General features: G+C 43.9%; 3 protein-coding genes across 4 annotated transcripts; all 3 read left to right on the top strand.

Annotated features, from left to right (window-relative positions):
• The first annotated feature begins 38,112 nt into the window (after nt 1-38,112).
• LOC149378693 (uncharacterized) lies at nt 38,113-42,050 on the top strand. 2 transcript variants are annotated; one of them, XM_089603563.1, is made up of 8 exons: nt 38,113-38,634; nt 38,716-38,838; nt 38,905-39,414; nt 39,483-39,632; nt 39,730-39,860; nt 40,301-40,349; nt 40,446-40,873; nt 41,288-42,050. In XM_089603563.1, exons 1-8 carry the CDS (start codon nt 38,247-38,249, stop codon nt 41,924-41,926), a joined length of 2,418 nt encoding a protein of 805 aa, XP_089459689.1. In that variant the 5' UTR covers nt 38,113-38,246; the 3' UTR covers nt 41,927-42,050. The 2 variants fall into 2 exon arrangements, with proteins under 2 accessions (XP_089459689.1, XP_089459688.1); XM_089603562.1 differs by having other exon boundaries at nt 38,114-38,634; nt 38,713-38,838.
• Nucleotides 42,051-43,003: 953 nt separating this feature from the next.
• Nucleotides 43,004-69,413, top strand: LOC149378692 (uncharacterized). Its single transcript, XM_089602905.1, has 4 exons — nt 43,004-43,013; nt 43,206-43,634; nt 69,163-69,288; nt 69,358-69,413. The coding sequence occupies exons 1-4, from the start codon at nt 43,004-43,006 to the stop codon at nt 69,411-69,413; spliced, it is 621 nt and encodes a 206-aa protein (XP_089459031.1).
• Nucleotides 69,414-69,416: 3 nt separating this feature from the next.
• LOC149378691 (uncharacterized) lies at nt 69,417-69,890 on the top strand. Its single transcript, XM_089602904.1, has one exon. The coding sequence runs from the start codon at nt 69,417-69,419 to the stop codon at nt 69,888-69,890; it is 474 nt and encodes a 157-aa protein (XP_089459030.1).
• The last annotated feature ends 2,199 nt before the right edge of the window (nt 69,891-72,089 follow it).

Below are 72,089 nucleotides of genomic sequence, written 5' to 3'. Positions count from 1 at the left end.
CTTCAAGTGGAGTGATGAGAGCGTGGTGTCTGCGAAGGCTGTGGGATCCGTGACGCTATCTTTTGAAGATCGAACTTTAAATTTGAATAATGTTTATTATGTTCCTTCCTTTGGGAAAAACCTAGTATCTGTTGCTCAACTTTTCGAGCAAGATTATTATTTAAAGTTTATAAAGAATGGAATTCGTATTTCTTTTTCTAATTCTTTCGTCACTGATGCATGTATGAAGAATGGTCTTTTTTACATCTATCCCACTCAACTTTCTCTTTTAGACACCGAAATAGATAACGATCTAATTAGGGAGCCAAAGAGGATCAAACTTTCTGAATCCTCCGATCTAACAAAATCAACATACCTCTGGCACTTAAGACTTGGTCATATCACTCTAGATAGGATTAAGAGACTTGTGAGGGATGGTCCACTCCAAGCCTCTGCAATAGGCTCACTACCTACTTGTGAATCCTGCATAGAAGGAAAAATGACTAAGCGACCTTTCTCCGATAAGGGTCGAAGAGCCACTGAGTTGCTGGAACTAATACATTCTGATGTATGTGGTCCGCTCAACCAACAGGCACGTGGAGGATACGAATACTTCGTTACCTTCACTGATGATTACTCAAGATATGGGTTTGTCTATTTGCTTAAACACAAATCCGAGACCTTTAACGTATTTAAGGTCTTTAGGGCTTTAGTGGAAAAGCAAACTGGCAAAATGATCAAAACCCTTCGATCTGATCGAGGTGGTGAGTATATGTCTGGAGAGTTCGATGACTTTCTTAAAGAAGAAGGTATCGCTTCTCAGCTTACCGCACCTGGCACACCTCAACAAAACGGAGTGTCAGAGAGAAGAAACCGAACTCTTATGGAGATGGTTAGATCGATGATGAGTTACTCATCACTCCCGCTTTCCTTTTGGGGATATGCCCTCGAAACAGCCGCCTATATTCTGAACCAAGTTCCGTCTAAAACGGTTCCTGGTACTCCTTATGAACGATGGACTGGCCGTAAAGTGAATCTTGGCCGCATCCGAATTTGGGGTTGCCCTGCACACGTGCTGAGGCAAAAGCCTGTTTGTAGGATATCCGAAGGAAACCAAAGGTTTTACTTTCTATAGTCCCGAGGATGATAAGACTTTCGTTAGCACGAATGCTCGTTTCCTTGAGGAGGACTTTATGAAGGATGCGAAACCTAGAAGCAAAATTGTGCTTGAAGAAAAGTTGGGTGAGGAAGCTTCTACCTCATCTGTAAGAACTGTTCTTACCCCAACTGAAACACAACCTAACTCATCAGAATCTCGTCAAGTAGTACTTAGACGTAGTGGGAGGGCTACTCAAAAGCCTGACAGGTACATGTCTTATGGAGACTCTCTTGTAGCCGTCTCCGACATGGATGACCCTGTTTCCTATAGCCAAGCGATGGCTTGTTCTGAATCAAACCTTTGGCTTGACGCCATGAAAGTTGAAATGCACTCGATGTATGTCAACAAAGTCTGGAAACTTGTAGACCTTCCTGAAGGGATTAAACCCGTAGGGTGTAAGTGGATATACAAGAAGAAAAGGGGTCCTGATGGGAACGTCGAGACGTTCAAAGCACGACTTGTGGCAAAGGGTTATACCCAACAAAAAGGGATTGACTATGGAGAAACCTTCTCGCCAGTCGCGATGCTTAAATCCATCCGCATACTCCTATCCATAGCTGCAGCTCTCGACTATGAGATCTGGCAAATGGATGTCAAGACAGCCTTTCTGAATGGCAATCTTGACGAGCGCATTTACATGGCTCAACCAGACGGTTTCGTGGATAAAGGTCAAGAGACCAAGGTTTGTGAGTTGCTTAAATCCATTTATGGACTAAAGCAAGCATCTAGGTCATGGAATATTAGATTCGATGAAACTGTAAAGAGCTTCGGCTTTGAACAGTCAATAGATGAGCCTTGTGTTTACAAGTTAATACACGAAGGCAAAGTTGTGTTTCTGGTACTATATGTCGATGATATACTACTCATTGGTAATGACGTGGGTAAGTTATCTGAGGTTAAGGTCTGGCTAGCAAAGCAATTCGATATGAAGGATCTAGGAGAAGCCGCGTACATTCTGGGGATCCAAATCTTTCGAGATAGGAAAAACCGGACCCTGTCGCTCTCTCAAGCATCTTATATTGATAAGCTGATGGATCGCTTCTCGATGCAAGACTGCAAGAGGGGTCAAACACCCTTTAGGCATGGAGTTTCACTCTCTAAGGACCAGTCTCCCAAGACTGCACAAGAGATTGAAGACATGAGGAAAATTCCTTACGCCTCTGCCGTAGGAAGCCTTATGTATGCTATGCTTTGCACTAGACCTGACATCTGTTTCGCCGTTGGCGTAGTTAGCCGTTTCCAATCCAACCCTGGACCCGAGCACTGGATTGCTGTTAAGCATGTTCTTAAGTATCTTCGAAGAACTAGGAACTTGATGCTTACATACTCAGGTACTGACCTGACTATGACGGGATATACCGACTCCGATTTTCAAGCGGATAAGGATTCCAGGAAATCCACTTCGGGATCTGTGTTCATCCTTAATGGTGGAGCTGTTGTGTGGAGAAGTATTAAGCAATCTTGCATTGCTGACTCCACAATGGAAGCAGAATATGTGGCTGCTTGTGAAGCATCCAAAGAGGCTGTATGGCTTAGAAAGTTCCTTAAGTATTTGGAAATTGTTCCAAACGTCGACGAGCCCATGACCCTTTATTGTGATAATAGTGGGGCTGTCGCTAACTCAAATGAACCTAGAAGCCATAAGCGCTCTAAGCATATTGAGAGGAAATACCATTTGATTCGAGAGATCGTGCAGCGCGGAGACGTGGAAGTGAAGAAGATCTCAACGGTGGAAAACCTCGCAGATCCATTCACCAAGGCCCTAGCGAACAAGGTCTTCGACCAACATCGTGAGGGATTAGGCATGAAGGACTACACACACCTTCTTTGAGTCAAGTGGGAGTTTGTTGTCAATGGTGCCCACAAGAAGAGTTGTAGTCTTTATTTTGAACATTTGATGTAATAAAGTCTCATGAACACTCTTGCTTATAATTGCCTATTCATTCATTAATAAAGTTGAAACGTTCATTCAATCTTCCTTGTCTGAAGCTTAATGATAAAACCATAGTCTTTTAGTCCATAAACAAACTTAACAACTTACGAAGAGACAACTGTAGATTTGCATGAACAAACTCTTCGTAGTTTGATTAAAATGATATATTCGCAATCTTAGGGTCAAAGGACTATTGACCTCAGTATGATTGTTAGAAGAATCTATGATGTCTGGTTATGAGGCATTGAGAGTTTGGGACTCTATAGTTCTTCTAGGTATCTTCCGAAGATACTGAATTGACCAGTGCACTTCTAGAGACAATATAAGAACAAACCATTTAACCTCTTATGTCTCGAAGTCACTATGTATGAATTGCATCATGCTTACCTTAATCCTGAAATGAGACATGCCATTTCACACCTTAGTATTCTCATTTGAGAAAGTCAAAGTTCGGACTCACTATGTGATTCCGAACAAGGCCTATTGGTGAAGTACTAAGTTGTGAGTCTGTCATGAGTAACTTTGTGAAGTTCTCATAGATATGGAATTCATGTACAAGATTGCTGAAATGCAATGTATGTCACCTCATGCTTTGTTCCTTGGAGTGTGAATAAATGAACTGGCCAGTGTCCAAATTGAGTCCTGACTCCTTTTGGATGAAACAATGTGACTTGTTAGCTCCTCGTCAATACATTGTTTCTAACTTATTCACAAGCGACAAAGGAGTTGAGGAAATAACAGCTAGAAGGGTAAAATGGTAATTTAGTAAATCTCGACTAGCTGATGACATTCATGAAGGGTAAACATAGATAATATTCAGTGGATCCGCTCATCATAATTAGGTCGAATTCTTGAGTAGAAAATAAATTCATTTGAACCGAGAGATTTTCAGTGTCAGCTCTTTAGTGGAGTCAGTTGGCATTAAGCTAAACTTGGAAAAGGTTTGTGAACTTTTGAGTTCAAGTGTTTAGCTAAAGCTTTGTTCATTTGGGTCCATGAGGTCACTGTCACGAATCACATCGATAGGAATAGTTAAACTGGAAGCTAAGTCAAAACAAGAACGAAAATAGTGAAAAGGGTATTTTTGTCTTTTGAGACAAACGATGAAATGAATGTCAATAAATTTTTGACAAGGTCATTTTATGACATGTTTCACTCGGCCATGACTTGATCATTGGGCCTTGTGAATTAATTTCATTTCATAAGAATTTTATTGAAAATTCTTATTGGGCCTTTTTCATGTTGTCATGAACAAATGGAAAAGCTTCTAGAAGCCCATTCTAGAAGGACATAGGCGCCCAACATACCCAACCAAGAGAGAATATTTTGTGCATAAATGTATCAAGATACTTGCCAAAAGAAAAAGAGGAAACAAATTTGCATGAGGATGCTATATGGAATTCGGCCAAGAGAGAGACAAGGCAAGGCATGGAACAAAATAGGAAACTATTCCAAGACTTAATGAAGTCTATTTTGGCCGAGCTTCTCAAGGAAAAGAAAGAGAAAATTGGCTCATTTTATAGAAGAGGAAACTACCTTATTGAAGGTGAGACCTCTCCTATAAATAGGAGCCTCATTCTTCTCATTTTCATTCATCCAAGTTTAAGAGATTTGAGAGACTCTCTCTCTAGAACTTTGGCCGAAAATCCTCTCTCTCTCTCTCTAGTTTATTTTCGATTATTTCTTGTCTTGGCACCTAGGTCCTCACTCGACCTAGTGTTTAGCTCTGCGACTTCGAGACTCGTTCTCAAGTCGTAGTGTTTAAAAGTGCCCACTCACTGATTCCTTCTTTTCGAATGATTTAGTGATAGAAACTTTCGTGGTTGCTCGAGGTGCCGAGGAAAGAAAGAGAGACGTGCTGCGAGGGAGACGAGCGTTGCAACTTTCCAAAAGCTTCTACAAGGTTCAAGCTTCAAGAAAGGTTAGTAACTTTAATAGCTCATATTAGTTTTTATTTACATGTACATGCTCTTGTCTAGGTTAGTAAAAACTAGTTTTACTTAAAAAGAAAATTTTTAAAATTCCGCCGCTTAACGAAGCGTTAAACTTTTTCTTAAACCCTAGATCGATTCCAACAGTTTTGTGGATAAAGGTCAAGAGACCAAGGTTTGTGAGTTGCTTAAGTCCATTTATGGATTAAAGCAAGCATCTAGGTCATGGAATATTAGATTCGATGAGACTGTAAAGAGCTTTGGCTTCGAACAGTCAATAGATGAGCCTTGTGTTTACAAGTTAATACACGAAGGCAAAGTTGTGTTTCTGGTACTATATGTCGATGATATACTACTCATTGGTAATGACGTGGGTAAGTTATCTGAGGTTAAGGTCTGGCTGGCAAAGCAATTCGATATGAAGGATCTAGGAGAAGCCGCGTACATTCTGGGGATCCAAATCTTTCGAGATAGGAAAAACCGGACCCTGCCGATCTCTCAAGCATCTTATATTGATAAGGTAATGGATCGCTTCTCGATGCAAGACTCCAAGAAGGGCCAAACACCCTTTAGGCATGGAGTTTCACTCTCCAAGGACCAGTCTCCCAAGACTGCACAAGAGATTGAAGACATGAGGAAAATTTCTTACGCCTCTGCCGTAGGAAGCCTCATGTATGCCATGCTTTGCACTAGACCTGATATATGTTTCGCCGTTGGCGTAGTTAGCCGTTTCCAATCCAACCCTGGACCCGAGCACTGGATTGCTGTTAAGCATGTTCTTAAGTATCTTCGAAGAACTAGGAACTTGATGCTTACATACTCATGTACTGACCTGACTATGACGGGATATACCGACTCCGATTTTCAAGCGGATAAGGATTCCAGGAAATCCACTTCGGGATCTGTGTTCATCCTTAATGGCGGAGCTGTTGTGTGGAGAAGTATTAAGCAATCTTGCATTGCTGACTCCACAATGGAAGCAGAATATGTGGCTGCTTGTGAAGCATCCAAAGAGGCTGTATGGCTTAGAAAATTCCTTAAGTATTTGGAATTTGTTCCAAATGTCGACGAGCCCATGACCCTTTATTGTGATAATAGTGGGGCTGTCGCTAACTCAAAGGAACCTAGAAGCCATAAGCGCTCTAAGCATATTGAGAGGAAATACCATTTGATTCGAGAGATCGTGCAGCGCGGAGACGTGGAAGTGAAGAAGATCTCAACGGTGGAAAACCTCGCAGATCCATTCACCAAGGCCCTAGCGAACAAGGTCTTCGACCAACATCGTGAGGGATTAGGCATGAAGGACTACACACACCTTCTTTGAGTCAAGTGGGAGTTTGTTGTCAATGGTGCCCACAAGAAGAGTTGTAGTCTTTATTTTGAACATTTGATGTAATAAAGTCTCATGAAGACTCTTGCTTGTAATTGCCTATCTATTCATTAATAAAGTTGAAACGTTCATTCATTCTTTCTTTGTTTGAAGCTTTATGATAAAACCTTAGTCTTTTAGTCCATAAACAAACTTAACAACTTACGAAGAGACAAATGTAGATTTGCATGAACAAACTCTTCGTAGTTTGATTAAAACGATATATTCGCAATCTTAGGGTCAAAGGACTATTGACCTTAGTATGATTGTTAGAAGAATCTATGAAGTCTGGTTATGAGGCATTGAGAGTTGGGGACTCTATAGTTCTTCTAGGTATCTTCCGAAGGTACTGAATTGACCAGTGCACTTCTAGAGACAATATAAGAACAAACCATTTAACCTCTTATGTCTCGAAGTCACTATGTATGAATTGCATCATGCTTACCTTAATCCTGAAATGAGACATGCCATTTCACACCTTAGTATTCTCATTTGAGAAAGTCAAAGTTCGGACTCACTATGTGATTCCGAACAAGGCCTATTGGTGAAGTACTAAGTTGTGAGTCTGTCATGAGTAACTTTGTGAAGTTCTCATAGATATGGAATTCATGTACAAGATTGCTGAAATGCAATGTATGTCACCTCATGCTTTGTTCCTTGGAGTGTGAATAAATGAAGTGGCCAGTGTCCAAATTGATTCCTGACTCTTTTGGATGAAACAATGTGACTTGTTAGCTCCTCGTCAATACATTGTTTCTAACTTATTCACAAGCGAAAAAGGAGTTGAGGAAATAACAGCTAGAAGGGTAAAATGGTAATTTAGTAAATCCCGACTAGCTGATGACATTCATGAAGGGTAAACATAGATAATATTCAGTGGATCTGCTCATCATAATTAGGTCGAATTCTTGAGTAGAAAACAAATTCATTTGAACCGAGAGATTTTCTGTGTCAGCTCTTTAGTGGAGTCAGTTGGCATTAAGCTAAACTTGGAAAAGGTTTGTGAACTTTTGAGTCCAAGTGTTTAGCACAAGCTTTGTTCATTTGGGTCCATGAGGTCACTGTCACGAATCACATCGATAGGAATAGTTAAACTGGAAGCTAATTCAAAACAAGAACGAAAATAGTTAAAAGGGTATTTTTGTCTTTTGAGACAAAGGATGAAATGAATGTCAATAAATTTTTTTTGACAAGGTCATTTTATGACATGTTTCACTTGGCCATGACTTGATCATTGGGCCTTGTGAATTAATTTCATTTCATAAGAATTTTATTGAAAATTCTAAATGGGCCATTTCTTATGTTGTCTTGAATAAAGTGAAGAACATTCTAGAAGCTTTTTTCTAGACATAATGGGCGCCCAAATACCTAAGAGAAAGAGAGTTTATTTTGTGCATAAATGTATTTAGATACTTGCCAAAAGAAAAAGAGGAAACAAATTTCCTCCAAGAGGAAAGTGGGAATCGGCCAAGTGAGAGACAAGGCAAGGCCTTGAACAAAATAGGAAACAAATCAAGGCTTATAGAAGCCTTGTGTTGGCCGAGTGTCTCAAAGGGAAAAAGTGGAAATTGCTCATGAATATGTGATATTCTATAGAAGAGGAAACTACCTTATTGAAGGTGAGACCTCTCCTATAAATAGGAGCCTCATTTCCTCACATTTCATTCAATCCAAGTTTAAGAGATGTGAGAGACTCTCTCTCTAGAACTTGGCCGAAAATCCTCTCTCTCTCTCTCTCTCTAGTTTATTTTCGATTTTTTCTTGTCATGGCACCTAGGTCCTCACTCGACCTAGTGTTTAGCTCTACGACTTCGAGACTCATTCTTAAGTCGTAGCGTTTAAAAGTGCTCACTCACTGATTCCTTCTTTTCGAGTGATTTAGTGATAGAAACTTTCGTGGTTGCTCGAGGTGCCGAGGAAAGAAAGAGAGACGTGCTGCGAGGGGAGACGAGCGTTGCGAACTTTCCAAAAGCTTCTTCAAAGTTCAAGCTTCAAGAAAGGTTAGTAAACTCTTAGCTCATATTGATTTTTAATTACATGTACTTGCTTCTTTGTCTAGGTTAGTAAAAACTGTTTTTACTTGAAAAGAAATTTTTTAAAATTCCGCCGCTTCGCGAAGCGTTTAATCTTTTTCTTAAACCCTAGATCAATTCCAACAACCAGCATGATGGTTACCCCCCACATGTCTTATATGGTAATTTAAACAACACCGCATTCACCAAATAAAGTGTGATTAAATTGTTTGGCAAATTCATACAATATAGGATAATATGATGGATTGACGTTGTGAATAAATTCATGTTGTGCATAAAAGCATCAAATAACTCAATTTCCACAAAATTGCTTATAAGAACATAAATTATTTTGTAATTTCGTCAATGAAAATCACAAAATAATTATTTTCTCCTTTCGTTGATCCATAAACCATTATTGAAAAAATTCCAAACTTTCAATATTACGAAAGGATTTTCTCAATTATTGATTCAACACAAATCTCATTAATGTGTTCGAAATTAATATTTGGTATCCAAATAAATTATTTTTCGCATTGTGTCAAGACCCACATGACATAGTCATTCCATACACAAGAAGACATGCAAAAATAATAATTTTTAGATGTGATGACATAGTCATCTTTCACATAACGCATGTCCATATTCAAATCACTCATGGTAAGAATTAAAATATAGGTCTCATAAACCAATTCAAACAAATGGTTAAACAATTTCCCATAAATAAGATTCTCTCTTATTTCAGACATATAAGGAAAATTAAACTCATCACATCTCGGGATAGCGGAGCTCATCCCATGACAATTCAAGTACATTTCACCATGACTTATTCAAGTTCATGTCATAAAGATATTCATGTACAAAAAAATGTGGTAGAAAGCCACAAACATTAGGAGTTTAAGACTCCAAGTTTACATAGGAGACCACGGCAACAACAATGTCCGCGTATTGGTTTCCCAATTCATCCATATTACGTTTAACAACAAACCATAAATCAGCGACCGTCAATGTCCCTAATAAAAAAATTACCAAGGAACTTTGGATAATACTTAATCTAGAATGTCACTCCATTCACCTCAAGTACGGTTGAGGATTTACTTACTTTCGGCAAGTAGCCATATTATATGCTCTCCTAAGTGGTCGTGAACCTCTTTTCGAAGTCATAGTTGATCTCTTCGAATCAAAGAGGAACACCCTCATTATCAAAACATAACACCTCTCATAAATGCTAAAAATGTTTTGATTACCTTCAAAAACCGAAGGCATATTCTCGAAGACCGAGACCACATAAAAAGATTAACAAAGTTAAATCCCTCGGTGTGAGTTTTGTGTAAGATTAAAAATCTAGTACTTGATTCACCACCATCTTTGAACACAAAGACAACATTAGGAAGTGGCTTAAAATAAAAAATTTAGAGCCCACGTCCATGGTTATGGATTTCTCATCCAATTAAATCCAACATTCCATAAAAACATGTCATTAAAGACTTGTAAAAAAAAAATTCCTACACAAGAAGTCGGAATATCAATTCATATCCTTAAGGCCATTAGCACCTTTTAGATAAATTCTAACCCCCCGGGGTTCGGATCCACGGCCAAAAACCTTATTAGACCGTCATTGGTTATAAAACAAAAATTAAAATTTTTCATTTTTCAATTTAATGGGATTTCAGCCCATATCGGCCCACACGGCCAACAACTTCATGTTGGGCACTCGTGCCATGAACCACATGGAATAAGACGCTCGGGTCTATTTTCGGCCCTAGCCAACAACACATTTTTAACCCAAAAAATATGGGATTAAATAACCCAGCGGTTATATCACGTGGAGGTCGCAATTCAGAGGCGCCATCAGACCAACTACATTAATTGTAGCCTTCCATGTCTACAAATAAAATTCATAATATTAGTTTCGTGAATTTATAAACCGACTCCAACACGAGGATGCAAACTGTCTAGAACAAAAATAACGCTTTAAGATTGTAAGTCATGTTGCTAATAATAGGCAGAAAAATAATAGACAAATTGCAAAATGATTAAATTAAATAAATATACAACGAAACTAATATATAAACATGTAGACAAGAGAACAAAAATAAATAAATTAAAATAACTAAACCGGATATCACCAAGAAACCATTAAAGAAGGGAAATGGAGAACACGTCGAGGCTTGTTTGACAATTTCCTTAAAGCATTATTGGTCTCCCACTAGGTGCTGGAATAACGTGAGCAACCGCCTCACAAGATAAAACGACGTACGAGAAGAACAAAACACCAACTTGTTCAGCTCCGAAGAACTTGAACGCAAGCCAGAAAACTGCCACATACACCTAAAGAATTGAGGGGAAAGAACGAAATATTTTTGTGTGTGTAAAACTCTAGTTTCCGCCCTTGGCTTGGCTCATTTCTGTCTTTCTTCAATGAGAACAAACATAGCCTTTTAAAGGCTTAGAAGAATGTATAAAACGTTCATGACTTAATGTCATTCGAACTCATTACAAAGTGTTAATGGGGTAAGTTACAAACAAAAAACCATTGCACAATGATGGCATTTCAATGCCCATCAAAGCCATAAAATGGCTGTTGAAAAATATTCAGCCTTAATGTGTATTGAAATAGGAGTTACAATCATTTATAACCAGCTCATTACAACACAAATTGCTCCATAAAACGTCCAAATAAAATTGTTTTTCAATGCATTTTGAGCATCAATTTCTCATCCATCTTGCTCCGATTTTGGAAAATAAATAACCGATCTTATACCTCTCGCAACGAGGAATAAGAATTAGTCAAAGCATTTCAGTTTTGATGAGTGGACCCTACTCGAATATTTTCCACATATTAGCCAATAACTTGATATTAAATTCTCTTCAATATCAATAAACACACAATTTTCCAACAAGTTTTTCCATGGGTAAAACAATTTCTGTCCCACCATAACGTTGAGCAGATTGCAGCAAATAGAACACACTCCTTTCTCGTAAATTGAGCCCACTTTTACAGAACCAACTCGTTCAACCGAGTAGCTCTTATGCCTCTCAATATGGTATGGAAAATAGTATTTTTTTTCACACTTTCCGCGTGCATCTACACTCAACAAACGTGTGATATGAAGTCTCAAAGAAATCACAGAATGGACATTTTGTAGACCAGTTAATACCTCGGTTCACCACAGCAGAATTGGTCGGGAGCCATGTTAGGAATTCTTGCCCACGAGAAGATACTTATGTAAATTCTCGTTGAAATTATTAATAAAATAAAGTTTGACATTTATTATCTATTTGAATTGAAAGCGTTATTTCTTATTTAATGAGATTGATTAAACATTCATTATTCCATAGCCTCCGTATCTAACTGAGTCACGTGCTGGGCACCTGAGTTCGGGCGGTGTGCTAAAACATGGTTGATGACTGATATACGCCTGGAAAACTATATCTAAAGTCATATATGTGGAACACATGGGTGAAGGCTGATCACTATGTGGGAGCATTCTACATTTGTGGTAAGTGTACGACCCGGACAGGTCTTGGTGTAGATGTGTCGTTTAAGGACCGTTACGACACACTAACTGAGGCCACTATGATGGTCACAGTGAGACTTGATCTAAATCCTGAAGTGATCATGGAAACTGGGTTATGTTACTAAGCTCTTTGACTCATTCGCTAAAAGGCTATTCATGCTAATCACAGCTTATGTCTTGGGAGTTTTCTCAGAGCATAATTCGAGTGGAAAATGATTTACAGATACGGAATCCAGCCTTCCTGAAAGAAGGTTAATGTTCTCTCACCTAAGGGTTGATTCCAGAACCGATAGATTGCGCGCACTTTCGAAGTAAGTAACGTTCGAAAGAATCTTTCGCTAGGGAAGCAACAATGCTTAGGGCTGATATGAATCAAGAGAAGTATAACGGAAAAATTGACTTCTCTTGACACGGGCTGAACCTGGAGGATCTTGATCACGAACTGACTATATCAGTGGACACTCGTCACGATGAGTAAATATAATTCTAGTATAAAGGAGAGTTCAGTCTTGGCTTACAAGGTGGAGTATTTGACCAAGATTAAACGAATCGATGGAAAAAGAGAAAGGACTATTTCGTTTTTTTTCATCGGATTTGTTAAGCTTCTATTACTAGGTCCATAGTCTCCGGTTCGGCTCTGATAAAGGCGGATAAGAACTTTCGTATAATAATGTTTATCATTATTAATCTCACTTGCTGTAATTGTGATTGACAGCATTAATTCTGGAAAACGGGTATTCGCATAATTAAATAAATATTTATGGTAGAATTGTTTATTTATTGTTTGATCAAGTAAATAAACAATTATTAATTATTTGTTTATTGTTGGACCAAGTAAATAAATGATTAATTGAGTTTTAAGCAATTGGGCCTTCCACACATGGAAAAATCGAATTGAGAATTTTGGCATAGGATTTGCGCAAATCCCCTTGGCCGTGTGCCATCAAATCCGATTTTTTCAATATTGGTATTTACCAATATTTTCTCTTTAGTTGTTTAAATAAAGGGGAGAGAGAATAATATAAGATATTGTCCTATATTTTCTCCTTATTTAAAGGAAAGTATTTAGGAGAATATATTTAAAGGGAAATAATATATTCTCCTTTATTCTCTCACTAAATAAAATATCCTCTATTTAAATAGAGAATAATATCCCATAGATATTGATCTGATGGATGAGAGAAAAAGTAGGATTCACTTGTTGAGATCCAATGGCCTAGATTTAATCCACTAGTGTGAACACAATAAAAGGAAATAAAATATTCTGGAAGATTCCATGAATATCTCCTTTTACTACTATAAGTAGGGGTTCATGAGAAGACAAAAATAAGCAATTATTTGGTGAAAATTTCGTGCATCCTAGCCTCTCTTTGGCCGTGCATCTGCCTCTCCCTACCCTCGGAAATTCGTTTCCATTCTTAGTAAAATAAGAGAGAGATCTCGAAACACCTAGTTTCGTGATCTAGTGAGATAAAGACTATGCCCACTCATCTTTCTTATTCGTCTCGGAGATTACGTTTCGGAAGACTAATGTGTCATCACATCGAGTCCTTGAAGGAGAGTTCCTTATTTGATCGTGTGAAGGCTTGTACGTTCAAGACGAAGACGGATTGTGAAAGCTTTCAGTTTGTGAACCGAAAATCAATGTAAGTACTCGTTTACTCTTATTTCGGTTGCTTGACTTATATGCTCTCGTATAATTTTAATTAACGTAAATCTAGATCTTGTCATATAATCATTGAATTAGTTAGCTCATGATTCGCGTAATTAATTAATTTTCCGCATTTATATGGTTATATGGGGGAATCATCCCCGACAAGGCAGCCATTCATAAGTCTCAACATGAAGACTTTTACCTTAGGCGGCGCGGCGATAGCCCATATTGACTTCCAAAATGTGCTCCCATCAGAAGATGTAGACCACCTCTGATCCTAAGGTGAAGCTCAAAATGGATGAGAGGATGGATGAGAAATTGCTCCCATCAATTTCTCATCCATCCATCTTCCAAATTGCTCCATACTGTCCCGGATTCTCGTAATGTCACCCAATCGAGTCAGCTCTTGCATTAGTACTCAGTGGAATACTCAAAACAGTGGAGATATCCACGGGCCAAAAACGTATGTTCGAGTTTTTTCGACATCCCACCTGCTTGTCTCTGCGTTGATGAGGGAGTCAACTGTGACATCCAATTTCTCCTCTCTCGAAATGGTGATTGGCTTAAGTGATGACGGAGTGGGCCGCCACCTATCTTTAAACACTCGGATCGACCTTCCATTTATAGCCCTTTCCACAATCTTTCGACCCTGTTATGTTTTCTTTCTCTCAAACGAAGTTCTCAGACGCACAAACACAGAAGAACATAGAAGATTGTTTACGAGGTTCAGTCAATATGACCTACTCCCCGGAATTCCCCTCTCGGAATTCAGTGCACTATGATCAAACACTTTACACGCTCTCCTTGGTGATCTCACAAACCGAGACCTCCCAACCTAAAGAAATGAGATGGAGAAGAAGATGAACTACCCAAGAATTGTATCCCCAAATCTCTCGCTCAAACTCTCAATCAAATTCTCACTCTCTCTTTCTTTTTTCTTTTTTTTGTGTTTGTGTGTCTATAAACCGTTAGCACAGTACATATACCAACTCAGCCTAACTAACTTAGCCTAATACTAACTCAACCATTTATAAACCATGGTCAAGCTAGCTTACATATAAAACTAACTAACATCAACCCGTGGTTAAGGCACAACTAATATCAACAACCCCCATAGAAAGGATCTCCATAGAAATGACACTGATGACTTAAGTTTGGCTGAGAGGAAAAATCAGGTTAATTTAGCTCTACATATGTCACTAATTTTTTATACTACAAATATTAAAAGTTTTATGTTCCATATTCGGATATTTCTACCCCCACTTTCCAAACATCGTTAGTAGAAAACTGGAAAAAGAAGACGGGTTTATGTTGTTGTCCATAAATGGCATTATCTACAGAAATTGGTTTCATGTTTTTGTTTTTGTTGTTGGAAAAATATGATGCATATATAAGTTCAATCGCCATGTTAAAACATCAATTTTTGGTTGACCTGAATATGGCTGCAAGTAAGTCATTTAGTAAATCATATTGTTAGAACTTAGAAGTAAGGCCGTTGATCTAATATTTTCCAAGTGAATTGTTTTTATTTATTATTATTCGCTTTTCATTTGCTTAATTGAGTGCGATCTTCTTCCATAGTTGTTCACGTTAAACCGAACAAGTCGTGGAAGTTTTCTATATCGAACTATATTTTGTATAATGAAAAATAGCTACCATGCACATTATTTTTTTTTAGAACGAAATCTGAATTATTGATGATTTTAATAAGAACGAATGCAAAATTCAAAGTGGAGTTGTGCCCCAACATTACAATGTTGATACTATTTTAGGAAAGAGCACTAACTAATCTAATAGACAATTTAAACTCCTGAAAAGAAAAAAAAACATTAACAAAGATGCGTAGATGCATCTCACGAGATTGCTCCCTCGCCCTCCAAAGATGAGAACTGTTTATATTGGCGGAGGATTTCTCCATTGATTTTCACGTTTCTTTGTGGATTTGTCAACCAGTAGTGGCACTACCCAAAAACCATGGGGGTGATTGGGAGAGGACGCGGCTGCCTTTTTCCTAGCCTGTCAACTTTTTCTTCAGTATAAAGGGTAGAGATGTTTTTATGACCAGGCCAGTGTCTTTGAAGATATTGGCCCAGCTGAAATGGAAGCCTATAATGTTTTGAGAGATGGGCTTTTTAGAAAGAGGCCCAACAAAAGGAGACAACTCCCCCAAAGTCTTGAACGCGAGAATATCCTCTTCACTAAGACCAACTTCAACTCACACCAAATTTGGTATGAAAAGTGACATATTTAGTATGGCTTTGCTCCAACCCACACCAACTTTAGTGTAGATAAATAGTTCCACACCAAATTTGTTGTGTGATTATTCATCTACACAAAATTTGGTGTAACACAATTTTTAATTGCAAATTCATCCCCCAAAAAATTTAGTTTATTATTTTGACACTAATCTAAATAATTTATACAAAAAAAAACACATATCATCAATTAAAAAAGAGAGTAAATAAGATAACATTAATAAAATACATAACATTAATTAAGCACAATACATACCAAATAATATACACACCACTTATACTAACAATAGTACATAAACAATCTCAATAAAAATTAAACTTACGACACACGCCATAATAGTATTTAATTTTACCTATGACATACAAGGTTTATGTAATCTTTATTCTATGAATTTTATCTCAAAAAAAGTTTTTAGGGTGATTTTTTTAATATTAATATAATATTTTATATTAATATAAACTAATTTGATATTGTTGATATAGAAAATAATATAATATTTAATAAGATTATTATTGACATAACAAATTAATAGAGGGGTTAATATATAATTGAAATGAAGTAATACTGAAAAGTATAAAAAAAAAAGATAATATTATTTTTTATGTGGGATTTGGTGTTGTGGATTGGTGTAAAAGGCCTGAGCCAAGTCTAGGTCTTGCAGATTTTGGAAGGTGGTGGGCGGGCCGTGTGGTCAGAACCAAGGCTGGGTCGCGGAGATGCTGAAGAGTGCTGTTCGTGGTGGGTAGAGCCGGAGGGGTTAGGACCAAAGCTGGGTTGCGGGGTTGCCAGAGACCGCTCGTGTAGCGACTCGAAATTTTAAGATTAATGTTGTAAATTAATTTTCTCAAAAGAACGAGAAAAGAAAATGGAAATATATTTTGCTCTGAGTTTAATGGACGAGAAAATTATGTGATTAATTTTCGAAGAATTATTTCCATCATTTTAGGTTGGAATAATAAGTTTATCGAATTAATTTAAGATATATTAAGGTAAGGTGAAATCTCGGAATTAAACAAAGGATTTATCGAGTTCGTCTCGAATAATGAATAAATTAATTCCGATGAAATTTTCCGGAAATTAATTTAATAAATAAATTCTCAAGGACGAGAATTATTTCCGAGAAACCTTAAATATATTTGAATTAATAGAGAATAAATGAGAAAATTCTCTGTTCGAATCATATATTTATAGTATGTTCGGTTATGGATTTAACTAAGTATTATATGAAAAGGACTTAGTTGTAATGATTTTTCTGGACCTATTTGAAATAAAATATTGAACTCGGGGTCAGTTTGAGTCGGTGAGGAAATAGGAGAATTTAGTGAGCAAATATGAAGTTTTGCTTCATATAAAAGGAAATTTCGTTTCTCTCTCCTCATCACCCATATTCTTCGATTCTTCCTCTTATTCCTTCCTTCTCCACGCGCGTTTCCTGCAACCAAGAGAAAAAAAAAATTCTAACAATAGCATCAAGGACATCATCGTCACCGGCCCGACCACCATCACCTCTTCACTTCCTTCATCTTCTTCCCATCTCTTCTTCTTTTCCTCACGCGCCATCAAGCTCTGAGACCGAGCCATCGCTGCGCGCCTCGGCCGAGAAGAATGACCGCCGTGAGCTGGACAAGGACGCCGGACTGAGGAAATCACCGAAGAAACAAGAATGGACACCGGTGAAACTATTAGAGGTAAGGATTAAGTTCGATTCCTTCAAATTCTCTCCAGATTTCTTCAAGGGTTTAAAACCCATTTCTTTGTCTCTCTTCTTGGCCGCGTGTCCCAGGGGCTCCGGCGAGTATCTCAGATGACGAATATAGGAAGTAAACAGTCTGTGTAAAGGATAAACTTTTGAATATCTCGACTTGTAAATTCACGTTTAATAAACGAGCTTCCGTGTGTATTAAATTCTTGAGTGAATTGTGGTCATATAAGTTTATCGAGTTAATTTAAAATATTTAAAGGTAATGGAAAATCTCGGGATAAATAAAGGATTATCGAGTTCGTCTCGAATAATAAATTATTTTCCGAACAAATATTCCGGAATTTAATTTAATATATAAATTCTCAAGAATGAGAATTATTTCTGAGAAACCTTAAATATATTTGAATTAATCGAGAACGAACGAGAAATTTTTTGATTTAATCATATAATTAAAATCCATTCGGTTACGGATTTAATTTAATAATTATGTGATGAAGGATATAATTGTAACAATATTCAGGACCTTTTTGGAGGAAATTTTAAAAGTGGGGTCCGTTCGGAGTTATGAGAGAAGAGAATGATTTAAATTAGCAATTATTGAAAACTAATTCATATAAATAGATTTCTTTTTTCTCTCTCTTCTCCTCACTTCCTCCATCTTCCTCGAATTTCCTCTTCTTCCCTTCTCCTCCCCCGCGCGATTTCCTGCAAAACAAAGAAAGAACAGAAAAAAAATATATAACAATAACAAACAACCACAAGAACACTCTCCGGCCGCCCAACACATCACCACCATCCTCATCTTCTCCATCTTCTTCTTCTTATTTCTTCTTCTTCCTCGCTCCTCGTCCTCGCGCACCATCAAATGAAATTATGTCTATGTTGTATGGGTTTATGTCCGAATCTGGAAACTAAATAAAAGCTAAGGGTTTGATGTTGGTCTTGATTTTTGAGACGTGGAACCCATTTGTTAGCTGATTTCCGATTCGAGATTGCAACGAGTTCTGTCTGAGAAGTGAGTTGGAAATGTTTTATTGAGGATTGATTTGAGTTGCTAAATATGTGTTTGAGGAATCAATGTTTGTTTTGGTTATGTGATTTGAGATTTGATGTTTCGCTTCCGAGTTTGGTTTGGAATTGCTTGATTTGTGTAAGTAACGTTGCTTGTTCGATTTCGGTCTTGGATTTGAAATTGTTGCATTGTTTGAGAGTCGATTTGAAATTGGTTTGAATTAGTTATCGAGGTTTAAAATTGATGATTTGAGTTATGGTTCGTTATTGTCGGATTCTCGAAATTTCTCAGGTCTCAAGGTGAGACCGAGAGATTGAATGTTAAGGCTTGAGTCTGAATTTGGATTTTAGGATTCGAGTTTGAATATGGGATTATAAATTTACTCGATGCTTGTTTTCTGAATTTCACAACTCATTCACAGATCAAGTCAAGACGAGCGAGGGCTAGCGGAGCCGAACGCATCGAAGCCGGAGAAATAAAGAATTCAAGAAAAGAATGGATCTCAATCTCACTCGTGAGTCGTGTATCGCTTTATAGCGTTAGAATTTGAGTTACACTTGAATGATTTCAGTGTATTATTTGGAAATTCTCAGTTGTATGATTCGGATTATTTATTTATTTAAGACTCGTTTAAAATAACTCGTTGAACTTTTATTTCGTACGATTTCTTGGGTATGAACACGTACGGGTCTTAAATAAGTTTAATTTCCGAAAAGCCGGGAAATAAGTAAATTAAATTCTCGAACCCCCGAACCGACTCACAACGAATCGCGACACTGAACCTTAAACTCTTCAACATCTTCGGAGTCGAATAACTAATGAAGTTTCAACTTTAGATTCTAGTTCTCTCGACGCTTCAGGACGTGCCAAGAGTCTCGAGAAGCGTGCAAAGCGGAGAAACTCCTCAAGTCAACAAATTTTTCGACGAACTATTCTAGGTAAGTGTGGAAATTTAAGTCAACTACATACAAAGGAATAACTCTGTTTACGTGGATTGTTACGTGTTAGTAAACAAGAGTAGGAAAAGCCATAAAAACAAATAATCTCAGAGATTAAGGCTTCTGTCGCTTTTCTTGAAAACTTAGCTCGGGTTCGCCCAATAAGTTTAAACATAGACTTATGAAACACAACCTCTGCTACGTGATATAATCATCCCTTAAGTTCTGCGCTTGACCCGTTAGAACGAGGGAGACAAGAGAGCCGTGTTTAACTCTCGAATTCGAATCGAGGGTAGAAGTACCGGGAGTAACGTCCTGAGTCTTCAACTTAAAACACTAATGAGCATAAAAGGGGAATAAAATATCTTTCAGGGTTTATCCTGAGTCGCTCTCCTGTAACTAGCATAGGTGTGTACTCTGAATACTGCAGAGTACCCAAACCATAATGAACTGATGTCGATGGTACCAAAATCAAGAGAACCCTAACGGGCTATGTGGGCCTGGGGGATGGCACTGAGTACTCATATATTGGGGAGTCGACAGAGAATCGTACCGGAATTTGTTGACAGGCTATGAGGGCTTGAGGAATCTACCTTGATGGGCTATATGGGCCTAGGGGTTGCGCCGATGTCAACGAAGTTGGTACTATTAGTGGATCCCAGACAAACGATAAAACTCTTAGGCCGCCGGACGACTGCTGCTTGAAGTCTAAGGCTGGTCTCTTGTCGTTATGAAGGTTATATCGGGGGATGTGTGTAACCTTAAGGATGACAAGTACTAGTTAGAGTGTGCACACATCAGTCATGCTCTAGAACTAGTTAGATTTGCAGCACGCATTCTTATGTGCTTGTTTGCACGTCACATGTTATCATATGGCATTAGTCGCTTTACTTTCTAAGTTAGACTCCGACTTATTGAGACAATCGACTCATAATTTTATGACCCTTGGTAATGTAAAGAAGGGCAAGGTGGCGATGTAAATAAAGGAACAGAAGACGAAGATCAGACATGTATCTCTTGACTTATGGGCTAGTGGGAACTCACCCGGGATCAACCTCTTCTATAATAGTATAATCTTTTGTTGAACCCCTTACGTAATCTACGCTCCTAAAACTATCTCCTGTAATTATACGCAAATTCAGGAACTGATATATATATAAGGAGTCGTTGTGAGACTCAAAATTCGAATTGAGAAAAACGAAAAATTTCCCCGGGTTTTTCATATAACCACTTTTAATACTTGTGTATTATTGTATTATGTTTAATATAAGTGTTATGGTTATTATGTTTATTTATTTATGTATCTGTTTGATTTAATATATTGATATGTTGATTATATAATCTGTGATGTCATCCACCATCGCGGGTCATGACAGTCTGGGTAGCTCGATTTCACAAGTGAGGTAAGAGAATTTCGTTTTCAGTTTAGGAATTAAAGAGTTAGGGTTTTTGGATTCTTGATTTGAGGTTTTTCGCGTTTTGAAGTTTGAATCACTCAATAGATGACTGGGTATCGTTTTATTGAATATTGAATTGAAAATTTGAATCTGCAAGTTTAGTTTTTTTGCTTGATTTGATTTTTGGACGAATTTGAAATTCCTTGCTTGATTCGGGCCGTGTGTGTTAAGTCTGAGAATTTGGGGTTTGATGTTGTTCGTTGATTTCTGAGTTGGTGTTTATATTTCTGTGGTTTTTCTTGCTGAGTTAAGTTGGATGTTGAATTCGGTGATGATTCGATATTGGCAAGTTTGTCTGTGTGAGTCTGTTTTGGCCGAGTGGGCGCTCGTTTGTGTCGGCCTCGTTGATTCTGATTTATTGACTGGTGATTTTCGTTTGTTTGAAGTAGATTAATGTTATCTCTCTCGTCTCGTTTGATCAGTTTAGCTATGCGATGACGTGTTTGACGAGCTTAAGTGATATTGACTTGGATTTTGGGAGTTGATTGATTGAATTGAGAATTTGATGACAATTTTCGTTGGATTTGGAATTGGTCATTGAATTGATATTTGTTTCGTTTATCTTGTGTCACAGGGCTCGGAGTTGATGCTTCTTCTACATGGAAGCATTGGAACTCTGAGATACGAAGATTTAAAATTAATGGCTAATCTATGTGTTTTGAATCGAGTTTAGTATCAAAGAAGTTGGAAATATGTTTTGGATTTCTTGTTGGATTTACTTGTAACATTTATTGACAAGTTGAGAATTTGTTGATTTGTTGAGTGAGTTTCTGAGGATTTCACAAGTGTAAATGGAAATATGAATTTGAAACTCGTGTTTGAATTAATTATAGAAATCCAAACTCGAATTAATTTGATACTTGATTCTCGATCTTGATCCGAGCTAAGTGATAGGAAGTCGGAAATTTCCTTGGATTGTTATTTTCGTGCTTTATTTCCGCTTGATCGAAGGTTGTGGATTCCGTTGGGAATTTAATTTGATTTTGATTTTGATTTATCGGAATAGGATACGAGGCTAGAAGCCATTTAAAGGGTTCACTGTGTGAGTGAACGTATGGATTCTCGGTGTTAGTGAACGTTCGGGTTCACGGAGCGAGTGAACATCTCGTGGACGAGGGATATAGACGCTAAATCTCGAGGTAGGTTAATATAACCCTTCTCTTCTGATTTTATGGTTTGGCCTCAAGTATATATTATTTTCGAAATGAAAATGGTTGCGAAGTGCCACAAAACCCAAAATCGTTTTAAAATGTGGCGGAATTTCTAATCGGGAGATCCGATTGTGAAATTGAGAAATTATTTTTGATATTATACATATATCCCATATTTGCAAAATAAAATGTTTTGTATATCCTGTATAAGTCAGATTCACACAAACACACATACGGTGCGGAGAGTGCACCTTGCTCTGATCAGAGGTCTGCCACGGGTTAAATTGGCATGACGGCTCAGTAAATAGTAAACGTTTTGTCACGACCCGCGAGCCTTAGCTCGCCCGCGAGCCGCGGCAGATTTCTCCGTATCTTACTTGACATAAATAAAATTCATAAAAACTTTGGTGGAAGCGCTTCCAGAAAACATTTTCTAGAAAAACTTTTAAAATATTTACATAAACGTCTCAAAAATATGGGCGAATTTTTCGTTTTTCTTAAAACATACTATTTAAAACTTTACAAACAAAAGACTCGTCTTTTAAAAACAAAACAAACTCATTCGCCCTTGACTTAGCCACAGGTCGGCAGCCGTACATACACACGCCTACTTACTTACCGGTTTCGCTGATGCTCTGCTCAGTCTTCTTTAGCCTTTCCTTTATCTACAATATCAAGATAATAACTGTGAGTCGAAAGACTCAGTAAGCGGATATCTACATATCTAATGCACAATGCACATAACACATAAACAATACATAACATGAGTTCATATCTTTTCATAACTTGCGGAAGTATCGGCTTAGGTCCCGATAAATCCACCTTACTTGAGAATCAATCGGCTTAGGTCCCGATAGATTCATCCTGCTTAGGAATCACTCAGCTTAGGTCCCGAGAGATTCCTCTTACTTAAGAATTCACCAGCTTAGGTCCCGGTGATTCACATCTTAAACATACTTGCTTTAATCATAACTATGGAATTACCAGCTTAGGTCCCGGTAACTCCTCTTACTTGAGAATATGCCAGCTTAGGTCCCGGCAACTCCCATCATACAATACATTTCCTGCTCGGGATCCCTTAATGATATCCGCACGACACATGTCTTATTGGCGCCAGACAGGAGGGTGCACAGTCTCCTGCCTAATCCCCATGTGGTACCAGCACGAAGCATAATAGGTACCTGCTAACAAGGGGTATATGTCGGAGGCGGTATCATTCTGTGTTTTCTCTTTAATTAACTTAACATGAGAGACTGCTTAATTCGGGTTTAATCCCGATCTTAACATATATTCTTTTCGCTTATTAACTCGTGAATTATAAGATCTTGAGATGCGACTCCCAAAGATCCTATCATAATATTCTCGCTTTTGAATACGAGTCTTAGCTTCAGTCTCTCATAATCCAGTTCACTAGGACTGGATCTCTGGAAGGTGGCTAACTAAACACATAGCAAAGGCTCGGGTTCCTAGTTACCTCTAGCCATTTTTGTTAGCCGGAATAATTCCGTTTCTCAATTCGTTAGTGGCTTAAAGCCATTAATCTTGATAGTGAATTGTCTTTTGGTTTATCTTACTCTTGCTTACTAGAAAGCATATAGAAAATGCACGTACAATATATGTATATATATAAAGATATATATAATATTTCTTGATATTGTAGGTGCCTATAATCCACTTACCTGGTTAACGATTCTTTCGAATCCTGAGATCTTCTCTTCCAGATAAAAGGGTTCTTCTTAACTTCACGTACAACCCAGTCCTCGTAAGCTTCTCCTGCTAATCCTTATAGCAATCTGGACTTATCTATGGAAGAGAAAGATCGAACATCGAACATACTCAGTATCTCGTCCATTGATCTACTAACGTACACACTTCTACTAAAAGAAAGCTCATAAGGAACGTATTCAAAACGTCCTCCTAGTCACGCTACTCAGAGCGTCTTAAAAAACAAACATCAGGGAATACATGACAGAACAGAGACGGGAAAGAATCGACGCCTAAGAACAAGGCCTTAACAACTTCCCTGATCTAGGCTAAGAAACGCCCCGCTATTCGACCACCTATTCTTTTGACGGGACAAAGCCCATTGCTTAGGATAGGTTCCCGAAGGTCGAAACTAAAAGAAAAGAACGTATAAAGAAACTCTTACTAACAATCTATAGAATACGTAAGTTATATGAAAATAACTCAAACCGACACTTCTCAAATGTGGTTTAGAAAATCTTTTATGACTTGTCTCTTTTTATTGACAAGTTATAACGTTTGAGAACGTAAATAAAACATTTCTCGTTGATATTCTTTTTCAAAATTAAAAGAGTCGAGCTTATAGTCGAACTCGATTTTTAATACATAATTAAGATAAATATACTAAATAATTACGTGAATAATCAACGAGTTTAATAATGATACATATTAATTATTTTTCTATTAAACGAGCTTGACTATAAAACATAGTAATAATAACGTAGGATAACTCAAACGAGACTACTTGAACAATATAATTAGTGAACCGTAAAAACATAATAGTACTTATACATCACGACACATAAACTAAAAAAAACGGTTCGCGACTAGAGTCGAGACTCGGGAAATTCCTCGACTTTCTAACACTAAACCGAGACTTCGCGAGTCTCCGAACGAAACCCGACAGCTGTGAACAGCCCCCGGAGAGCCGCCACAATGTCGCTGCCGTCCCCGGCCCAACAGCTCGTCCCAACCGAGCCGATGAACCTCGCTGACCAGCCCCGCTCCGTCGTCACTCGCGCAACAGCTCCGCCAACCTTCGGACAGCCTCTTCGCCATCCCGAGCCGCTGCCCCGAGACCTGTTCAGCCCACCTAAAACGAGCCTAGACTCTCAACAAATATAACTCACACGCACAACAACGAAACAACCGTTAACTCCTATTCTCAAACTAGAAAAACAACATCAAGCTCAGAATCACGTCCCAAAAAACAAGATCAAACACACGGCCAGAACCATTCTACACGGCCAAGACCAAAACCACACAGCCAAGACCACAACCACAACCAAACCCGTCCAAAACCAAGAACACCACCATAATCAGAGGGATCATCACCGAAATCCTAACTCAAAACCAAAAGCCCCAATTCCAAATAACAGAACCCTAAATCAGATTCAATTAAAATTGGGGTGAAGAATCCCTTTACCTAGCTTGAAGAATCGAATCACCCAGATGAAATCCCTCCTCCTCTCACCGGCGATTCCTCTCAGTCCGGCGTCCTCGGCGGCGCTCGCTCCTTCTCGGCCGCGCGAAGGTGGCGCTAGGGCTCGGTGGCTCGCGATCGGCCGAGCTTCCTCCTCCTTCTTCTTGGTTTCGCTCAGCCCTCACCCTCGCTATCTCTCTCACTCTCGGTCTCTTCCGCTCTCTCTCTTGCTCTCCCTTCTCTCGGCTCTCTCTCCCCCTCTGGTTCTCTTCTCCTTCTTCTTTCTCTTTTTTTTTCCCGTGTCTTTTCTCTTCCTTGGGCTGGTGGGTTTGATTTTATTCGGCTAAGTGATAAACATCACTTGATATTATCCAAATCTTTGATTGATGACATGGCAATGCTCATCCTTATCCCATTAATTACAAACCAACCTATTTTCTTTGTTTTCTTTCAAATGGGTCCCTTAAAATTGTTACAACCACGTCCTTTTCATATAATTATTTAATTAAATCCATCACCGAATGGATTATAATTATATGATTCGAACCGAGAATTTTCTCGTTCGTTCTCGATTAATTAAAATATATTTAAGATTTCTCGGAATTAATTCTCATCCTTGAGAATTTATTTCTTAAATTAATTTCCGGAATGTTTCCTCGGAATTAATTTATTAATCGAGTTAAACTCGATAATTCCTTTGTTTATTCCGAGATTTCCATAACCTTAATATATTTAAAATTAATTCGATAAATCCATTGGAGTATAATTCACTCGAGAATTTAGTTGTAACAACGGAAACTCGTTTATTATCTCCAAATACGAGTGACGCAGAAACTTGTCCTTACACGTTTAGATGTATCTAGAAACACATTTAAATTTGTGTCATTTAGATTTCTGCAATTTACATTTCCGCAAGTTATACTTATACGTGTATGGTGATTTACACGTGACAATAATATTATTATTATAAAGTTAAGTATTATCTTCGAAAATCTTTTTACTCAAACCATTACTATAGCACCTACTGGGCCTCAGGCTCAACCCTATTTTCCTTAAAAAAATTATAATCAGGAAAAGAAGAAGAAGGGTTAGGACGACCTCGGAGTTTAGCGTCATCAAGTGTTTTGAAGTCTCCGTTTAGCATCTAGCAGGTCAATAAATAAGCTTTTGCTCGTAAAAGTTTGTTTATTTCAAGTTTTCTTTCTTTATCTTTGGACTTGTAAAGTGAACAGCTGAGTATGCACCGTGAGATAGTTATGTACAATTATTAGTGTCTCATTAATTATTCAATAATCACACCCCACTTTCCCGGGGCGTGACAGCTCGCCACGGCCAAAACATCAACGGTCGTGGCAGAGTTGTCGAGGTAGGAGACACAAAAATTCTCTGTCCCATATTGTGGAGGCAGCGGAGGCTCGACTGGAGAGGAGAGATCGAGATTCTGGCCTCCAAGAAGTAGTTGTTGACTGAGATTAATAATCTTTAAGAAGGGTTTTCCATGGAAAAAAGGTCCACAAGGGGGACATGCTCATCTAGAGATAGAGAGCATTTCATTTCCATCGAGAGGAAAAGGCATGCAATAAGAAAAACAACAATGGCTACATGCGTTGAAATTTGACTTTGTCATAATCAGTGCTTCAACAAAGAACTTCTTCATAGTCCGCACCGACCAAAAGAGACTAAAATTCCTCCTCTAAAAGAGCCTTATAAGCGTCGAACACCAAAAGTGGATTACAAAGCTACTAGATTTAGTCATGAAAATATAATACAAGTCGGGACGTGACAACCAAGTGTCAGATTCTCTCTCTTGGATTCCACCCGAGGTCGCCCTAATGGCTATCACCCTTCCCCATGACGTGTCGCTAGATGAGCTGGACACGATGGTGGTGGAGGAAGGTCTCTTGGGTCCGATCGTGGCCGATCTTTGAGAGGATCCGTCAACCCACTCGGGTTACACCTAGGTTCAGGGCATATTATACTGCAAAGATAGGGTGGTCTTGCCCCGATTCTCGCCCTGGGTTTGTCTCGTCTTAGAGGAGTTGCACGGTGGTTATGTCGGCGGCCATTCGAGTTTTCTCTCGTCTCGGACCGCAACAAGATTCTCGTGAGTAACTTCTAGACCAAAATCATTCGCCTTGCGAGTATCAAGTTGCAGCGCTCCATGGCCTACCACCCACAGAAGGATGGCCAATATGTGGTGCTAGACCAATGCATAGAGACTTACTTGCGTTGTTCGCCAACGAGAAGCCAAAGAACTGGTCGGAGAGGCTCTTTTTGGCGGAATACTGGTACAACACTTATTTTCACACTACCACTAAGACGACAATAGTACCACCAATTCGATGATGGAGCATATTTTCCAATCGCGATCAGATACTCGAAGAGCTTCACCGCAATCTTGTGTGCACTCAGCAAAGGATGAAGACAACCGCAGACAAGCACCGCGGAGGGGGTCCAATTCGAGGTGGGTGATTTGGATTTCTTGAAGATCCATCCCTATCGCCGCCGATCCTTGGCGAACATGCCCAACGAGAAACTTTCTCCCGGTTCTTTGGTCCGTTTCTGATGGTTCAACACGTGGGATCGGTGGCTTACCGCTAGCTTGCAACTACCGGAGAGGGGCTCTTATCCACCCAGTCTTCCATGTATCTCAGCTCCGCAAGGTAGTGCGGAGTAACCATGCCATCCCGACTCTTCCGGTCGAGCTGTCGGTAGACTTCAAGCTGCTCGTCGAGCCCGAAGACATTTTGTACACCCGCCTGACCATCCTGGCTGGTCACATAGCTGCGAGGTGCTCGTTATATGGAAGAACTTGGGAGAATCCTTCCAGTTTGAGGACAATGTGGCTCTTCTACCTCACCATGACGTACGTTCGCCGCCCAAGGCCAACTGAAGAAGCTCCTAGCTAGAGAAAATAGAGTGGAGGGCAGGATAGACTTTTACTATGATTTATGTTGTTTTCCTTTTGTTGGTTTGTGTGATGTATCTAAGGTAAGGGTCTATAAGGCTCCGTTTGGAACCCGGAAAATAAGAGAGAAAATTAAAATAATAGAGAAAATGAAAATGTAATAGAAAATAATAGAAAAAGACAAAATTCTAATTGTGTTTGAAAGTCATAGAAAATATGAGAGAAAATTTACGGGAAAGTAACGATGAGACTAAGGACGGAGCTAACTCAAGTCCAGGGTGGGCTCTAGCCCCCTCACCCTCAAATTTTTTTATTTATATTTTTTGCCCATTTTTAAAAAAATTTACATTTTTTACCCTAAAATATTTAAACTTTTGACCCATTTTTTTTAAAAAATTCATTTTTACCATGAATTTTTTTTAATTATAGCCCCCCTAAATTTTTTTATTTATATTTTTTGCCCATTTTTAAAAATTTTTACATTTTTACCCTAAAAAATTTACACTTTTGACCCATTTTTTTTAAAAAATTTCATTTTTACCATGATTTTTTTAATTAGCCCCCCCTAAATTTTTTTATTTACATTTTTTGCCCATTTTTAAAAAGTTTTACATTTTTACCCTAAAAAATTTACACTTTTGACCCATTTTTTTTAAAATTTTCATTTTTACCATGATTTTTTTTAATTAGCCCCCCTTAAATTTTTTTATTTACATTTTTTGCTCATTTTTAAAAAGTTTTACATTTTTACCCTAGACAAATGTGATCCCCTCATAGACAAATGTGGAGAGATTCTTATTTTCCATTTGATTTTCGAAGGAAAATGAAATTCTCATTTTAGTTATACACTTTCCCTCGCATTTTCCATCATATTTTTTTTCTACCATATTTTCCTCAATCCAAACAACCTAAGTAAAATAGGAGGGATTTCCATTTTCATTTCCCTCCTATTTTCCGGGTTCCAAACGGAGCCTAAATGAAAGTGGATCTCTCCCTTGTATTGATTAGCGTTGATTAGAGGAATCATCGTTGCTTTGTCAAGGGTGTACGGGTTTTCTTTTGTCAACTCTAGTCCTTTATTTGTGTACCCAGGGATTGTTCCCATTATTAAATAAAGAGATTTTTCCATTTCTTTATTTATTTTTATTTTTTTTGTACTTATTTCCTTGAGTATGAGTTGGTACTTATCACAATCCTCGCCCAATCAGCCAATAATACAAACAATGCAAGACAAGCAATACAATAAGCATCAGTGAATCAACACAATAAAACGACCAAGCACACAATAGCATACACACATGATATTTACGGCATCCAATCCCAACCTTTTTTATACAGTCAACAAAGTACAATAGCCTGTTTTCACTCTCAAGCAAGGACACCATATTTTGACTAATGCTGGGATAGGCGGTCGACAACCCCCTAAGCGCATACGACCAAATGTTTTTTTTTTCTTTTCTAGTTTTGGGGTCAAGAGAGAAAGAAACGAAATTATGATTTTGTTTTCATTATTTGTTTTAATTTGTTGTAGTAGTGCATGCGTATGTTTCTTCAATTTTTGCGCATGATTTTCATATTTGGGAATTTTTTTTTTGTTTTTAGGAAACGTGGTCGGTGCCACGAAATATCATAAAAGCCCTCACAAATGGCGGAGGAAAACCGTGGTTACAAAGATAAGAATGAAACAGAAACCATCGGAAACGAAAACAGAAATAAACTCAAACAACAAGGGCCCTAGGAGGCCGTGCGGGACCTCAACTCGCGATCATCGGCCCTAATGGCCTCTTCCGAACAAGGCGGGACTGAACCCAGCCAGGTCGAGGACGAGTGATGGTTAACCGCATAGCGCGCTAGATTATGTGTTGCAACATTACAAAGACGAGAAATATGCATAATGCGAAAATCCTCAAGCTCCCTCACCTATCTGAAGATGCGGTGCAAGATCGTCCCAAGCTCTGTCGCAGGCGTCACGCCCTCATCGATCATCCTCACCACCCCCAAGCAGTCAGACTGGATCTCCGCTCTCTTGCCACCGACGCTGCGAACTAGCTCTACGCCATGGAGGACAGCATACGCTTCCGCAAGCTGGGGGGAGAACCCCCTAGCCAGGAAAAGCGTCTGCGAGGCGATCACCTCTCCGGTGTGGTCTCGAACTATACAACCGACACCGAAGCCTCCACGGTCGCGAGCTAGTGCCGCATCGACGTTAATCGGGAGGGTCCCGTCCCTTGGGGGGGTCCATCTGGGGGTCGTAGTCACCCTCGTGCTTATCGGAGTCTCCCTAACCGTAGCCGCTCTGTACTCCTCGAGGAAGCTCACCGTCCACTAGACTAGCTGTGGCTGGCTCCATGCTGATCTCCCGGCTAAGACATTGTTCTTGTGGTTCCAAAGTTCCCAGATAATAGTAATGAAAAGCTCATGGAAACGAACCTCAAGGACCTCCGTCACTCTGAGGATAGCGTCGAAGACATCGCTGTCTCTGAAAGGCGGAAGGATGTGGCCGAAGCCCACCTCCTTCCAGACTCTCCTGCTCGACCTGCAACCCCAAATCGCGTGGAAAATAGTCTTGCTCGCCTCCTGACAGACAGGGCAGCTATCGTCAGAGGTGATCCTCTTCTTGGCTAAGACTGCTCTGGCCGGAATCTGGCCTAAACAGACTCGCCAACAGAAGAGTTTCACCTTAGAAGGAACTCTCAGCTGCCAGAACTTCGTCCACCACCTCTCCATCACCGTCGGATCTGAAGAGCTGGCGGCCGGAGTACTGGCTCTCTCCATCGCAACACGGTAACCGCTCTTGACGGAGTACTCTCCGTCCTCAGTGAAATGCCAGCGACGCACGTCAGGAATACCCTCACCACCACACGGGATGCTCAAGATCGCCGCAGCGTCCTCCACCTCGAACATCGCTGTAATATGATCGACGTCCCAACTACCGTCGAATCTCATAAGCTCAACTACCCGCATATCGGGGGGAATCCAAGGGGGATCAATCCAGGTGGTAGGTCTGCCCCTAGGAACCCAACTGTCGCCCATGACCAACACAGACTCCCCGTCCTCGATCCGCCATGTCGAACCGGACTGAATGATCTCACGTCCCCAAAGAAGACTGCGCCACATGGATGAGCTACATGAGCCTGGATGAGCCGTCATAATATCTCCATCGGGCAAGTAACTTTGTCTATAGACTCGACCTACCAGACTATCCGGTCTCCTGAGAAGTCTCCAGACACTCTTAGCCAGAAGGGCCTGGTTAGACTTCTCCAGATCTCTGAAGCCCATCCCTCCCTCTGACTTGTGTCGCGTAAGGTCCTCCCACTTGCACCAGTGGATCTTCTTTGTCTCTGTTCCATCCCCCTACCAGAATCTGGCAATCGCCGAATGGATGTCCCTAATCAAACGCAGCGGGATCTTGTGGCATGAGGCCACATAGCTGGGAATCGAGTGAAGGACAGACTTAATGAGAACCTCTCTGCCAGCCTGCGAGAGGGAGAGACCGTTCCAACTCTTAATCTTTTCCCAGACACGGTTTCTCACAAACCCAAAAAGCTCCGTCGTCCTCCGACCAGTGAACGCGGGAAGACCCAGGTATCGCTTATGGCACTCCGTCTTCCTAACTCCTAGGATCTGAGCCAAAACCTCACCCTCCTCATCACTAACCTCCGTACCGAAACAGACATCGGACTTTTGAAAGTTAACCATCTGGCCCGAGGCCTCTGAATAAGTCCGTAAAATGTCTGTAACCCTCTCGCACTCGTCGGGTATCGCTCGACAGAAAACCAGGCTATCATCCGCGAAAAGAAGGTGAGACACGTGAAGATCCCGGAATCGGACTCCAGAAAGCGCTCCAGCATCCTCGCTCGCTCGGAAGAGGCTCAAGACAGAAGAGGAATAAAAATGGAGAGAGATGGTCCCCCTGGCGGAGGCCTTTGAAGGGAGTCACACTGCCTCGGGTGGAGCCATTGATGTTGAAAGCAAATCTGACTGAGGTAACGCATCTCATGATAAGGTGCACCCACTGCGTGCTGTATCCCAGTCTCAACATCATCAACTCTAGGTAGGCCCACTCGACCCTGTCGAATGCCTTCGCCATGTCAAGCTTGAGAGACGCACACTTTCCATTTCCGAAGCATTTCCGCTTCATCGTATGGAGAGCCTCGAATCCAACCATGACATTATCGAAGATCAGTCTACCTCCTACAAAAGCGCTCTGGGACTCAGAAATAGCATCGTGCATAGTGATCTTAAGACGGTTGACCAAGCACTTGGCCACTATCTTATAGATCACATTGCACAGGCTAATCGGTCTGAAGTCGCTGACTCGTCTTGGGTCCTCAATTTTGGGGATGAGGGTGACCACAGTATCATTAATGGTTGCCACCTCATCTCCGTCGTTAAGAATCCCAAGGAAGGTCTTCAAGACCGACTCGCCAACTACGTCCCAATATCTCTGGTAGAAAATCGCGGAAAAGCGCCTTTTTCACCTCCCCTGGCTCAAAAGGGCGCTCTAACTCGGTGTTCAACGCCTCCGAGATCCTAGGCTGTACGCCCGCAGAAACTAACTCAATACTCTGCGAAGAAGGCCTCGCTGAAGAGAAAATGTCACCAAAGTAACCAGAGACGATCCTCTCAATCTCAGTGTCTCCACTGTGCCAATCCCCGTGTTCGTCCTCTAATCCTCTAATGGCGTTCCTCTTTCTCCTAGCAGAAGCCTTGCGGTGAAAAAGCTTCGTATTCTTATCCCCGCACCGCATCCAAGACACTCTGCTCCTCTGTCTCCAGTACTGCTCCTCCCTCTCAACTAAGGCGTCAAGCTGTCTCTCCTCCCGTCTGAAGAACTCCATACAGAAATCTGGGCCCGACCGTCCCGCAAGCTCAACGATCTTCTTTTGCTTCTCGATCCTGTCTCTAATCTCTCTGTTCATTCAACCAGTTAGTTTTTTTTGTTTTTCTTATTTAATCTGAAATATTTAATAATGGCAACGATCAAATTAACTTTGTATATTTAGTTATTGGGTAATATGCAATATATACCGAATGTTGGTTACTATGGAAAAATCAAGTTACTATTTGGCTAGATTTCGTATACTAAACGAAACGATTACAATTAAGCATTATTTAGTATCACATATATGATATGTTAGAGTTCAACTTCACAACTAATTAAGAGTACTAAATTGTGATCTTATAAAAATTATTAGTTTTTTTTTTTTAAATGGTGACTTTTTGAAATAACATGTCATTTTTGGCCGAATTTTAACAATTGAATCAGATACTTGTTTGAATTTTGTTTGGGCTCTGATATCTTGTAAAGTATCATGAGATTCTACCTCAAAATCAAAAAGTAATAAGAAAAGTAATTTGTTACCGTATAAACAATTTTACTACCTTTTTTTAACATACAGTTTTTATGAGACGCCAAAGTTCACTTTGGAACTTAACTAGACAAACACTACTACAAGTATGAGTTTTAGAAGTAGACAGCTTTTAAGAATAACATTTCGCTTTCTATTACATTTACCAAGATTTTTAGAACATGTGTCGATTTTTTTTATTAAAAACGATTAGTTTTTTTTTGTAAGAGAAGCAACTTGTTACTTTTAAATATAGAACATAGTTTTAGAAGCGAAATTATTTATTTTTAAATTGTTTACTATATAATTAGCTAAATTAATAAGAGAAGCTTGATAAAGGCTACACTTTAGAGCCATTTTTTATAATAACACCTTAGAGCTTTCAATTACAAAACACTATACTATGTATCAATTATATCTAAAAAAACCCTACACTTACCCACTTGAAAAGTCCACTTTACCCTTCATCTTTAATTTATTTACGAGATAGCTGAATCAGACCTAAGTGTGTCTAATTTATTGAGTTTCAGGGTTCTCTCAGTTTTTTTCATACGTACAAAGAGAAGAGAAGAGACAATATGTCATTGTTGCAGGAGTGAAGAGTGAAATTCGACATCTAAAAATAATGGTTTGTTTCCTTTGTGTTTCAACACTTGATCGTTATTTTATAAGTTGCTTTTGTTTTGATTTTACAAAAAAAAAGGAAAAAAATGCGTGTTCTTCGTTGACCGTGCGTTTCCCTGATTGTCGACCAATATTTGTCATTTTAGACCAATTTTGGAAGTTTTTGACAAATATTAAATGCTAATTTATTTTAGACGGATTTCAATATTTTTGACCTTTTTTCAAAAAAAAAAACCTTTTGATTAATTCTTAGAATTTTCAACCACAAACTGGTTGGAAAAACTGAAAAATTGGTCGAAATCACTGTAAAATTGGTGGAAATATCTAAAAATTGGTCACAAATCATTTGCTGAATAAAATCATAGCAAAAATTGGACGAAAAATCAGCCTTAGCTTGGTGAAAACTTACAACATTGGTAAAAACACTCTAAATATCTATAACACAATTGAAAAACCCTAGAAATTGGGCTAAAATCTAAAAGAAAAGGAAAAGAACTATGAAACGCACATAATGTTAAAGAAACGATCGATGGCGATGGAGGCGGAAGTGGTCCTTCTTCGGAGGCAGGAACGAGCAATGGCGATGGAGGCGAGAGTTGGCGATGGCGATGAATGAAGCAGTCCTTGGTCGATGTGGAGCTTAGATGATGCCGCATGAGGATGATGGCGAAAACCATACACGGTGATGATTAGGGATGAAGCCTTGAATTCAAGTTAGGGGGGCTATTATGAGAAAAAAAAAAAGTTGAGGGAAGGCTAATTTGTAAATATTTAGGGTAAATTTAAAAAAAAATTTAAAAACTGTAAAAATTGCAATTTTTTTAGTGGGGGTTATAGCACCCCTTGAGCACTATGTAGCTTCGACGGAGGATTTCTCAACCTTAATGTTTGGTGGACCGCAAAGAAAGAAGAAAAAGAAGTAGAGTGAAGTCGAAATGTTCAAAATTAAATCGGGTGAAAATTTTCACTTAAGAGTAATTTGGACTTTTCAAATGAATATGTGTACATAGTTATTTCAATTTTTTTTTTTTTTTTTTTTTTTTTTTTTTTTTTTTTTTTTTTTTTTTTTTTTTTTGCTTTGAGAGTTATGTAGCTATTTGGTACATGGTGTAGCCTTTTACCAAGTTTCTCAGTGACAAGGAAAATGGTTTGATTGGTAGATTTTATAACAAAGAGAAGCTTAATAAACCATACGCCTGCACCCAAATACAAAACACGAGAGTATCTTGACATCAACAGGCTGACAGTATGTGTACTTTGAAATTTAACGCAAGGAAGCCTATTTTCACGTGTTACGATACATTAAACTAAGGAGAAATGGTGGCAATAATACTCAATGTTTGGACAAAATACTATTTATATACTCAACGTTTTTTTTTTCTTTGGCAAAATATCACATGTTATGTTACAGTGGTTCTGTTACTACTCGGACCGTTAAGTGAAGAATGAACGGCCAAGATTGAAGAAGTAAAATTTTTTGGTTTTGTATTTTGTTTTCGATTATTTGTAAATTAAATTAATAAACAAGTGGAATAAATAAGGGGAATCATAGATCTCGTCGAAACTCGGTTGAATCTTCTCCTTCTTCTTCATCTTTTCCTCTTCACTAGAGTTCATCCCCGTCCTCTTCCTCTTATTATCACCAATCTGCTTCTCCGCGCGCGGAATGTAGTCCGAGCATCTTCTCACCATATTTTCCCAAATCGTACCCTTGAAAGACACCTTATCTTCATTTCTCTTCGCGTTATCGTCGGAGCGAGAAGCTTCTTTCATCCCACCCTTGTCTGCAACATAATTTCCATGGCCATTGGACCCACCAATAGACTCGTTGGAAGAAGAAGAAGAAGAAGAAGAAAGCTTCGACGTCCGTGACATTTCGACGTTCGCCGTCTTCATAGTCGTCGTCCAAGCACAGTGAGTTCAGGCACGATCCACGTGGCATTTCGATGCTGCGTTCTTCAGCCGCAGACCACGAAGGAGGAGGGGAAGAAGAGTCGTGTCTTTGCTTCTTCTTCATCTTCCGATAATGATCTTTGTAGTCTTTACTTTACATATTTAGTTTAAATGTTTACTTTAATTATTTTTATTTAAAAAAAAACTATTTTATCGATATTTTAATTCATCAGATGGGTAGATTCACACCATGTGGATTTCCGTCTATCACTTAACGGTCCGAGTAGTAACAGACAAGGATTAAAATCTCGGGGTTCCCGTCCGAAACTCGGGTTCAGAAGGGGTTCCGGCACGGTTCTGAACAAAACCAGTAAATTCCTTGAGAACCGCTGGGAACCGGACGGCAATTGGCCCGATTCTCGATTCAGAAGAACCGGCGTCAGTCAATGTAATTTTAAACAAAAATCGGGGTATATGAACGAAACTCGAGCTCAAAAATCGGCGTCAGTCAATGTGATTGTGGCTTATGCACTTATGCGTGTGTCTCTGATTATAAAAGCAATAGACTAGACCAAAGCTAATATAACTATATTCGATAATATATATATATATATATATATATATATATATATATATTATATTATGCTTTATATTATATACTAGCTCACATTTGACCAAGGCTAACACACACTCACATATATCATTTCACTATTATATACATAAGGCGAATTTTACTTAGACTCTCTAGCTGAACATATTAACATATTATATATATTAACATAATATATATATATATATATATATATATATATATATATATATATATCTCACTTAGTATTATGATATTATCAAAATTTAACACTAACAAATATTAATGAAATACAAATTAAATTAAAGAGTCATATTTTTTAATTTATTTTATTATTATTATTCGCTCGTATTTATTTGTTTACGGAATACCCCATCGGTAAGTTCGGTATTTTCCGGTAAACCACATCGTTAACAATAAGTTTACCGGTACGGTTTACCCTCAGTTACACTGTATACCCCGGTAAACCAAGGGTATCTCCCGGTAACCCAGCAAAATCTGAGTCCCGATACAACATCGGTAACGGTATTCGATTCCTTGATAACGGAACCACTATAACGTAACATATGATATTTTTGCTAAAGAAAAAAAAAACGTTGAGTATATAAGTAGTATTTTGACCAAACATTAAGTATTATTAGGGATGGCAATTTGACCAATTACCCGCGTTCCAGCCCGTTACCCGATTTATTCGGGTCGGGTAATACCTGTTCTTTTTGGGTAAACGGGTAATACCCGTTAAGGTTTTAACGGGTCCGGGTACGGGTAACGGAATAGTTATCCTGTACCCGGTTACCCAGGACCCGACCCGTTAACTTTTAAATATTTAAAAAGATAATAAATTTTTATATTTTGCAATGAAGATGATCAAATTTATAATGAAGATGATCAATTTGCAATGAAGACTTCTTTTGTATTTTTTATTTATTTATTTTGAATTTTAATGTTCTTTATATTGTAGTAGCACTTTGATATTTTTCACCTAAATTTGATTATTTTTAAACTTTATATTGTTGATGGATTTTTATTTTATAAACGGGTAAACGGGTAAGCAGGTCTACTCGATCTGCTACCTTTTTTTTAAACCGGATAAACGGGTAACGGGTCTAATATTTTTAACCCGCTTACCCGGCGGGTATCCCCGTTACCCGGCCCGTCTCAAAATCCGGATAAATGAGTCCGGATAACGAGTAAAAAATTATAGCGGATACGAGTAACGGAATAGGTGTACCCGGCTTTACCCGTACCCGTTGCCATCCCTAAGTATTATTGCCATTTCCACTTAAAACAACGTACATTGCTGAAAATATATATCTGGTGATATTATTATATCTTACCCTAAAAAGACGGATCATGGAAATAAAACAAAAGACGTGCTTATAAATAAACAATGTCTCCTGGTGGGTTTTATAATCAATGGCTCTTTTATAGACAGGTGTGAATGCTTCATTGTCGTTTTCCTCACGTTGACTATGCCTCATCTGACTTCACTTACCTAGATCCGTCCTTTTGAGCCTGTCCAAAGAATTGAATCCTAGTTCCTACTAAAAACCCACCCCACCCAAATAATCTGCTTTACAATATATTGTCATTCTCAAGTACTACCACCAAGATTTTCCCAATCCGGACGTGCGAGTTACAATGGAAGCAAATGCGTTTATAGTAAACGAACTTTTGGACGGAAAAAGCAACTACGAGAAGTGGAGTATTCAGGTCAAGACTTACTTATGGGGCCGGGATCTTTGGGACACCGTTGACCCCGACGTTGACGGCCACGAAGACGAAGAAACTGATCGGAAAAACGCGGTGGCTCTTCACGCCATTCTGATCTCCTGCGAGACAGAACCTTTTCAGGTGATTAAGAGCATAACCTCAGCCAGAGAAGCTTGGGCTGCACTGCAAGCTGAGTACGGCCAGAAACCCGCCGGAGAGGCTGATGAGAGCGAGTCGGAGAGAGCTGATCTGCTGGATAGGTCCATATCCCATAAGAGTTTGCGACGAAATGAGTCCAAAATTAGTAAACCCACGGGTATAGTGATAAAACAGTTAAATACGATTTTTAGTTTAATATTTTTGGTTTAACATAGTCGTGTTTTCTCCTTTGTAGTAGAAGTGGTTGCGGGCAGTGAGCTGAAGCCGCCGGTTGAGAGTGAGAGTGAGAGCGGGAGCGAAAGTGAATCGGAAGAAGATATCAAAACGGAAGAGAATAAGTCGAAAATACCGCCACCACCAGGTAATCTACCAATTAGAAAGCATAATGTGGTTTCTTAATTGAGCATCGTTGTTTTCCGTTGTATAGTAGGAGGAGCAGCAGGGAATGAGGAGTCGAGCAGCGTGGACATACGGCCGTACTGGAAGATGTTCCAGGCCGTGAAGCGCGGGGACTGGAACACGACGCAGGCTTTCCTGGAGTCAGACCCGCAGGCCATCGAAGCGAGGATCCCGTATTCGGGGAAGAACGTGCTCCACGTGGCGGTGAGCGAGGGCCACCTGCGCATCGTGGAGAAGCTGGTGGATCGGATGACGGATGAGCAGATCGAGATGAGACGCGTGGACAGCTTCACCCCTCTGGCCGCCGCCATCGAGATCGGGAGCCTCCCCATCGCTCGCTGCCTCATCCGACGCCACAGGAAGCTCGCCTCCATCACCCACCCGGAGGGCCTCCCCGTCCGCCACGCCATTGTAAGCTGCCGCAAGAATATGGTCCCGTTTCTCTTCTCCGTCACGCCCATCGAGGAATTGAAGTCCCTCGACAACGGCATCCACTGCGCCGCCCTACTCTCCCAGTGCATTTACGCCAAACACTATGGTACAATCCACTTTCCACTCTGAAAAAACAAGCCATCGCCCTTGACGACGTTTTTATTCGCAAATCAGATATCGCGCTGAGTTTGCTCATCCGGGTCCCGGAGCTGGTGATTACGGTGGACGATCCAGGGAAATCACCGCTGTGGGCATTAGCCACTTCCAAACTGTTCAGTGACAATGAATCCTCCTTGATATTCTGGCGGAGATGGATATATGAATGTATACACTTCCTCTTGCTCATTATTATTTGTTGAATCCATTTTTATTGTCTTTTATCATTTACAGAGGTGCTCTTAACACTTCTCTCATTACATAGGTATTCACATACCCACTGGGGCCATTAATTATGTATCGGTGGAAATTGAAAATCCAGAGGATTATCAAAGTGACAAAGAAGATAGCAATCTTGATAAAGCTATTGATTCTTTCTTCGTTGCTGGGAGGATGGTAAAGTTACACTGTTTTCTCTTGAGCACTTTACTCTTTTTGTGTCATAGTTTATGCGAATTAGTTACAAAGTTAGCCTTATAGAAACTAAGAATCTAAACCATTATACATCTAGAAAAAGAATGAAAAGAAATTGTAATGTAGAGGCAAAGAATCTGCCAATTCCAGTTACTTATTACGTTTGTAAAAGCTGAGCAAAACCCTGTAATGATACCTGTTCCGTTACATAACTCAGAAAAATTAATTTCATTTCAAATGGATTTGGTTTTTTTTTTTTTTGAATGTCTATTATCATTCTGTAATAAAACTATTGGAACATAAACAGATTCCTTAAAAAGTAAAAACACATGTTCACCAAGAATAAAAATAAAACTAATAAGAACACAGCCCTTTTCATGAATGATACATACAGCTTATGACAAACTATATATTGATTGTAGTGCTCTGGTATCCTGCGAAGGGTGGTTTCAGTTCCTCTCCGACTTTTAGGTAAGCAAACATGAGTTCTTCACCAAATTTGTTTTTCATTTTATGATCCATTTTTTTAAGTCGCAGTCAGTTAAAAATATATATATGCATACACAGATATAAAGAGCCTATATCAAATGAAACTGGTGCGCGAACAAACTAAGGAAATCCTAAGGCGTACGTGCCAAGTAATAGAAGGCACTTCAGACAGGATGAGACTACAGAACGCGGGGCTGAGCAGCGCCATGATTCAGGCCGCGTATCACGGGAACGTGGACTTCGTAACTGGAATCGCAAAGGCTAATCCAGAATTGGTTTGGGGTCCTTACATTTCGAGAAAAGTGATTGAGGTCGCGATCCAGCTCCGTCAGCCCAAGATTTTCAGCCTCGTGTACGGGCTCCGTGACAAGGTGGCGATGGCGAGCTACCGTGACGAGAACAGGAGCAACATGTTGCACAAAGCAGCTATAATTGCGCCTCCTAGGCTGCTCAATCGCATCCCTGGAGCGGCACTACAAATGCAAAGAGAACTGCAGTGGTTTAAGGTACATTCAATTAGTTTACATTGATATAACTGAAGGGGTTGGTTTTATTGGATATCTATGTTAAAGTCTATCTAAAAACTTATTGGCAATGAGAAAAGTAACTCATGACATTGTAAATCTTTTTTTTATCGTTATGTAGTGGGATCCTTAACACGTACCACCAAGATGGTGACTCATTTTGATCAGATTCCATTATTTTTAGACCGGTGCTCTTTTTTCGGATATGGTACCATTTTACATTCCTTGAGTCCCATCTTAAACTTAATTGGCAATTATGAGAGGGGTAATTTATGACTTTATAAGTCTAATCAATTCTCTATTGAGATATGAATAGTTGAAACTGTATTAATTTAATTAGTTTTTATATTTTCCGATGATTAGATTTGAGATCTATTATTTGTGTATGTTCTATAGGAAGTGGAAACAATCGTATCCCCAGCGGCAACAATTGCAACCACGGCAGCCCATCCTGGCTCGACAAAGAAGAAGAAAGAGTACCTAACACCGCACGATATATTCACGGAAAGCCACAAAGATTTGATGATAGCTGGAGAGAAATGGATGAAGGACACGTCGAGCTCTTGCACGGTTGTGGGTGCTCTCATCATCACTGTCACGTTTGCTGCGGCTTTCACATTCCCCGGAGGAAACGACCAGAATAATGGATATCCCATGTTCATTAGGAAGTTGTTGTTCAGCGTCTTCATGATATCAAACGCCGTGGCATTGTCCGCTTCTACCACTTCGGTGCTCATGTTTTTGGGGATCCTAACTTCGCGTTATGCGGAGGAGGATTTTCTCACCTCTTTGCCAAAGAAGCTCATAATTGGCCTTTCCACTCTTTTCTTCTCTATAGCCGCCATGTTGACAGCCTTTTGTGCCGGCCTTTCTCTCATGTTTCATCTGGCTTTGTGGATCATCCTTCCATCGGCTTTACTCGCTGGTATTCCGGTTGCATTGTTCGCAGCCATTCAGTTCCCACTCCTTGTCGACATATTCATGTCTACTTACGGGCCTAGTATATTTTTTAAGAACAACCAACGTTGGATATAGGGTTGATAAAGTATTTGTAGTTACTTGCCTTTAGATTCTTTATTTTAATTTGTTTTACTACTGCTAATTTTGTTATGAACTATTATCACGAAAGTTTTGTGTACTTTTTGTTGCACGTTTATGCGAAGAAAGATATACTGGAAATTTTGAAAAAGATTTTACATGATTTAAAGCTAGGAATTGCACTGATTTTAAAGCTAGGAATCTCACATTCAAATTATTTTATCTTTGATGGTTTTTGACATAGAAAGCTACTAGACAAATCATAAGAACGTACTTTGACGAAGAAAACTTGAAATTCAAAAAAAATACCTTTGATTACAATTTGGACAACTTTATCATTGATGGTTTTCAGATCTAGAACATCACTGGACAAGTCCTAAGAACATACTCTTAGGAATGAAGCTTGAAACGGAGACTCTGAAGAAAGTTTAGATGAAATGAAAGGGTTGGAATCAGAATATGGGTAAAAGAGTAAATGAAAAATATGGTTCAGGGATGGTCCAACGTATACGGAGGCTTTAAGCGAAAAAAAAATAATTAGGCCTTAAAAAAAATACATATTATAAAGCTATGCCATATTAAATAATTAGGTCTTAAGTTTGAAATAAACGTGTTTAAAGTTTGGTAGAGATGTTTTATCTAATAAAAAAAAATCGATATATATATATATATATGTGTGTGTGTGTGTGTGTGTGTAGTAGAGGAAGAAGAATAAAGAGATAGAATATTATAAAAATAAAGAGAAAAGCATGAAGGAGATAGAGAGATAGAATAAAACGTAAAACATGGGAGGAAGAAAAATAAAAAAAGCAGTAGGTCTCACAATTGCTGTCATTGCAAAGAGAAGCTTAATATACCATACGCCTACACCCAAATACAAAACACTAGAGTATTTTGACATTGACAGGCCAGTACTTTGAAATTTAACGCGCAAGGAAGTCTATTCTCACGTGTTACGATACATTAAATTAACAACGTACATTGCTGAAAATATATATCCGTTGATATTATTATATCTTACCCTAAAAAGACGGATCATGGAAATAAAACAAAAGACGTGCTTATAAATAAACAATGTCTCCTGGTGGGTTTTATCATCTCTTTTATAGACAGGTGTGAATGCTTCATTGTCGTTTTCCTCACATTGACTTTGCCTTATCTGACTTCACTTACCTAGATCCCTCCCGTCCAAAGAATTGAATCCTAATTCCTACTAAAAAAGCCCAGACCACCCAAATAATCTGCTTTACAATATATTGTCATTCTCAATCTCAAGTACTACCACCAAGATTTTCCCAATCCGGACGTGCGAGTTACAATGGAAGCAAACGCGTTTATAGTAAACGAACTTTTGACGGAAAAAGCAACTACGAGAAGTGGAGTATTCAGGTCAAGACTTACTTATGGGGCCGGGATCTTTGGTACACCGTTGACCCCGACGTTGACGGCCACGAAGACGAAGAAACTGATCGGAAAAACGCGGTGGCTCTTCACGCCATTCTGATCTCCTGCGAGACAGAACCTTTTCTGGTGATTAAGAGCATAACCTCAGCCAGAGAAGCTTGGGCTGCACTGCAAGCTGAGTACGGCCAGAAACCCGCCGGAGAGGCTGATGAGAGCGAGTCGGAGAGAGCTGATCTGCTGGATAGGTCCATATCCCATCAGAGTTTGCAACAAAATGAGTCCAAAATTAGTAAACCCACGGGTATAGTGATAAAACAGTTAAATACGATTTTTAGTTTAATTTTTTTGGTTGTCACGACCCGCGAGCGTCGTCAACTCACCCGCGAGCCACGACTCACTCCATAATATAATATAATTTTATCACATGATTTAAATAAATTTTTAAATAAGGTAGAAAAATAATAATTAAACATATAATAAGTAAATATCTTACATAATTGAAAGTGCATAATATTATACACATATATGTGGATATAAAAAATCCCGGGAAATTTTTCGCGATTCACTTTAGAACTTTGAGTCTTATAGCGACTCTTATTTACTAACAAGCTCCCGATATTATATATATATATATATATATATATATATATATATATATATATATATAAATACATGAGACAGTCTGGGAGCGTTGTTTAGACAGAGTTTGACAAAATACTATTACATAGTAGTTTATTCCCGGTGAATACCCATTAGCCCATAGGTCAAGAGATATACGCCCGGTTGCAGTCTTCATCTTCTCATGGCAGCGCCGATTTGCCCTTGTCTACATTACCAAGGGTCATAAAACTATGAGTCGATTGACTAAGCAAGTGGAAGTCTAACCTATGAAAGGAAAACATCTAATCCAGAGCCATGTGACGTGCAAACAAACACAGAAGAATGCAGGATGCAAATGCCGCTAAAACTATAGCATGCCAAATGTGTGATCACATCCTATCTAACACTTGTCACTCCGCAAGGTTATACATCTCTCTGTCATAACCTCCAGAATGACAAGAGACCAACTTCAGACTTCGAGCAGCAGTCTTCCGCTGGCCTAAGAGTTTTCGTTTTGTCTGGGATCCACTAGTGGTACCATTTTCTTTTTATTATGACGTCAGCGCTACTGGGCTCTGACGGCAATGAGCTCGCGAATCGCGACCTTCACCCATTCCGCCATACGGTGCCTGCATCAGCTGCCGTCGAGTCTCCAGTCCCGCAATGAGCTCGCGAATCGCGACCTTCACCCGTTGCGTAAAGAGTACTCAGCGCACGGATTTTTAAATCCGCTTCATACAAGTCATTGACTTGCAGGTACCACCGACAACGTTTTTAATCTTTGGGTACTCTAGCATATAGAGTACACGACTAAGCAGATACACGAGAGCGTCTCGGGTTAAATCCCGAAAGAATTATTGTTTCCCTTTATTGCTCGTTAAGTATTTTAGGTTGAAGACTCGGGACGTGACTCCCGGTACTTCTACCCTCGGTTCGAATACGAGAGTCCGTTTCTGCTCTCCTGACACCTCTGATCTAACCTATCCCTATGGTTAGTAGAGGGATCTAGCTACAACAAATAACAACGTGGCTGGTTCAAGTTAGCATTTGAACCTACGGGTAAAACCCGAACTAAGTTTTCCATAAAGAGTGGCTGAAGCCTTAATCTTTGGTGTTTGTGTCTTTTAAGGCTTTTCCTACTCTTGTTTACTAACAAATAAATGCACAAACAAACAAGGTTATTCGCTTGGTAAGTAGTTGACTTATGTCTCCTCACTTACTTGGAATTGTCAAACTGCTTGACTTTATGGCCTCGACACTTCAACTCGCACTAATTGTCCTCGTGCGCCCCTCAAAAGTCTTAGCACGTCGGTTAGTCTATGTCGTCTTACTCGACTTAAACTTTCCCAGCGTGTCATCTCGGCTCGCCCACGTCTCGCTGCGGAACAGAACACAAAGTTAAGAGAGCATCATGTTACCGGTCGTTTTCGGGACACCGGAAATTCAAAAACGATTCAATGCCGGCCGGAAGCCCAACGGGCCCCGGCCCACCAGGCCCGAGCGCCCCGACGCACCCACGGCCCGGCACGGCCGGCGCGCGCGCACCTGCGCCCCCGGCCCTGAGGCCCCCGGCCCAATGGGCCTCAGCGCGCCCTATCGCGCCTGGCTCGCGCGCACCCTACGCCCCGGCCTCCCGGCCCGCGCGCGCACTCCTGCGCCCCGACCTCCCGGCCCGCGCGCACACTCCCGCGCACCCCGACCTCCCGGCCTGCGCGCGCCTCGGCGCCCCGGCCGAGCGCCCCTGTTGCCTCAGCCGGGTGTCCCTGCCACCTCGGCCACCTCGGTCGAGCGCCTTCGCCAGCTCGGCCACCTCGGCCGAGCGTCTTCGTCAGCTCGGCCACCTCGGCCGAGCGTCTTTGCCACCGCGGCCACCTCGGCCACCTCGGCCGGGCGTCCTTTCCACCTCGATCACCTCGGCCATCTCGGCCGAGCGTCCTTGCCACCTCGGCCGAGCGTTCTTGCCACCTCGGCCGGGCACGCCGCGCCCGGCCAAGTCCCGCGCCTGGCACGCCCCGTGCCCATCCAGGCGACATGTCCCGCGTGCCCTGCGCCCTCTCGGGCGTGAGGCCTCGCGCGCCTCGCTCCCGGCCACCCGGTGGGCCTCAAGGGGTCGGCCCAAGGCCTCCCCTCAAATACTATAAATACCCCCCCCCCCCCCTAGGGGAGGAAAAGGAGACATTTTTAATTATTACATTTGATACATTTTCGAGAACAATACTTCTCTTCTCTGGAGAATTCTCTCGTGCTCTTGTGACATTCCAAGAGCGCGCACTCCTCTTCCCTCGGCTCAGAAACAAGGACCCCCCTCCACGAGAGGGAGCGCGCTCCTCTTCTGCGACCCGAGCTTCTGCAGTACACACTGCTCTCCAGCTTCTGGGCCCTTGAGCTAGAACTCTGAGCTACGAGCACGCGACCCCTCTAAAGTCTTCTCCAGAAGCTACGAGCCGGGTCCTACTCTAAAGTCTTGGATTCCCAAAGCCTCTGAGCCCAAGATAGCCCCCATACGCAAATTGAACTACGTTCTGACCTGATCCCGACTAAAGGGTACGTAGGCAGCCAACCTTTGGCACGGTCACACCCCCCAAAACACACCTCAGGGTTTGGAGGGTGCAGCTCGGTCTACGAGCTCCCGTTTTTGGCCCGGGCGCGATCACTTGGTCCGGCCTTGGATCGAACCGCCCGAGGTATTTAATCGTTGTTCATTTTCGTGCGACAACATTTTGGCGCTAGAAGGAGGGGCATCCCGACTTACACAGCCCGAAATCCCTTCTACAGCTCGACCCCTTTCTTCTCAACTCGAGAAAGACATGAGTGGTCAACCACCCGTTCGTTCTGAGGGCGTGAACAACCCCGAAAACGCAACCGCGGTGAAGAAATACTTCCTGCGCTCCCGAGCGCAAGGCGACGAGGAGTCTCTCAACGACGAGAGCCACACTCCCTCGCCCCCTCCTCTTCAGGACAGTCGGGACGACCGCATCCTTGAAATGGAGGAGAAAATCCGCCAACTAGAGATAGCTAACGCAAGGTACCACCGCCAACTGGCGGGCAAGGCACCCACGCAGGACTCTTCTCACGGGGAATCCGAGGACCTCATGGACGAGGGACATGATTATGACCCCGACTATGAAGGCTTGGAAATTTTGGCGGACGTCGAGACTTCTCTCATCAAAGACGGGGAACTCCCTGTTGAGATCGAAGCCGGTCCGTCGAAAACAAGAGCAATACCGATCTCCTCTCAAGAAGAGACGTCCCGACGTTCAGCCCATGACCGACTCGGTCAAAGAGGCAACATCAGGGAAGGCACGACGACTCGGCGAGTGAGGCGTGTGGCTCGAAGCTCGCGCCCCCATACCGCCGGTCCAGACCTTAGGGATCGCCTTACCGCCCAACGGAACAACCGTGGCGAAGACCTCCGAGAGAGGCTGAGCGCTCGTAAGGGTCATAACCCTACGGCCCCAATCAATGGGGACCCTCGCACGGCTCAAGGGTCGAACGAAATGCGACAGGTGACTCCTCATGAACAAGGAGTGACCCCTAACACTGGCCTCGATGTCGTCACCATGATCCACAACCTTCGTAACGAGGTGCGAGATCTACGTGAGGGCGGCTTGACCGGTGATACGTACGGGATCATCGAAGAACATTCCTCTCCCTTCACTGCCCAAATCCTTGCTGAGGTGTGCACGGGAAACTTCAAACTCCCAAATCTCCCTCTCTACAATGGGAAAACTGATCCCACGTATCATATCCAACATTACGAGACTTGGATGACGATGCAGGGCGTTTCACCTGGGGCTCTATGCCAAGCTTTCAGTCTTACCCTCACCGGACCCGGTTTCGAGTGGTTTAAGAATTTAAGACCAAGGAGCATCCAATCGTTCAAAGACCTGAAGGACATGTTCCTGGCACAATTTGCTACATCCATGGTCCAAAAGAAGACCAAGATGTACCTATGGTCAATCAGACAAGAGAATAACGAGTCCTTGAGACAGTATCTCACTCGGTTCACCGCAGAATCGAACAAGGTCGACCGCTTTGACGACAGTGACGCAATTACAGCCATAATCGAGGGCTTACGCACCGGAGACTTCCTAAAGTCCGTCGTCGACAGAGTCCCTTCTACGATGGCCGAGTTAATGAACCGAGCCAAAACCTTTATGGGGGTAGAAGATTACCTCGACGGCCGTAGGAGCGGCCACCAAAGCTCCCGCCGTCGAGATGAGTCCGGCAGCGAGCCGAGTAACCCCCGCAAAAGGGTGAACAAGGGCGGTCAAGCTATCGATAGCCGACCCCCTACGTCTCGAAAGCCGCGCCTTGCGAGCAATTTTAGAGACTATTCGGGTTACACTCCCTTGAACGCCCCGGTAGAGCAAATCTACGCTGTGGTGCGTGACAAGTTCGTCGCTCCGGCTCCAATAAGGGGCAGCCCCGCATCTCGCGACCGGTCCCGTTATTGCGAGTTCCACCGGGATTACGGTCACACGACCGCTCAGTGCTTCCATCTTAGGAAACAAATTGAGATGTTAATCCAGAAGGGAGAGCTCAAAGAGTTCGTCCTTCGCTTGGTAGGGGCGGCAGCCCCCGCCGGCAACAAGCCGCAGCCTGAGAAAGGTGGAGGGACCCATGCAAACACCGACCGCACAGCGGTCACAGCTACGGCTGATGCGCAACTCCACGTCGTCACCACCATACTAGGTGGCTTGCAAGACGGGGACTCAGCCCGGCAAAGGAAAAAACTCCTCAGAGCTGCCTCTCATGAAGGCCTTGCCGGGCAGGTTAACCTCACCTACGAGGAACCTCCGTCCGCACCTTACGAGACGATACAATTCACCAATGAAGAGGCCAAGCGAGTTGTGCACCCGCACAATGACGCTATAGTCCTTAAGGCCCAGGTGGCCAACAACTTGGTAAAAAGAGTTCTTATTGACGACGGCAGCGCAACCGATATAATCTTTAAGACCACCCTCGAGCGCATGAAGCTCGGGGGGCTCCGCCCTGTCCCGACTCAGACACCACTGTTTGGGTTCATGGGAGAAAAGATCATGACTGAAGGAATCATTGATTTACCAGTCACCTTCGGAACTACCGGAGGCATCGAAGTCGTTCACATGGTCCCCTTTCTTGTGGTCGACCAGGAGGCGCCCTATAATGTTATCATTGGGCGACCCACGTTGAACAGACTAAGGGCTATCACGTCCACCTATCACCTACTAGTGAAATTCCCCACCGAAGAGGGAATTGGCGTCATGGGCGGTGATCAAACCCAGGCGAGGATCTGCTACGTCCAAGGCGTGGACGGCAAGCCCGCTGAAAAAAGGGGTTAACACAATCTACCAACTGGAAGACGACTACCCGTGTGATCAAAAAGACGCACGGCAACTCGGGGAATTAGACCCGCGCGACGATATCGAGAGGTTGAAAGTTGACACCCCCGATGATCTCACTTCGATCATTCTCGACGAAGCTAAACCTGACTAGGTAGTAAAGATCGGTGCACAACTCCCTCTCGCCATCAAAACTCAACTCGCGTCCTTCCTTCGGGAGTTTAAGGATGTCTTTGCATGGACACATGCAGACATGCCCGGCATAGACCCCGATGTGATTGTGCACCGATTGAATGACGATAAAACCATCGCTGAAAAGGTACAAGCTAGACGTGCGTTCAACCCCGAACGGTACCTAGCAATAAACGAGGAAGTCAAAAAACTTCTCTCCGCTGGTTTCATCCGAGAAGCCAAGTACCCAAAGTGGGTGGCCAATGTGGTCATGGTCAAAAAGCCCAACGGGAAGTGGCACATTTGCATAGATTACAAAGATCTTAACAAAGCCTGCCCGAAAGATTGCTTTCCACTCCCACGCATCGAACAACTGGTCGACGCCACGGCATGACATGAACTCCTAAGTTTCATGGACGCCTACTCGGGCTATAACCAGATACGAATGCACGAGCCCGGTCAGATCAAGACAACCTTTGTCACTGATTGCAGTCTCTACTGCTACAAGGTCATGCCTTTCGGCCTTAAGAATGCAGGAGCTACTTACCAACGATTGGTAAACCGGATCTTTGCCGACCTAATCGGCAAGACCATGGAAGTATACGTGGACGACATGCTCGTTAAAAAGCCTACTGGCTACCAACCACGTAGACAACCTAAGGGAGATGTTCTTAATCCTCCGCCGGTACAAAATGAAGCTCAACCCCAACAAATGTGTGTTCGGGGTCGAGTCTGGGAAGTTCCTAGGCTACATAGTTAGCCGTCGAGGTATCGAAGCGAACCCCGAGAAAATCAAGGCACTCCTTGACATGAAGTCCCCACGACGTGTCAAGGAAGTCCAAAGTCTGATCGGTCGGATTGCCGCCCTATTGCATTTTGTGGCCAAAGCAACCGACAAGTGTCAACCGTTCTTCAAAGCAATTAAGAAGACGGACGGCTTTGAATGGACGGACGAGTGCGAAAAGGCCTTCCAAGAAATGAAGGCCTACTTCGGGACACCTCCGTTCCTCTCCAAGCCAAAAGAAGGCGAGACGCTCTACGTTTACCTCGCCGTCTCCGAACGAGCTGTGAGCGATGTGCTGATCCGTGAAGAAGATAGGGCTCAATGGCCCATCTTCTACATAAGCAAAGCCCTACTGGACGCCGAAACGCTTTATACAGAGATAGAGAAGCTCTCTCTTGCTCTCCTCGTAGCCGCCAAAAAGCTACGCTCCTACTTCTAGGCTCACCCAATCGTTGTCCGAACCGGACACCCAATCGGTAAGGCTCTTCAAAAGGGAACATCGACTCGCATGGCGGTCTGGTCCCAAGAATTGAGCGAGTATGGGATTGAGTTTCATCCGAGGCCGGCAATAAAGGCTCAAGCCTTAGCTGATTTCGTGGCAGAATTCTCCTACACTCCCGACATGGGAAGAGCAGAAGACGGCTCGACCGACGACTTGTCGGCTCGAAAGAGAAAGGTCGACCCTACGGGTCCTATCTGGGAACTACACGTAGACGGAGCATCTAATGCCCAAGGAGCAGGCGCCGGCGTGATTTTGAGAAATCCCGACCGGGAAAAGTTACGCTACGCCCTCCACTACGGATTCCAGGCCTCAAACAATGAGGCCGAGTACGAAGCCCTCATCGTAGGGCTAGAGCTCGCTCAAAAGCTCAACGTACAGAATTTACGAATACACTGTGACTCGCAGTTAATCGTAAATCAGGTTAAAGGCGACTACGTTGCCAAAGAACCTAACATGATCGCCTACTTGGCAAAGGCAAATGCCAAGCTAGATGCCTTCTCCTGGTTCGAGATCATCCAGATCCCACGAGAAGAGAACTCCGAGGCTTATGCCCTAGCTCGCCTCGGATCCGGTATCACCGAAGATGGGTTGGGAACCATCCCAATCGAGTCTCTCTCGCGATCATCCGTCTCACCTGACGAGGTGGGAACGATTGAGAGCGCCGCTCATCCAACATTGGATGACCCCGCTTACGGACTTCTTGCGAAAAGGGGTACTTCCCGAAGACCGCAAAGAAGCCGAAAGGCTAAAAGCTCTCGCATCCAAATACGTGTTGAGAGGCGAAGCCTTATACAAGCGCGGGTATTCAACCCCGCTGCTCCGATGTCTCAACAGCGTCGAGTCGACCAAGGTCCTCCGCGAGATCCACGAAGGCCTCTGCGGAAACCACGCCGCTGGAAGGTCCCTCGCGCTCAAAGCGCTTCGACAAGGCTATTTCTGGCCAACGATGAAAAAAGACGCCTATGACTGGGCGAGAAAGTGCGACAAGTGTCAACGTTTCTCCAACGTTCCACGACAGCCGCCATCTCCCCTAAGTAGCATCGTTGTTCCACGCCCCTTCGCAAAATGGGGCGTAGACATTATCGGCAAGCTTCCCAAAGCCCCGAGGCAATACGAATACGCCATCGTCGCTATCGACTACTTCACCAAGTGGGTCGAAGCCGAGCCTCTGGCCAGAATCACCGAGGCCAACACTACGAACTTCATCTGGAAGTCCATAATATGCCGCCACGGCATCCCCGCGTCAATCGTGACCGATAACGGCGCGCAGTTCGACAACGCGAGGGTTAGAGAGATCTGCGCCCAACTAGGGATAAGCAAAACATTCTCATCCCCGCGACATCCACAGGCTAATGGCCAAGTGGAAGCCGTCAACAAGACGATTAAGAGCAACCTCAAGAAAAAGCTCGAAACCAAAAAAGGCGCCTGGGCTGAAGAACTGCCATTCATCCTATGGGCCTATCGAACGACCATTCGAAACGCCACCGGAGAGACCCCCTTCTCCCTAGCATTTGGGGTTGAGGCGGTGGTCCCCGTGGAAGTAGAAGTCCCCACCTATCGGGTTGACACTTTCGACGAAAAAGAAAATGATGAAGCCATGCGCCTCGAACTAGATCTAATCGACGAGAAAAGATCCGAGGCTCTCACCAGACTCGCTGCGCAAAAGCGAAAGGTCGAGAGATACTACAACGCCAAAGTCAAAAAGCGGATCTTCGCCGTCGGCAGCCTTGTACTCAGACGCGTGTTCCAGAACACCCAAGTGCAACGCGCCGGAGTCCTAGGCCCAAATTGGGAAGGACCGTATAGAGTCCGACAGGTCATACACGACGGGACCTACTACATCGAACACACGGACGGAACTCCAATCCGGCACCCGTGGAACGCCGAACACTTGAGGCAGTACCACCAGTGATCAAGTCCCCTCATTATTGCTCTGATTTCCCTTATTCAATAAAGGCCTATGTGCCACTGTTCAAGGATGTTCCCCGTTAGCAAAAATCAATAAATAATAAAGTTTGCGGTCCTTTTTACCCACTTTATTAAAAAAGTTTTTAGTCATCACGGCACGACCTGTATTCTAAAAACTTGGGGGGCTAATGGGTCCTGCAACACACACTCAAGAATTCACGGCAAAAAAAAAAGAAGAGTAAAAACCTTAAGCTCCCCACTCCTGGGATGAGGCTTAGGCCGACCTAACCTGGCGAGCTCGGTCGCTCACCAGAGCAAGCTCAACGAGGCCGGCATCGAGTCGAGCTCGCTCCTCGAGCCCAGTTCGCTCCTCAAGTCGAGCTCGCTCCTTGAGTCCAGCTCGCTCCTCAAGTCGAGCTCGCTCCTTGAGTCCAGCTCGCTCCACAAGTCGAGCTCGCTCATTGAGTCCAGTTCGCTCCTCGAGCCCAGTTCGTTCTTCGAGTCGAGCTTGCTCCTCAAGTCGAGCTCGCTCCTTGAGTCCAGTTCGCTCCTCGAGTCGAGCTCGCTCCTAGAGACGAGCTCCGAGTCCGTCAAGCCGACTGATACTCCTCGTGCCGACTCTTAAAAAAAAAAGAGGGAAGAAAAACCTTGAAGCCCCTCACTCATGGGACATAGAGGCTTGAGAAGCTCGACCCCCTACGGCTTATCAAGCATACGGGTCCGAGAAAAGACACCGGCCTAACCCGGTGCAGCACATAGGCTCGGTCGCTCAATAGCACGAGCTCAAAGACGCCGGCCTAACCCGGTGCAACACATAAGCTCGCTCGCTCAACAGCACGAGCTCGAAGACGCCAGCCCAGCCTGGCCCAACACATAAGTTCGGTTGCTCAACCCACGAGCTCAAAGACGTCGAACTAACCCGACGCAAAAGGCCTAAGTCCCCCACGGGGATACAGACTTAGGAAGCTCGGACCCCGACAGCCCTTCGTGCATACGGGTTCGAGTAAAACGTCGGCCTTCCCGGCGTGCCATAAGACGCGTAAAGGCGCAGGTGAAAGACGTCATCCGGGACGCATGTAAGTCGCGTAAAGGCGCTGCCTCAAACCCTAAAAAGGCCAAATTTGAGCCAAACAAAGGTTCGCTAGCCACAGGGCACGAACACCTAAGAAGCCGGCCTAACCCGGTGCAATAGGGTTTGAGTTAAAGACGCCGGCCTAACCCGGCGCAACCGCGTTCGCTTACTCCAAGGCAAGCGGGCCCAAAAGTTGTCGGCCTAACCCGACGCATCCGCGTTCGCTCACTCCAGGGTGAGCGGGCCCAAAAGACGCCGGCCTAACCCGGCGCAACCGCGTTCGCTTGCTCCAGGGCAAGCGGGCCCAAAAGACGTCGGCCTGACCCGACGCACCCGCGTTCGCTCACTCCAGGGTGAGCGGGCCCAAAAGACACCGGCCTAACCCGGTGCAACCGCGTTCGCTTGCTCCAGGGCAAGCGGGCCCAAAAGATGCCGGCCTAACCCGGCGCAACCGCGTTCGCTTGCTCCAGGGCAAGCGGGCCCAAAAAAGACGCCGGCCTAACCCGGCGCACCTACGTTCCGACGCTCAAGGGCGTGAACACAAAAAGACGCCGGCCTAACCCGGCGCACCTACGTTCCGACGCTCAAGGGAGCGAACACCAAAAAAGACGCCGGCCTAACCCGGTGCACCTACGTTCCGACGCTCCAGGGCGCGAACACTAAAAAGACGCCGGCCTAACCCGGCGCACCTACGTTCCGACGCACAAGGGCGCGAACACAAAAAGATGCCGGCCTAACCCGGCGCACCTACGTTCCGATGCTCAAGGGCGCGAACACCAAAAAAGACGCCGGCCTAACCCGGCGCACCTACGTTCCGACGCTCCAGGGCGCGAACACTAAAAAGACGTCGGCCTAACCCGACGCAAAGCGCGTTCGCTTGCTTCAGGGCACAAACCCAAAGACGCCGGCCTAACCCGGCGAGCTCGGACGCTCAAGCAGCACGAGCTCGAAGACGCCGGCCTAACCCGGCGAGCTCGGTCGCTCAAACAGCGCGAGCTCAAAGACGCCGGCCTAACCCGGCGAGCTCGGTCGCTCAAACAGCGCGAGCTCGAAGACGCCGGCCTAACCCGGGGAGCTCGTCGCTTAAAAGCACGGGCTCCAAAAGACGCCAGCCCAACCCGGCGCGACACGCATGTCCAGTCGCCGAAGGCACGGACGCAGAGCCCCCGGGAACTACCCGGTACGACCTCTTCGATCGTCGGAAGGCGCGAAGTGAAGTCACTGGGCCACGGCCACATTAGGCACGCTGAATCGTCGGCCTAACCCGACAAGCCGATACCACCATTCAAACGCGGGTCGGCCAATCGCCTAGCTGGGCGCGAACACCCCCACCGAACGTCTAAACGACGACGAGTCGTAACGACGAAATGGGCGGAGGACGAATCCCAGCTAAGGACGCAGAACCTGCCAAAACTATTGGCAAGGATACAAGCCCTTCGGGCCGCGATTAGCCCACAAAGAAGGCGTACACGAGTGAAAATTACTCGAAAAAACGAGATAGGCATTCAACATGAAAGCAACGGAAATATCTCATAAAAAGAGTCACGGCTCTGATAAACACGTGCTGAACCAAAGGTGCGTGAAAAATAAATAAAATCCTAGAAAAAAGGAAAAGAAAGCAAAGCGCTAAACATACGCGCTGAAAAAGAAAGCCACTCGGCTCAAGGAGCGCTCTCGTCCAGCAGGGGGAACAAGGTGTCGAAGAAGTCGAAAGTGACCCCCGGGCCTCATTCTCGGTCGTGGTCGCGTCTCGACATTCACCGCTCCGGCACGACGGGCTTCCTCGGTCCCTATGTCGTAGTCATCCTGCAAGTCGGACGCTCTTCGCTCCGCTTCAGCAAGCTGGGACGAGAGTCGAGCGTTTTCCTCCGCCAGAGAGTCGCGCTCGCGCTCCGCCCTAACACGCGCCGCTTCGCTCGAAGTAAGCTGGCGGCGCGACGTCTCCAAGGCATCGGATCGAGCGTCCAGTTGCCTCCGAAGGTCGGTAACCTCAGTGCGAAAAATCTCCGCTGACCGGGTCGCCACCTCGCAAGCTCGCCGTTTTTCGGTGAGCTCGCCCGCCATCTTGGCCACTGACAGTTGGGCTCCGTCGCGCTGGCCTTATGCGATCTGGAGTTCCACCTTGGCCTCACGAAGCTGGTCTCGAAGCGTCTCGGTCTCCGCCCCCGAGTGCGAACCTCGCTCGACCTGAGCCAACCTAGCCTTCGTCCGGGTGAGCTCCTCCTGAGATGCCCCTAAGCGCCGGATGAAGTCATGCAAAATCCTGTCGCTTCGCACGGCCCTCGCTGCGGCCGGGGACGACAAAGAAGCAAGGGTTAAAACTAAAACCTACGCTTATAACGAAACAGACAAAGTACCGACCCTCTGAGCGTCGGTAACCCCCGCCTGGAATAAGGCGATGTCGCCCTTTGACACCACGGCCTTCCACCAGGATAGTGGGGATCCCTCGAGGTGGCGGAAACAATCCCCTCGAGCCTTTACCGCCTCCAGCTCCACCGCCGAGTTCGCCCTCTTGGGTTCGGAGCGTTCGTCGGGGGGTGCTGATGTCGAAGCCCTCTTCAAAGAAGCCCGAGACTTCGGTTCGACTAGACCGGCAGTCTCGACGTGCTCTCATTTCGCCTTGCGGTCAGCGACCCTAGAGCGAATCTCCACCATTGACTCAGGGTCCCGAGAAGCGAGGGCCAGCCTCCTAGCTCGCCTCCTTGTAGCTACACAAAACAAAGCAGCGAAGGTCAAGGTCCTGTCAAGACAAAAAGTTTTACAAAACCGTAAAGCTACCTCGAGAAGCAGGAGCGACTGGTTGAGCCACGGGACTCGGGGGCCTGCTTGCCCGGAGCGCCTCCTCGGTGCCCGGAGCAAAGGGCGGGAACCACCCGGTGAACGCCATCAGCTCGGGGGAACGGAACCGCTCGCCAGCCTTGCGGGCTTCCGACATCCCCGATATTTCTCTCATAAAGGGGAGCTCCGCTGCCCCCTCGTCCGCTGGAAAGTCGGCCAGACGACCGAAGCGAAGGGGCGCCTCGCCAAAAGCGTCCGAGGTGACCCACACCCACGCCCGGCGGCTAGGCGGGTCACAATCTTTGACCAGCCTCGCATTGCCCCGAGCACGGGCCATATGAAATCCCGGCTGCCCCGGCGCCGGGAAGACGGCGACCAGGTTACGGAAGTCGTCCATGGTCATGGCACGCTGCGTCTGGCAGTGCCACTCCATGAAACATGTAGCCAACAGGCGATAGAACGCCGGGCTCATCTGACATGCATGGACCCCTAGCCGGGTCAGGATCTGCTGGACGATCGTGGGGAACGGGAGACGCAACCCGCAGACAAGACTCCCGATCGTCACGGCCGTATACCCGTCCCTGGGGCGGGAGGGCCTGTCCTCGGGAGCGGGTCTACGTAATCCCACCAAGGGAGGGATGTTATACATCTCCCGAAGCGTGCTGAAGACTCGGGAAGTGAGCGTGCTCGCAGCATCGATTCCCTTGCAGTCTAAGCCGACGGGGGCGACAGAGTCGCCTACTCCGTACATACGAGTCCTCTCTAGCGATCGGGCGTAAGTATAGCCCGAAGCCTCCGCGGACTCGAGGGCCGGCCATGCCGTCGCCAGCACCTTGCCATTATGTTTCTCCTTCCCCCTTGTGGGAGGAGCCTCCGAGTCCTCTTCAGGGCCCTCCGAGCCCGACCCTTGGGGGTCGTCGGAGTAAATCTCATCCAAGAAAGATTCGGACGGCACTATCGCAAGCTCAACACCCGAGGCGTCCAAGTTAGACGCCCGGGGGAGCTCGGCGCTCACCGCCGCTTCACCCCGCTGCTTGAGCAGGGGGCGTCAAAGGACGCCTCGCGGGAGACCAGGTTGATCACCAACCTTGACGAACGCGGGTCCTTAGACCCTTCGTCCTCCCCTTCGGGGCCGCACCTAACAGGTGGGCCGCTCCCGGGCCCGCCAGCTCGGCGATCGCCGCGGCGTCGGTCTCCAACTCCGCGAGCCATTTGTCGGCCGCGCTAGTGTCTTCCTCGACAAAGATGGGAATCCCGTCGAGTTCCTCAAAGGGACCCTTGGCCGCCCCCCCCAAAATTTGGGAGAAGGCAGGTAGGGTCAACCTCGGGATCATCAACATGGGAAACAAGCTCACTCCCCATTAAGAAAAAGGAAAAAAGTCAACTCCCGGGGGAAATTTCAAATTCAAAGGAATTTTCCGATTACCCGCAGGCCGCCAGTGTTAACAGAGAGAGCGGGGACTCTCCTATTTGTAGAGAGGAAAGAGCAAACCATGCTCCTTCCCCCTGCGCGCGCGGCACAAGGCCCGGCCCGCGGGCCGGCCTCGCGCGCGCGCCAGTCCCCTAGCGCCAGGCCGTGCGCGGGTCTTGCTGCCCGACCGGCCCGGTCCGGCCCCCAGGGGTCCAGCCACAAAAGATATGCGTGCGTGCGGTCACCCGTGATCGAAGGTGAAATTACCTCAACGCTATTTTCTTTTCTAAAGTTCACGACTTACGTCCCGTAAGCCATAAACTTGGGGGGCTAATGTTACCGGTTGTTTTCGGGACACCGGAAATTCAAAAACGATTCAATGCCGGCCGGGCTTTGCCGGCCGGAAGCCCAACGGGCCCCGGCCCACCAGGCCCGAGCGCCCCGACGCACCCACGGCCCGGCACGGCCGACGCGCGTGCACCTGCGCCCCCGGCCCTGAGGCCCTCGACCCAATAGGCCTCAGCGCGCCCTATCGCGCCTGGCTCGCGCGCACCCTGCGCCCCGGCCTCCCTGCCCGCGCGCGCACTCCTGCGCCCCGACCTCCCGGCCCGCGCGCACACTCCCGCGCACCCCGGCCGAGCGCCCCTGCTGCCTCAGCCGGGTGTCCCTGCCACCTCGGCCACCTCGGTCGAGCGCCTTCGCCAGCTCGGCCATCTCGGTCGAGCGCCTTCGCCAGCTCGGCCACCTCGGCCGAGCGTCTTCGTCAGCTCGGCCACCTCGGCCGAGCGTCTTTGCCACCGCGGCAACCTCGGCCGGGCGTCCTTTCCACCTCCATCACCTCGGCCATCTCGGCCGAGCGTCCTTGCCACCTCGGCCGAGCGTTCTTGCCACCTCCGCCGGGCACGCCGCGCCCGGCCAAGTCCCGCGCCTGGCACGCCCCGCGCCCATCCAGGCGACATGTCCCGCGCGCCATGCGCCCTCTCGGGCGTGAGGCCTCGCACGTCTCGCTCCCGGCCACCCGGTGGGCCTCAAGGGGTCGGCCCAAGGCCTCCCCTCAAATACTATAAATACCCTCCCCCCCTAGGGGAGGAAAAGAAGACATTTTTAATTATTACATTTGATACATTTTCGAGAACAATACTTCTCTTCTCTGGAGAATTCTCTCGTGCTCTTGTGTCATTCCAAGAGCGCGCACTCCTCTTCCCTCGGCTCAGAAATAAGGACCCCCCTCCACGAGAGGGAGCGCGCTCCTCTTCTGCGACCCGAGCTTCTGCAGTACACACTGCTCTCCACCTTCTGGGCCCTTGAGTTAGAACTCTGAGCTACGAGCACGCGACCCCTCTAAAGTCTTCACCAGAAGCTACGAGTCGGGTCCTACTCTAAAGTCTTGGATTCCCAAAGCCTCTGAGCCCAAGATAGCCCCCATACCCAAATTGAACTACGTTCTGACCTGATCCCGACTAAAGGGTACGTAGGCAGCCAACCTTTGGCACGGTCACACCCCCCCAAAACACACCTCAGGGTTTGGAGGGTGCAGCTCGGTCTACGAGCTCCTGTTTTTTGCCCGGGTGCGATCACTTGGTCCGGCCTTGGATCGAACCGCCCGAGGTATTTAATCGTTGTTCATTTTCATGCGACAACACATCACTTTGTGTCCGATGTCAACGAGATATACCCGACGACATGTGCAAAACGCACCATAACTCGAGCTACACCAAACAAAAACGAACGATTCTAAAACCATAGCGTAGCTCACATCTGTAGCTTACTAACAACATATCATAAGCCATGTTTCGATCAGGACTACTACGCCAAAAACAGCCCGTAATTCCCGAATTCCATTCTCCAATCACGAAATCAAGTTCTCCGGTCCTCACTTCCCCTTTCCCCACCAGCGGTCGCTCTAGCTCCGGCGTCCACACGGCTCACGGCGACGTTATTTTTTCTTTTGGTTGGCGTGCGTGGTGGAGAGAGCTCGGGTGAGAGTGATGGCGCGCGATGGTGAAGAAAAGAAGAATGAGTGAGAGGTATGAGATGGTGTTGGTGGTGATCGGTGATGAAGAACTATGGCCGAATATTTTTTTTTTCTTTTCTTTCTTCTTCCTGGTTAGTTGCGTGTTTTGACTTGGCAATGTATCATTTATGCCAAGGAGATAAGGTTTAAAAGTAACCAATTAGATTCAGGATAAGATATTAGAGAATCTCCATTTTTTACTTTAATCCCTCACCCAAAAACCTTCTTTTGGTCTCCAAATTTCCACCACAACCAATTTTTATTGTTGCAAATAGGTCTCACGCATATAATTATTTATTTAAATCCATAGTTAAATGGATTATAATTATATGATGCAAAACAAGAATTTTCTCGTTGAATTTCGATTAATTTAAATATATTTAAGGTGTCTCGGGAGTAATTCTCATTATTGAGAATTTATTATATAAATTAATTTTCGGAACGTTACTTCGAAAAATTAATTTATACTCGAGTCAACTCGAGATTTTATTTATTTATTTCCGAGATTTCTCACCACCTTATCATAATTTAAATTAATTCGATAAATCCATTGGACCATAAATTCCTTGAAAATTCATTTGCGACAACAGAGCTCGTTTATTTGTTTAAATTTTACAAATCGAGCAACACAAAAGTTTATACTTTACATTCCTCACCCCCTTAAAAGAGTTTCGTCCTCGAAACTTAGAGCAAGGTAGGGTATTTCTTTTGCATCTCGCTCTCGAGCTCCCAGGTGGCTTCTTCTACTGCATGTATTTTCCACAACACCTTGACCAGGTGAATAGTCTTATTCCTCAAGACTTTCTCCTTTCGGTCGAGGATTGCGATAGCCGGTTCCTCATATCTGACATCAGGAGAGATCTCCACTTCTTGATCATGTAGTACATGTGAAGGATCAGACACGTACTTTCACAACATTGATACATGAAAGACGTCATGGAGATTTGACATGGACGGCGGCAAGGCTAGACGATACGCTGTCTTGCCTACGCGTTCAAGAATCTCAAAAGGTCCAACGTATCTCGGGCATAGCTTCCCTTTTTTTCCCGAATCTCATTACCCCTCGCATCGGTGAAACTTTTAGGAAGAGTTTCTCTCCTTCCTCAAATTCTAGAGGTCTTCTACGCTTATCTGCATAGCTCTTCTGACGAATTTGTGCTGTCTTCATCCGGGCTTGAATTTTCTTGATTGCTTCGGTGGTCTGCTCGAGCAATTCAGGCCCGATGAACTTGCTCTCACCAGTTTCATCCCAATGAACTGGAGAGCGACACTTTCGCCCATAAAGAGCTTCGTAGGGTGCCATCCCAATCTTCGCTTGATAACTGTTGTTGTACGAGAACTCGACCAAGGGAAGATAACAACTCCACGAGCGGTGTAACTCCAAAACACATGCTCAGAGCATATCTTCTAACACTTGGATCGTGCGTTCACTCTGGCCGTCAGTTTGGGGATGAAATGTAGTGCTGAATTTCAGTCGCGTCCCCAAATGCTGTTGTAAACTCTTCCAAAATTTGGATGTGAAACGAGCATCACGGTCAGAGACGATTGAACTAGGAACTCCATGTAGGCGTACAATCTCCTTAATGTAGAGCTCAGCAAGTTTATCCACGGTGTGAGTGGTGTTTATAGGTAGAAAATGAGCTGATTTGGTCAATCTGTCAACAATAACCCAAACTGAATCCTGACCAGTGGTGGTTTTAGGTAAACCAGACACGAAATCCATCGTAATCTGTTCCCATTTCCATTGCGGAATCTCTAATGGTTGTAGCAATCCCGCGGGATTTTGGTGTTCCGCCTTAATTTGTTGACATGTAAGACATCTTTGAACAAATTCAGCTACATCTTTCTTCATTCCTGGCCACCAGTAGACTTTTTTCAAGTCTTGATACATCTTTGTCACACCTGGATGTACAGAATATGGTGTTCCATGAGCTTCTTCCATCAATTGTCTCTTGATCTCATCATTGGACGATATGCAAATTCGGCCGTTGCACCTCAGAATTTCCTTCTCATCCAACTTAAATTCACCTTCTGCGCCATTCTGCGCCTCAAACATCTTCCCAAAAAGATACTCGTCCGCATATTGACCATCCTTGATCTGTTCCAGCAACATCGGACGCACGCTGAGAGCAGCTAATCTTCCAATGATCAGCTGAAGCTCTAGTTGCTAAACATCGTCTTTTAGTTGAAGAGATGTTTCAACCAAACTTGCTAAGGATGCTACAGATTTGCGGCTAAGCGCATCTGCGACTTTATTTGCCTTACCAGGATGATAATGCAAATCAAAGTCGTAGTCATTCAGAAGTTCCATCCAACGTCCTTGACGCATGTTCAGCTCTTTCTGAGTAAAGAGATATTTCAGCGTCTTATGGTCTGTATAGATGTCGCAATGAACTCCATACAAATAATGTCTCCATATCTTCAGCGCAAAAACAACAGCTGCAAGTTCTAGATCGTGTGTAGGGTACCGAGTCTCATAATCCTTCAGCTTTCGAGAGGCATAAGCGATGACTTTCCCATGCTGCATCAGTACTGCGCCTAAACCTTGCTTAGACGCATCACAGTAGATAGCAAATCCATCATCTCCCTGTGGAATTGTGAGCACTGGCGCTGTTGTCAGGCGATTTTTCGGTTCTTGAAAGCTTTTCTCACACGTCTCGGACCAGATAAACTTTTGTCCTTTACGAGTCAATTGGGTCAGAGGCATGGCTAATTTAGAAAATCCCTCCACGAACTTCCTATAGTAGCCTGCTAAGCCCAAGAAGCTTCTCACTTCAGTGATGGTCTTCGGCTGACTCCATTGCTTCACAGCTTCCACCTTGGATGGATCTACCATAATACTAGCGCTACTAACGACATGGCCGAGGAAAACAACCTGTTCTAGCCAAAATTCACATTTTGAGAATTTGGCGTACAATCGTTTCTCCCTCAACCCGCCTAGTAGTGCCAACTGGAGATGTTGCTCGTGCTCCTCTTTGGTCTTTGAGTAAATCAGAATGTCATCAAGTTCATGAACGCTGCTGGCGCGTTAGTCAACCCAAACGACATTACCCAAAACTCATAATGACCATAACGAGTACGAAAAGCAGTCTTTGGGATGTCTTCGTCTCGAACCTTCAGCTGATGGTACCCAGAACGCAAATCGACCTTAGAGAATATAGCTGCTCCAACAAGCTGATCGAATAGGTCGTCAATGCGCGGTAACGGATATTTATTCTTGATCGTCACTTGGTTCAGCCCACGATAATAAATACAAAGCCGCAATGAACCATCTGCTTTCTTGACAAACAAGACTGGCGCTCCCCATGGTGAATGGCTCGGTCGAATGAACCCTTTACCAAGCAAGTCCTGCAGCTGCGTCTTGAGTTCTTTCAACTCTGCTGGAGCCATACGATAGGGGGCTTTAGATATCGGAGTGGTGCCTGGAATAAGCTCGATATTGAACTTAACCTCTCGATCAGGAGGTAGACTTGGCAGGTCTTCTGGAAAGACATCGATGAAGTCTCTCACGACAGGGATGTCTTGTGGCTCTAGTTTGGCTGCCTTCGTGACATCTATCACACTCGCAAGATATCCCGCGCACCCTTGATGCATCAACTTCAGCGCCCTTAACGCCGATATGACCGGAAGACTCAATTTTCGAGGTGAGCCTTGGAACTGGAATGGTTTAAGTCCCGGTTTCTGAAATGAAACAGACTTCTTTCGACAATCAATAGACGCATAATGTTTGTCCAACCAATCCATTCCGAGGATCACGTCATAGTCCACCATCTCTAATTCGATTAAATCCGCTTCAAGAATATGATCTTGAGTTTGGATAGCCACGCCTTGATACCAGTACAGTGACTGATATCTATCCCCTGAAGGTGTAACCGTAACAAACGGATACGAGAATGTTTCTCTACTTTTAATCAGTAAGTCAGATCTTCTAGATGCAATGAATGAGTTTGTGGCTCCTGAATCTATCAATGCATATGCAGAGAAAGAGTCTACGAAAATCTGACCTGCGACCGTATTCGACGATCCTTCTCGGACTTCATCTTCACGTATAGAGAACACTCTCGCATTAGCCTTTGGTTGCTCTTTCGAGGTGGTGATCCTTTCTTCCGGAGCTTTGCATGCTCGTGACAGGTGACCCTCTTTCCCGCAACGCTAGCACACTAGATTACGGGCAAAACATTCACCTGCGTGAGTTCCCCCGCATCTACCGCATTGGGACGGTTGTGATCCACCAGCAGACTGGGTCTTCCTCGAAGATGACCCTGAACGTTTGTTGTTCCCACGGTTCCTTTCTTGGTTCACCGAACGTGAGCGGTTCCCCGAACTCGCTTGGAACCGACTATTGGAGCTTTGCTGGGACCTCGTTCCACTTCCCTGCTGATGCCGATCATGCCACCTCTGCTGAAATTTCGCTCTTTTCCGCGAACCATCTTGACTCGCATCAGCGGACTCTGAAGGTGTTGTGGCAGCTGATTTCGGGGCAGGGGCCTGCTCATTTCCATTCCAACCCGCGACGCGCAAAGCCCTTTGAAAGGCGTTTGCATAAGTGCGGGGCCCAACATCCCCACTGTCCACGTGATTCACCACATTCACGTTAAGCCCGTGCATATACCACATTTTACGAGCTTCGTCTGTGGGTAGCAGGGAAGGAGCAAACCTTGCAAAGGAATCAAACTTCGCTGTATACTCAACGACAGACATCGAACCTTGGCTCAAGGTCAAAAACTCGCGTACCTTGTTCGATAGGTTAGCCTCGCTAAGATACTTCCCATGAAACAGATTAAGGAAGTGTACCCACGTCATTGCATGGACATCCTCATAAGACGCCACTATCTCCCACCAACTCCTGGCCTCATCCTCCAGCTGGTTTACGGCACACGCCACTTTCTCTGTGTCTGATAGCTGCATGTAGCTACAGATCTGTTGGATCTTCTTAAGCCATCTCTCAGCTGCAGCCGGATCAACGTTGCCATCAAAGGTCGGAGGCTTCTACTTTTGAAACCTCTCGTACACCGGCTCACCAATCGGAGGAACGACGTCAGGCAACTCAAAATCCAGTTCTTCTGGATGATCCACTGGCGCTGGCGGTGGATTCTCACGTCATTCTTCCTGAGCTGGAGGTGCAGGGTTTGGCTGGGGTGGCGCGTTCAATCTCGTTAACAGCTCTGCGATCGTGTGACCTTGCGCTTCTAGCTGCTGCGCAACCCCCTGGTCGCGTCGAGTCTGCTCTTCCAGCTGTTGCGCGAGTCTTGCATTTTGTTGGTTTTGTGCTTCTAACTGTTGCACAAACCTTTCCTCTCGAAGGGTCGCTTCTGCAGCCTGTCTTTCAAGAGCTCGTCGAATCTCCTCGAGATTCGCTGCAGGTGCATTTCCTAAACTAGAAAACCTTTGTTTAGGAGGCATTCTTTCTCAATCCTACAAATGAGAAAGAACAAAGGTTAACACACAATAACCATTCACGGAAATGCGAGAGACATATATAACCACACGATCGAGCAGAAACGAGTTTTTTTTTACATACATATACAGCCAAAAGATACACGCATCCTGATGCTACTATTTACACGTACACATGGCATCTACATCTAGCAAAAGATATATACAAAGACTAGCTTCCTTACAGCTTAGTCGGTGGTTCAAAATGGTAGTACAATCCTTTTTCTAACTTTTCACGTAAGATCCACCCCAAAAAGGTACGTCACATCAAACTATCCAACAAACTAACTGACTAACAACTACGGACTACGACACTCAGGCTCCAGAATCGCCTGGGAACCCACCCTCTGGAGGGTCCTCCTTCGGATCCTCGTCATCATCCTCGTCGTCGGGGACATCCACTACAAGCGGATCAGGCTGCGGCGGTGGCTGCATTGGTACAACGGGCGGAGGACCTGCGGGTTGGGGAGGAACGGGCGGAGCCGGAGGTCGGCATCCACGAAACGTCCTCATCCTAAAGGACAGTCGCTCCCTGAGCAAGGCCATGGAGGGGCAGTCAAATATCAGCGCATAGTCGGAATACTCACGGCGTAACCCGTGAAAGAAAATCAACTGCTGTTGATTGTCCGCTAGAGGAAAAGGACAGGCGTCAACGACTTCCTCTATAAATCGAGTCTCGTACTGCTGCATCGACTCGAAATTGAACTGGTTGAAGTATCGCGTACCATACGCCCACTCGTCCGCAAACCCTGGGGCCGCATAGATGCTCCCATAACATTCAGGAACACTTCTCACGAGCGATAGACTGAGCCGCCAGCGGCAACATAGGTGTTCCAACGGCTCCGGGCAGGGCCCCAAAGTAAGGTGGCTGCGACACACGACCGAAATAAGTGGGGCATTAACAACGCATCCATCCACTCGATCGTCAAACCCAACCAAGTGACCCATGACATCGAGCCACGGACACCGCTAAAGGTCGGGGCAGTCGAAGGAATGGCAGCAATCGCGTTCTCATAGGTGAATATCGCCCCGTGCGCCATCTCGCATACCTATCCACAGACAAGTCAACGGTCATCACACACATCGATACTCATACCGCAACGTATATCTCAGGTCTACAGAAACGGCTAAACTGGGCTCTGATACCACAAAATCTGTCACGACCCACGAGCGTCGTCAACTCACCCGCGAGCCGCGACTCACTCCATAATATAATATAATTTCATCAAATGATTTAAATAAATTTTTAAATAAGGTAGAAAAATAATAATTAAACATATAATAAGTAAATATCTTACATAATTGAAAGTGCGGAATATTATACACATATATGTGGATATAAAAAATCCCGGGAAATTTTTCGCGATTCACTTTAGAACTTTGAGTCTTATAGCGACTCTTATTTAATAACAAACTCCCGATATTTATTTATATATATATATATATATATATATACATGAGACAGTCTGGGAGCGTTGTTTAGACAGAGTTTGACAAAATACTATTACATAGTAGTTTATTCTCGGTGAATACTCATTAGCCCATAGGTCAAGAGATATACGCCCGGTTGCAGTCTTCATCTTCTCATGGCAGCGCCGATTTGCCCTTGTCTACATTACCAAGGGTCATAAAACTATGAGTTGATTGACTCAGCAAGTGGGAGTCTAACCTATGAAAGGAAAACATCTAATCTAGAGCCATGTGACGTGCAAACAAACACAGAAGAATGCAGGATGCAAATGCCGCTAAAACTATAGCATGCCAAATGTGTGATCACATCCTATCTAACACTTGTCACTCCGCAAGGTTATACATCTCTCTGTCATAACCTCCAGAATGACAAGAGACCAACTTCAGACTTCTAGCAGCAGTCTTCCGCTGGGCTAAGAGTTTTCGTTTTGTCTGGGATCCACTAGTGGTACCATTTTCTTTTTATTATGACGTCAGCGCTACTGGGCTCTGACGGCAATGAGCTCGCGAATCGCGACCTTCACCCATTCCGCCATACGGTGCCTGCATCAGCTGCCGTCGAGTCTCCAGTCCCGCAATGAGCTCGCGAATCGCGACCTTCACCCGTTGCGTAAAGAGTACTCAGCGCACGGATTTTTAAATCCGCTTCATACAAGTCATTGACTTGCAGGTACCACCGACAACGTTTTTAATCTTTGGGTACTCTAGCATATAGAGTACACGACTAAGCAGATACAGGAGAGCGTCTCGGGTTAAATCCCGAAAGAATTATTGTTTCCCTTTATTTCTTGTTAAGTATTTTAGGTTGAAGACTCAGGACGTGACTCCCGGTACTTCTACCCTCGGTTCGAATCCGAGAGTCCGTTTCTGCTATCCTGACACCTCCGATCTAACCTATCCCTATGGTTAGTAGAGGGATCTAGCTACAACAAATAACAACGTGGCTGGTTCAAGTTAGCATTTGAACCTACGGGTAAAACCCGAACTAAGTTTTCCATAAAGAGTGGCCGAAGCCTTAATCTTTGGTGTTTGTGTCTTTTAAGGCTTTTCCTACTCTTGTTTACTAACAAATAAATGCACAAACAAACAAGGTTATTCGCTTGGTAAGTAGTTGACTTATGTCTCCTCACTTACTTGGAATAACTGCTTGACTTTATGGCCTCGACACTTCAACTCGCACTAATTGTCCTCGTGCGCCCCTTAAAAGTCTTAGCACGTCGGTTAGTCTATGTCGTCTCACTCGACTTAAACTTTCCCCGCGTGTTGTCTCGGCTCGCCCACGTCTCGCTGCGGAACAGAACACAAAGTTAAGAGAGCATCACTTTGTGTCCGATGTCAACGAGATATACCCGATGACCTGTGCAAAACGCAGCATAACTCGAGCTACACCAAACAAAAACGAACGATTCTAAAACCATAGCGGAACTCACATCCGTAGCTTTCTAACAACATATCATAAGCCATGTTTCGATCAGGACTACTACGCCAAAAGCAGCCCGTAATTCCCGAATTCCATTCTCCAATCACGAAATCAAGTTCTCCGGTCCTCACTTCCCCTTTCCCGGCGGTCGCTCTTGCTCCGGCGTCCACACGGCTCACGGCGACGTTATTTTTTCTTTTGGTTGGCGTGCGTGGTGGAGAGAGCTCCGGTGAGAGTGATGGCGCACGATGGTGAAGAAAAGAAGAAGGAGTGAGAGGTATGAGATGGTGTTGGTGGTGATCGGTGATGAAGAACTATGGCCGAATATTTTTTTTTTCTTTCTTCTTCCTGGTTAGCTGCGTGTTTTGACTTGGCAATGTATCATTTATGCCAAGGAGATAAGGTTTAAACGTAACCAATGAGATTCAGGATAAGATATTAGAGAATCTCCAATTTTTTACTTTAATCCCTCACCCAAAAACCTTCTTTTGGTCTCCAAATTTCCACCACAACCAATTTTTATTGTTGCAAATAGGTCTCACGCATATAATTATTTATTTAAATCCATAGTTAAATGGATTATAATTATATCATGCAAAACAAGAATTTTCTCGTTGAATTTCGATTAATTTAAATATATTTAAGGTGTCTCGGGAATAATTCTAATTATTGAGAATTTATTATATAAATTAATTTTCGGAACGTTACTTCGAAAAATTAATTTATACTAGAGTCAACTCGAGATTTTATTTATTTATTTCCGAGATTTCTCACCACCTTATCATAATTTAAATTAATTCGATAAATCCATTGGACCATAAATTCCTTGAAAATTCATTTGCGACAACAGATCTCGTTTATTTGTTTAAATTTTACAAATCGAGCAAGACAAAAGTTTATACTTTACAGTTTAACATAGTTGGGTTTTCTCCTTTGTAGTAGAAGTGGTCGCAGGCAGTGAGCTGAAGCCGCCGGTTGAGAGCGAGAGTGAGAGCGGGAGCGAAAGTGAATCGGAAGAAGATATCAAAACGGAAGAGAATAAGTCGAAACTACCGCCGCCACCAGGTAATTTACCGATTAGAAGAAGCATAATGTGGTTCCTTAACTGAGCATCGTTGTTTTCCCCTTGTATAGTAGGAGGAGCAATAGGGAATGAGGAGTCGAGCAGCGTGGACATACGGCCGTACTAGAAGATGTTCCAGGCCATGAAGCGCGGTGACTGGAACATGACGCAGGCTTTCCTGGAGTTAGATCCGCAGGCCACCGAAGCGAGGATCGCGTATTCGGGGAAGAACGTGCTGCACGTGGCGGTGAGCGAGGGCCATCTGCGCATCGTGGAGAAGCTGGTGGACCGGATGACAGATGAGCAGATCGAGATGAGGCGCGTGGACAGCTTCACCCCTCCGGCCGCCGCCATCGAGATCGGGAGCCTCCCCATCGCTCGCTGCCTCATCCGACGCCACAGGAAGCTCGCCTCCATCACCCACCCGGAGGGCCTCCCCGTCCGCCACGCCATTGTCAGCTGCCGCAAGAATATGGTCCTGTTTCTCTTCTCTGTCACGCCCATCGAGGAATTGAAGTCCCTCGACAACGGCATCCACTGCGCCACCCAACTCTCCCCGTGCATTTACGCCAAACACTATGGTACAATCCACTTTCCACTCTGAAAAAACAAGCCATTATTACAATCGAAGCTCTGAGAAAGGCTTCAAGAATCGATTGAGATTCAAACTGAATATCAAACAACAAGAAAAGGGAACAGAGTTTTGGGAGAGAAAAAACGAGGAAGAAGAAAGAATGAATAAACCTCACATCAGTCATCAATGACTTGACGTTTTCATAAAACCTCAGTTAACCCAATCATTGGGCGTGGTTACATATATATAACAAACTAGGAAATGATCCACGTCAGACTCAAGTCAAAACAAACCGACTTAAGTCAAAAACGACTAAAAAGAAAATAAACGACATAAAAGAAAATAAAAGAAACATCAATCGTTTTCAATACGCCCCCTCAAGTTGGAGCAAAGATGTTTCGCAGCTCCATCTTGGACATGAGCACTCGCAATAAAGGAGAAGCCAAAGGCTTAGTTAGAGCATCAGCAATCTGCCCCGACGACTTGACAGGAGGCAACTTCAAATCACCTTCTCGAATATGATCACGAACAAAATGCAAGTCAGTTTCGATATGCTTTGTACGCTCATGAAAAGCCGGATTCGAAGCAATTTGAATAGTTGCCTGGTTGTCGCATAACAAAGTTGCAGTGTTGCTTTCCTGGACTCTCAGATCAACAAGTAGCTGTTTTAACCAAAACTCGCTTGTGCATACTGCCATAGCTCTATACTCTGCTTCCGCAGACGATCTACTGACCGTTGTTTGCTTCTTCGACTTCAAGGAGATAAGGCTATCTCCTAAAAACACACAAAACCCGGTAATAGATCTCCTTGTATCAGGACAGGTGGCCCAATCAGCATCTGAAAAACCTGTGAGTCGTGGAGCCGAGGATCCTGAGTAGAAAAGGCCTAGACCTGGCTGAGCTTTGATGTATCTCAGGAGATGATGAGCTGCCAAGAGGTGTGTAGACCTTGGCGCAGATATGAACTGACTCAGTTGATGCACTGAATAGGTTATGTCAAGCCTTGTAATGGTCAGATACAAGAGCCTGCCGACCAGCCTTCTGTATACAGTAGGATCCTCAATCAGATCACCCTGATCTCTGCTTAGTGAAGACCTGGGATCCATGGGTGTTTTTGCTGGCTTACTGTCCAAGAAACCATAGTCAGAGAGTATCTGCAAGGCATGCTGCCTTTGAGATACTATGATCCCTGACTTAGCTCTAGCTATCTCAAGACCCAAAAAGAACTTCAGCACTCCCAAGTCCTTCATCTTAAACACCTTCATCAGTTTGGCCTTCACAAGTTCAATATGAACCATGCTAGGTCTTGCCACTATGATGTCATCAACATAGAGGATAATTGCCACAAAACTTTCATCAACCCCGGTGGTGAAGAGAGAATAGTCAGCCTTTGACTGTTTGAAACCAAGTCCTTCAAGAACCTCAGTAAATTTGATATTCCACTGCCTTGAAGCTTGTTTCAAACCGTATATAGATTTGTGCAGCTTGCAAACCAACCTACTATGGCTTCCACTGGGAGTAACCAACTCTTCACCTTGTAGCAAGTTGTATCCCTTTGGGATGTCCATGAAAACTTCTTCACTAAGGCTTCCATTAAGAAAAGCATTATCCACATCTAACTGGACTAAATGCCAATCTTTTGGACGCAGCAAGGGCTAATAGCAGCTTCACAAACACCAACTTTGCCACTGGTGAAAAAGTATTGTTGCGATTTTTACGCGCGCAAGTGCACGTGTCGCTCAAGTAATATAGTTAATTAAGTACGAGTGTCGATCCCACGAGGAACAAGCTTAATTAACAAACAAATCAACTAGCACGAATTGAATTAAAAGGAAAGATGGAAAGATGTCACAAATTATTGACAAGTTTTAAAACAATTAAATAACAAAATAATCAAATAAAAGTTGTAAGCAGAAAGAGATGCTAAGGACCAAGGCTTCACGGGTTTATTTAACGGTTTGGATACACGAATTTGACGCATAATCAATAAAAAAACTCACTACTCACAGAATAATATTGCTAAATCTCTCTCAAGCATCTAACAACCTATGTCAACATTAGGAAAATCTTCTCTCGATCTCAATCCCTAACAAAAACATGCATTCATATCAAGAGCATTCACACGATTCTATGGCAACCTAACTATCTCTAGCCTAGGCATGCAACATAGTAATTCAAACCAAAACACTAACAACCTAATCTTTCTCAAGCATCAAGTTGAAGTATAAA

This window comes from Urtica dioica, chromosome 12, assembly GCF_054948205.1.
Source record: "Urtica dioica subsp. dioica isolate 48M chromosome 12, U.dioica_male_clone48M_v1_H2, whole genome shotgun sequence".
NCBI classification, from domain to species: Eukaryota; Viridiplantae; Streptophyta; class Magnoliopsida; order Rosales; family Urticaceae; genus Urtica; species Urtica dioica.
Note: the sequence above shows the minus strand (reverse complement) of the source record. Positions and strands in the feature narration are given on the sequence as shown.

Excerpts from the sequence above, each read along its gene's own strand:
- LOC149378693 (XM_089603562.1), top strand. The coding sequence starts at position 38,247 with ATGGAAGCAAATGCGTTTATAGTAAACGAACTTTTGGACGGAAAAAGC. Across the intron at positions 38,635-38,712 it reads CAAAATTAGTAAACCCACGG|TAGAAGTGGTTGCGGGCAGT; the intron begins GTATAGTGATAA and ends TCTCCTTTGTAG. Across the intron at positions 40,350-40,445 it reads AGTTCCTCTCCGACTTTTAG|ATATAAAGAGCCTATATCAA; the intron begins GTAAGCAAACAT and ends ATGCATACACAG.
- LOC149378692 (XM_089602905.1), top strand. Across the intron at positions 43,635-69,162 it reads CAAAATTAGTAAACCCACGG|TAGAAGTGGTCGCAGGCAGT; the intron begins GTATAGTGATAA and ends TCTCCTTTGTAG. Across the intron at positions 69,289-69,357 it reads GAAACTACCGCCGCCACCAG|TAGGAGGAGCAATAGGGAAT; the intron begins GTAATTTACCGA and ends CCCCTTGTATAG.
- LOC149378691 (XM_089602904.1), top strand. The coding sequence starts at position 69,417 with ATGTTCCAGGCCATGAAGCGCGGTGACTGGAACATGACGCAGGCTTTC.